General features: G+C 40.9%; 6 protein-coding genes across 7 annotated transcripts; 4 read left to right on the forward strand and 2 right to left on the reverse strand.

Moving 5' to 3' along the window:
* Positions 1-9,777: 9,777 nt before the first annotated feature.
* Positions 9,778-11,892, reverse strand: tmem53 (transmembrane protein 53). The gene is made up of 3 exons (XM_085255296.1): positions 11,600-11,892; positions 11,269-11,372; positions 9,778-11,122 (listed from the first exon to the last, which is right to left on the reverse strand). The coding sequence occupies exons 1-3, from the start codon at positions 11,652-11,654 to the stop codon at positions 10,421-10,423; spliced, it is 861 nt and encodes a 286-aa protein (XP_085111422.1). The 5' UTR covers positions 11,655-11,892; the 3' UTR covers positions 9,778-10,420.
* A 1,285-nt stretch (positions 11,893-13,177) lies between these two features.
* toe1 (target of EGR1, exonuclease) lies at positions 13,178-16,982 on the reverse strand. The gene is made up of 9 exons (XM_085254709.1): positions 16,834-16,982; positions 16,607-16,754; positions 16,449-16,489; positions 16,251-16,347; positions 15,870-16,028; positions 15,413-15,526; positions 14,919-15,067; positions 14,341-14,503; positions 13,178-14,145 (listed from the first exon to the last, which is right to left on the reverse strand). The coding sequence occupies exons 2-9, from the start codon at positions 16,718-16,720 to the stop codon at positions 13,390-13,392; spliced, it is 1,593 nt and encodes a 530-aa protein (XP_085110835.1). The 5' UTR covers positions 16,721-16,754; positions 16,834-16,982; the 3' UTR covers positions 13,178-13,389.
* Positions 16,983-17,178: 196 nt separating this feature from the next.
* LOC146554171 (uncharacterized) lies at positions 17,179-22,311 on the forward strand. The gene is made up of 4 exons (XM_085254710.1): positions 17,179-17,614; positions 17,855-18,014; positions 18,455-18,630; positions 18,814-22,311. Exons 1-4 carry the CDS (start codon positions 17,465-17,467, stop codon positions 19,195-19,197), a joined length of 870 nt encoding a protein of 289 aa, XP_085110836.1. The 5' UTR covers positions 17,179-17,464; the 3' UTR covers positions 19,198-22,311.
* A 905-nt stretch (positions 22,312-23,216) lies between these two features.
* Positions 23,217-27,687, forward strand: selenop2 (selenoprotein P2). Of its 2 annotated transcripts, none has more exons than XM_085253330.1 (5): positions 23,217-23,351; positions 23,964-24,222; positions 24,924-25,136; positions 25,431-25,539; positions 26,679-27,687. In XM_085253330.1, the coding sequence occupies exons 2-5, from the start codon at positions 23,996-23,998 to the stop codon at positions 26,955-26,957; spliced, it is 828 nt and encodes a 275-aa protein (XP_085109456.1). In that variant the 5' UTR covers positions 23,217-23,351; positions 23,964-23,995; the 3' UTR covers positions 26,958-27,687. The 2 variants fall into 2 exon arrangements, with proteins under 2 accessions (XP_085109456.1, XP_085109457.1); XM_085253331.1 differs by having other exon boundaries at positions 23,231-23,351; positions 23,968-24,222.
* A 291-nt stretch (positions 27,688-27,978) lies between these two features.
* On the forward strand, positions 27,979-35,588 carry elovl8a (ELOVL fatty acid elongase 8a). Its single transcript, XM_085253332.1, has 8 exons — positions 27,979-28,087; positions 31,168-31,234; positions 31,332-31,519; positions 32,290-32,370; positions 33,128-33,184; positions 33,274-33,388; positions 33,506-33,633; positions 35,366-35,588. The coding sequence occupies exons 1-8, from the start codon at positions 28,082-28,084 to the stop codon at positions 35,531-35,533; spliced, it is 810 nt and encodes a 269-aa protein (XP_085109458.1). The 5' UTR covers positions 27,979-28,081; the 3' UTR covers positions 35,534-35,588.
* A 5,090-nt stretch (positions 35,589-40,678) lies between these two features.
* LOC146554174 (gastrotropin-like) lies at positions 40,679-56,897 on the forward strand. The gene is made up of 5 exons (XM_085253333.1): positions 40,679-40,804; positions 55,564-55,679; positions 55,788-55,963; positions 56,068-56,157; positions 56,764-56,897. The coding sequence occupies exons 2-5, from the start codon at positions 55,613-55,615 to the stop codon at positions 56,812-56,814; spliced, it is 384 nt and encodes a 127-aa protein (XP_085109459.1). The 5' UTR covers positions 40,679-40,804; positions 55,564-55,612; the 3' UTR covers positions 56,815-56,897.
* The last annotated feature ends 13,770 nt before the right edge of the window (positions 56,898-70,667 follow it).

Raw genomic sequence — 70,667 nt, forward strand, 5'->3', positions numbered from 1 at the left:
TCTGTCACATCTTTTGTGAGGTCATTTTCTCGGTACCAGAGAAAACGTAGGTAGTTCCAGTGATCTTCCCTTACAGTAAAGCAGTAGAACATCTGTTCCACGTCTGCAGTTATTGCTATAAGCTCTTTTCGAAACCGCAGTAGCACTCCAACCAAAGTGTTGTTCAAGTCTGGACCACTTAAAAGGACATCATTCAATGACACCCCCTCGTGTTTGGCGCTCAAGTCAAAAACTACCCGTATTTGTCCAGGCTTTTGCGGATGGTATACTCCAAACAATGGAAGATACCAGCACTCTTCCTCAGGCTTCAAAGCAGGTGCTAACTCTGCTTGCTGACTGTCAAACATCTTCTGCATGAACTTAACAAAGTGATCTCTCATGTCTGCCTTCCTGTCGAGACTCCGCTTGAGAGTATGCAGTCGTTTGAGAGCTTGCTGGCGGTTGTTTGGCAGTCGCTGCCTATGTGTTACAAAGGGCAGAGGCGCGACCCAACTATTAGAGTTGTCTTGGTACATCTCACTTTGCATGATCTTGAGGAAACGTTCATCTTCCAGTGAAGGGTCTCTCATCGTCTTCGCTCTTGATGAACACTGTATCACCGAGCTTGTCTGTTTTGACCCCGTGATAAGTATCCATGTGGCTTTGAGTAGTGCATCTCTGCTGGACTGTTAACAGCTTTTCCTTTGCATTCATACTGTTGAAGCACGGGCTGAGATATGATGGTCTCCCATTGAGCAGCACGTTAGTTTTATAGGTTCTCACAGCAGAGCTCGGCTTATGCGTGCGCCCCAAACAGACATCTCCTATGACTACCCAGCCAAGGTCGAGCCGTTGAGCAAATGGAGCATCTGCTGGTCCATTGTGTTGTTCTCTCACTTTATGCAAATTCAACACATCCCTTCCTAGGAGCAGAAGGATTTGTGCGTCTGAATTGATGGGAGGGATTTTGTGTGCAATGTCTTTCAAGTGAGGAAAATGTTGTGCAACTTCAGGAGAGGGTATCTCAGACCGGTCCTCTGGAATCATATCACATTCCAGCAATGGAGGTAGAGGTACCTTGGTGTTGCCATCAATCGACTCTATGATGAAGTGTTTGGCTCGCTTTCCACTCATTTCCATTATGCCTGAGCACGTCTTGAGTGTGTATGTCTCTGTGTTCCCGTCCACCTCGAAGATGTCAAAAAACATGGATCGTGCGAGAGAGCGATTGCTCTGATCATCTAAGACTGCATATAGTTTGATTGCTTTCTCTCTCTTGCCAGAAGGATAAACCAGAGCTAGACAGATTTTGGCACAAGACCTGGGGCTATGCCAATCTCCACAGACTTCAGTGCACATGGCTTTAGCTGAGGTTGACACTGGCATGGCTTGAGGCTCCCCGCCATGCTTTCCTGTCTCTAGTGGCAGTCTGAAGTCGTGAGGGGGTGGGCCTGGATGCAAAGCCGAGATGTGCTTGTCGCTTTCACATTCCTTACAAGTAATTTTGGCTGTGCAGTTCTTTGCTAGATGCTTGGTGGATCCACAACATCTGAAGCATATGTTCTTCTCCTTTAGGTAAGCTTTTCTTTCTTCAAGAGACTTACTACGAAAACTGCGACATTTCCTAAGAGGGTGTGGTTTCCTATGGAGAGGACACTGCTTGTCTGGGTCATCCCACTTATCCAATTCACTTACCCCCAGTTCACATGACACATCTGTCTTTCTTACTGATATCTGTGTTCTGTTGTACCTTATAGGTCGTTCAGCTTTCCCTACTCCTGTTGAGAGAAAAAAGAAGCTGGGATCATTCCTGATTCTTGCTTGTTCTCGTACAAACTGGGAAAAGACAGAGAAAGGTGGGAAGGCAACGTTGTGGTTTGTTTTGAACTTGGATGCACATGAAATCCACTTCTCTTGCAATGTGTGTGGTAGTTTCTCTACAATAGGATTGACACCACGTGCTGTGTCGAGAAAAGCGAGCCCAGGTGAGTGCCCTTCTGCTTTGGCGAGTTCCAGTTCAAGTAAGAGGTCACCAAGTTCCCTCAGCCTGCTGTTGTCTTTGGCAGATATTTTTGCAAAGTCTTCCATTTTCTTAAAGAGGGCATGTTCAATCCCCTCTGGAGCTCCATATGACTCCTCCAAGCGCTGCCAAACCATTTCAAGGCTTGCAGCAACATTATAAATTTGCGCAGCGCTGACTCTCCTTGCTTGCTCAGACGACTGTGGTCCTAACCATTTTATAAGGAGGTCAAGTTCCTCTCTAGGTGACAAAGACAAGTCCTTGATTACATTTAAGAAGGAAGATTTCCATGTCCGGTAGTTTTGGGGTTCGTCGTCAAATTTCTGTATAGTAGTTGACACAAGCTCTCGTCTCATTAAATATTTTGCCACATCTGTTATAGCAGATGAGTTATTGTGGGTAGGTGGTATTGGCGTGAGTGGTTCAAACTGATGTGCTGGACTTGTGTATGTCCCATGATCGTGGTGATCGCTGGGTGGATGTTGCGGTCTAAGCTCCTGATGTGTGAGGTCCTCCTCTTTCCACAAGGGTGCTTTGGGTAGAGCCACAGATGAGCTTGGATATCCTTTTTTAAGGTATGGTGATGACTGTGTGTTATCTTCAGCAGGAGTATTTTCTTGAATATTTTGCACATATGACTGACTGTCAATGTAATCTTGAACTCTTTGCTTACAGTCTGTAGGGATGATTGGGAGTTGCCCGCTTTTCTGGGAATTTTGTTCCTCCAGCTGAACAGCTGCCTCTAAGACCTGTGCTTCAGCTGATGCAGCAGCAGCCATTTTCTTCACCTGTAGAATATGCAGCTGTGCTTGGATTTGAGCTTGTTGTTTCATAGCTTCCGCTTCTTGTTCCGCATAAGCCAACTGCGCTTGTGCAGCCTCTGCTTTGGCACATGCCCTGAGCGCTGCAACGCTTGCTGTTGACCTGTTGGAAAGTTTTGAGCTGGAACAGTATGATTTTGTCTCCAGAGATCCAAGTGTCTCTACCTGCTGGGCTTGGTTAGCTGATGGCTCAGACATTGTGAATACAGTAGCCGCCTTGAATGGTGAAATCTGCTGAATTGTAAGCCTTTTTACTGTTCTGTCCTCACTAGATGTGGGCGTGATTTAGCTTATCCAGTTTGACAGACAGTGAACAGAATGAGAAGAAGAGAATGCTTTGAACTGAGATTCTTCTTTACTTCGATCTGCATCTCCAGTTTACAGGCCATGTTACTGAGGCTTCTTATACATGGTATCCTTTATCCATTTTCATTACTCTCCTTTCTCTTTTCTTTTTGTAAAACTAAATAAACACAAAACAGATAATTACCTTCTCATTCACTGAACATACATAATGTACTAATTGAAACTTAGTTTTCATGACAACCAGCAAAAAACATAAATCTTAAGGTTGCCGAAATTAAACATAAACATCACCTTCAGTTAACTAGCATTATTGATCATAGCAAGTTAGCAAACACATGCTAATATACAGTCGCTAGCACACAAGTAGCTTTACAAATGAGTAATGACCACACAGCTGAAATAGTAACTCAGTATATGCACATTACACATGCATCACAAATCAGATAGTTAAGGTTATAGTATGTAATGAAAACTTACAGGCATGCGTGGGCAAAAGTTTCACCTCCACTGAGCACTTGCAGCAAACTAGCTGGGCATAACAACTTCCCAAGTACCAACTGTGGCCACAAGAGGGTGCCAAATCATACAAACAAAAGCATATTACCACATTAAAGTTATACCAACACATCCACTATCAGCTCCTTTGTCTTACTGACATTTAGAAGGAGGTTGTTCCTCTGGCACCAGTTCTCCAGATTCCTAATCTCCTTCAGGTAGGCCGTCTCGTTGTTATCAGAGATCAGGCCCACCACGACGGTGTCGTCAGCAAACTTGATGATGGTGGTGGAGCTGGTAGTGGCCACACAGTCATATGTGTACAAAAAGTACAGCAGGGGGCTCAGAACAAACCCCTGGGGGGCTCTAGTGCTGAGAGTGGTGGAGGCTGAGACATGTCCGCCCATCCTTACCGCCTGTGGTCTGCCAGTTAGGAAGTTGGAGATCCACTGACACATAGATGAGCTGAGTCCCAGATGCTCCAGCTTGGTGGTGAGTGTGGAGGGAATTATGGTATTAAATGCAGAGCTGTAGTCTATGAAGAGCATTTTAACATAATTCCCCCTTCTAGTGTCCAAGTGAGTAAGTGATGTGTGGAGGAGATGAGAGATGGCATTGTCTGTGGAACGATTTGGACGGTAAGCGAACTGTAGTGGGTCCAGTGTGTCTGGTAGTGAAGAAATGATGAAGTCTCTGACCAGGCGTTCAAAGCACTTCATCACTACTGAGGTGAGGGCTACAGGGCGATAGTCATTGAGAGAAGCAGGGTGGGGTTTCTTCGGGACAGGAACAATGGACTCTTTGAAGCATGTGGGGATCACCGACTGAGATAAAGAGATGTTGAATATCTCAGTGAACACAGGAGCTAGCTGGTATGAGCAGTCTCTGAGGATACGACCTGGGATGCCGTCTGGTCCTGCTGCTTTCCTGGTGTTCACTTTCTTGAAGGCTCTCCTTCAAGACCTATAACACTGAAGGGTCAAGCAGCAGCATGTATGAATACCACTGATGGAAAATGAGCTTTGAATTACAAGCTGGAAACTTGACGAGTGACATGACTGTTTGAAGGCACTGGACGTGATATTTGCCATGCTGGGAGTTAACCTACAAGAAAAGACTGAAAGATCAACAGAGAAGAAACAGAGAAGAAGAAACAGCTGAGTGGGACTGTGTTTGCTGGAGATTTGAAGGCCACACAGGACACTGTGAGAAGAGGGACAGGGACCAGTGAGAGGTCAAGCCCGGACGAGTTCGAGTGAGAGAGTACAGGATATAATTGGATTGAAAATGGAAGCTGAAATCATGGAGGTTTAGAAATGTCCACCACATCACAACAAAAAAAAAGAAAAGAAAAAAGAAAAGAAAAGACCGAGAAAAATAAATACATGAATTAACAATTACGTGAATGAATAGAAAACACACATACACAAATTGTTACATGTGAAATTATTTTTGGAAATAATCAGAAGTGAGACAGTTTGAATCCACAGCTCAGTGCAAAGAGGCATGAATTAAACCTGATTAGAAAATACACATGCAATGAAGAAGCAGCTTACACTCGACATTAATATGACCACATAACATAAATGCAATGAAGAACACGCTTACACTTAGGAATGAGAATACTTCTCGGTGCAAAGCAGACCTGGATCAATTTTCCACATGCAGCAGTCGGAAGAAAGTTATAGGTTAACATCACTGGAAACGTTCAGGCAAGTTTCTGGTTGAAGTGTTTACAGCGCAGTGTGTCACTAAACCTCACCAGTGAGCTCTAACTCCTGGCTGAACACAGAGGAATGCTGTTATTTAATGTGGGAAATCAAAATTTGGGTTAGCAAATTTGGGAAAGAGAAAACTGACTGTTTAGTCTGAAACACTGCGAAAAGAAACATATACACAATCACACACAAACAGAAAGTGCATTAACCTCATGAAGCTCATGAAGATTAGACAGCATCTTTAGCACGTGAGAAATAAAAATAATTTAATAAGGTGGTAATGTTTAAACATGCATTTCTTTTGACACGGCAACTTCTTGAGAGATGACTTAGTATGCAAAGTAGTTGAATGACTCGGGACAGGAAAAGAAAAAGAGGAACTTGAGTTTCCTGTCTGACTGTAGGCGTGAAGCTTGCACTGGAAGAGACACTGTGACTGTGTGGCGTTTAACAAGATTTTCTGTGTATTGAGCAGGTGAACATGTGGCAGGTGATTTTGTTTTGTGCTTTGATGAGCTAATAATCAGCTCTCTTTTTTCTCATTTTTGTTCTAAGCAGGCCTGCAAGATTGAATTAACAGCGCTGTAAAAATTTCCAGGAGAACAAATATAAGGTGACCTTTTCCAGATTACAACTGGCTGAGGAGAAGGCTACCTGTGGGAACCTGATCAGGTTGTAAGTCCTTGTCTAAAAGGATTGCGGTCAATCCAGTCCAAGAGCATAAAGAACTCTTTTCCTAAAAAACAAAATAAAACAAATGAATGAGCTCATGTTGCTGAGGGTGGAGAATCTGATTATTTGCGCGGGAGTCTCCACTATCAGCAATATCTCGTGTGAATGCGTGTGAGTGAATGTGTGTGACTGGACCAAGGTTAGGATGAATAAATGTGGACAAACAATTTACCATGCCAGCAAGAGAAAGGGGATGCTTTGCTTTGTTTTGCTTTTGCCATGAGGAGTGGAAGACTTAATTCTGGGGATGCTGGTGTTTGCTTTGAGAAAATTTCTGGGGTTAGATTATGGTATTACATTATATTGTTGGGAGAATGCCAAATGCTAAAGGGGAAACATTTTTTGAATATAACTCATGTTACCATTAACTGAAGAAACACATGACTGATAACTGTCCTGTTTTAGGTTTTCTTTCTTATAACACAGATTGGATCATAAGTGGGGAAAACTGAGTATGAAATGTGAAGATCAGGTTAACACACAGGTTTTGTTTCTAGGAAGTTCCAAGGATGCTGGCTCTGGATGGAGCCAGGAGTTCGAAAAGATTTGACATGATGATTAAATTGATTTCATCCCTTAAACACATGTTTGCAGGCCTGGAGCAGATATACCTGAGAGGAGGATCGCTGATGTGTTTAGTCAAATAATATGACTAACCTTTTTTCTTTTAATTTCCTAAGCTCTGGTGAAGCATTTTCAGTTTGTGACACATAAGAGGTGTCAAAAGGGGGGAATTTCAGGTTTAATTTGAAATAATGGGTTTTTATGATTCAGGTGCGGTAAAACTTATGCATAAGTGATTGCTTATATGCTTAAGCTTAACTGATTGAAAATCTCTGACTTGGGTTGGATGTATTTTAGTAGATTAAGCATTTATAATCATTGTATACATACATTGCATGATTGTGCTCATTAACAGAGTTGATGTTCAGTCCATTTAAGGTCATAAGCTTCAATGAGCGCGATGTCTCAGTCGATATATTGTGTAAGTGACTTGGAGCATAGAAGGATAAACTGCGTACACGCTTACAAACACACGATTTAAACATAGGCCAGGCCAAAGGCCTGGAATTCATTAAGCTTTTAACTGTACAGCTTTTAACTTGCAGGTATGGCGTGGAGTGTAGTGAATGAATGCATAACAGGCTTACATACACAAACATCACATAGGTTTATTTTCTAGGGTAAAGGTGGAACACATCTTGCTTTGTCTTTGCTTAGCAACTAGTGATGTAGAAGGTGTTAAAGATAAGCATGCCATGAATAAGTCAACAGCAAACGTGTGGGGGTGAGACGGCTGAAACAAAAATGTTGCAGAAACTTGTCTAACTGTCTTAACTGTAACTTTTGCACGTTATGTATCTGCTGGAAGCAAAAAGAGGCGTAAATCCTGATAGACAAAATTTTGGAGTGTGCTTTCTAGCGGAGATTTATGCTGATATGAGGATGGTGTATATTTTACCCTAGGTGTGTTTAATAAAATTAAAAGTGTTGCTCACACACATAAAGAGCATTGAGATTAAGTAAATTAAGATTAAGTAAAGTTAATATAAAGGATAGAGCCCAGAACATGATATTGTGAACCAACTTTGAATAATTAAAGGACCTTAGATGAACACAGTAGATTAGTGAGGTGTAGCAGAGAGAGGCGTTTTGTTTTCTATCCTTTACAGGAGAAGATTTCAGGACCACAGCGACACAGGGGTGGCGAGAATCCTGGAAGCCCGAGACCGAACGGAACCAACCAGAGAAAGGGGAACCCCAAAAAGAAGAACAGAGCACAAAGACACCTAGTTGTTTACATTGCAAAGAAGATCAAAAGCTTGTTAGACACAGGTTATAATGGGAGCATAAAAGTAATGAGAGGGACTCTAGGAATTGTTGCAGGATTTTTATATTATGTAAATTGCCCAAACACAGTGTTCAGGCCGGATAGGTGCTACCCGTTAAAGGGGGCGAAGAAACCAGGCCTAAGTTTAAAGAAGAAACGAGGTAAATTTTTAAAGAGGAAGCAGGTTAACTTTATAGAGGCTGTTTCCAAACCAGTGACGAAAGTAAAGTAGGACCTTTTACCAGAAAAAGCTAATTGTATCTTTTGGAGTTTACAGTGTGCACTGAGGGAAGTCAGGAGTGGTTTTAAACTGGCATTGAAAGAAATTTAAACTGGGATTCTAGTTGAAAAGGGGGTGTCGGAAGTAGGTTTAGGACAGCTCACAGCCCGGCGTAAATGCAAGGTGCTGTCTCACACCCTGATTTATTTGTTTGATTTATTAATTGTGGATAGAAGTAATTATGACAAAATAATAAGGAAACATTGAACACATACAACCCGTTGAGGGGACAGATAGGGTTGGGCAATTGAAAGGTTTCATTTTGTTTAGCATAATCACTTATGTTATACCCTAGGCTTTTAACATGTAAGTAAACTTAATGGGATAAATAAGGAATTAGTTCATTTCTCAAGAGAAAAATGAAAAAGGAGGACTGTTAAGAATTAAACAGATATTTTTTAAGGCTTATCTGCTCATTAGAGTGTTTTATGAGAGGCCCAGACTTGACTAGGTCACAGGCTGACCAGAAACTGCATGTTTTTTGTAGAATATGAGGAACAGAGTGAGACTAAGTCTAGACAGGTTGCCCTGGCAACAGACCTTAGAAAGGGGAAGTTATTGCAAGCTGCACAGGAAGTTTTAGTGCACAGGCATACTAATAAATCAGACACAGAAAAGAGGAACTGAGTAGAAGGAGTTCATTTGTAATGAAACTGTGTGTGACGTGTGAAGTACCGAAATAACACCATATAAGACACATGTGGAGCTTCAAATGTTAGAGATCCTGCAACTGGCGTTTGGGCTGTGCAGGGGTCTCTCTCTTCCGGAAGATGATTGAATAAAAAGAAATATAAAATGTTTTGACCACTATTAGTCGGGTTTTCTCTGTTCTATCATGGGGACAAATAAATCGGGGCTAATTACCTAATGATGTTCTTGGGGATTGTGGCTGATCCACCACTTTTTCCATCATCATCTCACTCCATGAGAAAAGATCTTGCATGGAGCTCCAGGATGAGGTTAACTGATGGTCATTTTATATTTCTTCCAGTTGCACAAGCAATTCTCACCTTCTTGCTGATGATCTCGAGCCCATTCTGGCCTTGTTAGGGTCTACAACTTTATCTCCAACATCCTTTGACATCCTTGGTCCTAAAAATGGATTCTGTGGACAGGTGTGCTTTAGACACAGAGAGGTGAGACTAAGAGTTCGTGTAATTGATTGATTTTAATGTGTGCATCATATGGACACAACCAATTTGGGGTAGCAAGAATTCTGGCTTGGTTGTAGGGGATCAAATACATTGCTTTGCATCATTGGGAGAAATAGCTTTTATGTAATGTGTCTTTCTGGACTTTTGGTGGATGTTTTGTCTCTCACTGTTAAAATGAAACAAAAACAAGTGAACAGAGACTTTTCATTTCTTCGTGGGCAAAGTAAAATAGTCTGCAGGGGGATCAAATTATTTTCCCCACTGTAGAGGTTTCATTGCCGGCTTTTGTTCAATGGAACATGCTGCACTATGGCCACCATGTTGCTCAAGAGGAATCAGGCTTCATAATGGTTCGTAACATGTAACAACATCGTTATGTCATGAGACCTATTATTTGGCAAAAATAAACGAGGCATCTTACCAAAATAAATTTACAACATGTTCTGAGCATTCAGGTTTATTGAAGGCACGTCAGTTAAAAAGAACACATTAGTTGCAGAGGACATATACATTCATTGTTAATCAGCTTTGTCCTTCAATTAAATTCATGTTAAAACTCACATATTAGGGCTGGGTATTTACTTTTTTTTCTTGCACAGGAAAATAAAAGGAATTTACTCTACGTGGCAACAATTTTCAAAGTTCCATTAATGAAGAAAACATTCAATCACGTTTAAAATCTGCCTTCCTTGAAGCACCCTTGCATTCTCATTCAATATAAAACCATTAGAATATAACCAGGTATATATTAAATTTAATAAATCGGAGATACAGATCAACCAGATTTTATTTTCAAAACTGCTTACCACTACCGCTAATCTACAATAAATCACATTTCACATCAATATTAAATATATTTAAATTATCCTAAAGGATAGAGTTCAAATTCTCCAGTGTATAGCTACTGATTGGATTGTATTCATCATCAGGTTCATGTGGTATATAACTGCTTCACATACTTCATCAGCATGTGAGTTAGTGTTTGATAAACTGGCAGGATTTCACACCCTAGTGTCACACTGACTGACTCAGCAGTCTGGTTTTCTTCCCTTTGTCATCTGCATACGACAGCTTTGCAGAAATTTCAATGACTTTGAATGTGTTGTCTCTTTTTTGTTTCGGTCCCTTCCAACTCCTTCATGCAGGCAACCAGGAAGTCATGGCACTTAAGAGTATACTCTTCAGGAAAATACCGGAAATGGCCAACATGGGAGCTGGAGACAAAATCAAAACTGTCCACAGGGACACCTTTCTGCTTCAAAGTCTCCAAAAAGCCCTCAATATCTTTGTGCCTAATCACCTGGTCATCCCTGGAGTACAGGAAGAAATGAGGCCAGGCGGGCGGCCTGTCCTGCACGGCATCGTAGTGGTTCTTGTGAATGTACTTGGTCAACGGGTACAGCACGATTCTCAGAAGGAAAACAGTCACAGCAAAGAGAACTAGGAGGATGTACCTTAAAACAGGACTTATTTTTGGACCCAAGGTGGCCGTCAGTGCACGCAGGGCCCCACGGACGTTCCCGCTACCTGGAGCACTGTCCACGATGGCCCCGACAACAGACAGCGAACTGAACTGTTTGTCACTGTGTAGCAGTTCTACAATGTAGCGGTAAAGCATGAAGCCACCATTGCTGAACGTGTGAAAGAAAATAGGACTGTTCTCCACCTCGTAGTCATAGAGGATCTCCAGCAGTTTGAGAGCCGTGTTTCTCAGCTCCTTGTATCCAAACGACTCAGAGATAAAGACAGTCTTCAAAGGAGCCGTGTAGCGGATGGTGACGCAGCCCTGCAAGCATGGAAAACAAAGACAATGAGCATGAATGAGAGAAGTGGATGTATAAAAAACTGGCCAGTCCTGTGCAACATTTATAATGGCACAATCCTCATGAAGGGATGAGAGCAGGTGATTTGCTCGTGTCATATAGTTTGAACCTGTTCATTATAGATGGAGCTGTATTTCGAGAGGTGCTTGTCTTTGCATCCAGCCCAGCCCAACAGTATCACAACTGGCTCCTTTGTCCCCTGCCAGTGTCTCTCTGAAAACAAGGCACACGATTAAAACACACACAAAACAAAGAAATAAAGAAAATAAATGAGGCAAACAGTTACAGAAAGCTAGGCTAAATTAGCTCCAACTGTCCAAACAGTTGGAGCTAATTTGGGGGGAAAAAACACATTTTTAACGCGGCTTTGTAATTCACAGCTAGCGTGTAGGCTAAGCTAACAGAGGCATGAGCATACAGTACAATGAAATGTTGCTCACCCGACGTCCCTGCATCTGGAAACACGATGTTGTAGTCTATTTCATCGGCTGCCATTTCTGATTGCTAGAGTATCAGCTGCGGTTCTCTGACGTTAACGTTATCTCGCTCATTTGGCCGTTACAGAAAAATAACTGTAACTGTGCCACAGAGCGCTGAGGTGAAGCCTGTGTGAACCAAAGGAGACACGCACACTAAAGGTCCGCTGACTGTCACCAGCTTCTCCACTACACACACTCCTTCCTCCCGAACAGAGTGTTTCTTCTTCGTTGCTTTTTTTTCAGCAGCGTCAAGATGACCTTACTGCCCGTTACCGCCCTCTTCTGCATGCCAGGCGTAATTGCGTCTACAATTTTGCTTCTGCTCGTTCAGCTCGTCTTTCATGTCATTTCTCAGTGTGTGTCCCATAAACGAAAAACTACTTGAAAAAGAAAGAAAAAAGTAACAATTGTGCATAAAATACTGTTTTTTTTTTCAGATAACTTGTCATTGTAATAGGTTTTCAAATCCCCTTATAATTTCTGAGGAAAAAATAATCTAAGAAGTAACACAATCATTTGAAATATTAATTTTAAATTAAGCTAAGTTCAGTTCCTAACTACTGATTGTTCAATATTTCATTATCATTCATTCATTTATCAAACTTAACTCTCTATGTGTGTTTAACTGAATGGCGAAGTCCATATATGTTATCATTAAGTAGAACCTAAATGCATAATTTATCAGTTCACTTATCACATTTCAAATTGTTCATAGATAATCACCCACAGGATGTTATAACTTCAATTATTTAAAGTAGTAAAAATCTGATTAGATGATTTGGGGCCTGTCTTATTGTAGCTCAGCTAATAGCACTTAAGAAACCCAACAGATTTTCTTCTTCTGACAACTCCTTTAGGATTGCTACAGTACGTTTGCTTCCGTATCACCCTATCCTTCTCATACCAACCTTCTGCATGTCCTCCTTCCCTGCATGCATAGATCCTCTCTGTGAGCTTCCAATGTTCCTCCTGCCTGGCAGCTCCATATTCAAAATCCTTTGTTCACTGTATCCACTATTCCTCCCCTGTACCTCCAAACTTCCCTTTTAATTATAAATCACACACCCATGGATTGTTTTTATCTTAATTACTGACGATTGCCAACTCACATTTTAAGAGCAGAAAAACACATTTAATCTTTCAATCAACTGTAAGCATAATATGGGATATTTTTTCAAACGCAAAGCTGCATTGATTTTAAGAAACTGGGTGCTCATTCACCATTGTTGTTATAATTCCTCGATACTCAAGGGATCTTAAATGTAATATTTGACAAATGGATTAATGATTGCATTAGAAGGTGGTGCTCTATGAGAGTTTGGTCAGTGGTATCAATTCCTCCATCCTCCAGGAACATTTCCCCATTAGGATAAAATGATGATTACACCAGAACTGTCCTCTCATTCACAGTCAGGAGTCAACCTGCCGTCCACTCACAGCTTAGTGCTGCTGTGTTTAGGGCTAAATGCTAACTGCATATGCCTAAATGCTGACAATGAAGTCATGCCAACACTGAAATAACACAAATTAAGCTGAGGCTGAAGGAAAAACTAATATATTGACACTGGTTTCATTTGATCTGGACAAAGGTTTTGACCAAGTATGGAGACCACGTGATTTGGGTGAACCATGGCATTTACAGAAGGTCAATTACAAGCAAATATATTTCAAACAATAAACATCCCCAATGGTCACTGGATTCAAGTCCAAGTCTGTGGGATTTATTCCTTACAAACCAAGAGAGACAAAATTTAACACCTTCTGCCCCACACCATCTCCATCTTCTGCATGTGGGCCTTGGACGACTTGGAGAAGGTACTCTTTACCACATTGAGAGGCGCTACCTTGCCGCTCAGATAGACCTTGTTAAGACAGGTAGGAAGCCACGACTGCTCCTCCTCCTCCTGCTCCTTGTCTGCTTCTCCAGCTTCTTCCTTCCTGATGACGGTACAGGAGTAGGCGAAGATGTATCCTGTCATAAAGGCGTCAAATCCTGCCCGATGTGTCCCTGCGTCAGCATTCTTCTTCTGGGTTTCAATCCCAGCTGAGCGGTCATTCGTCTTTTCTCTCCCTGCTCCTGTCCCACTCACTTCGCCACTTTTTCCATCATTTGTGTTGTTTTTTGTGTTCCGGCTGTCATCAATTGAGGCTGTTGTTATGTTCTCATCACACACACTGTTCCCCTTGCTGTCAGTCGCCAAGCTCTTTCCTTCACTCTGTGGGGTGTTTCCATCACTGTCCATTGCTGGCAAACCATCTGGGCACATCTCAGCAACTGTCCCTCGCTGGTTTCCTGGCGGATCTTCTGGATCCACTTCCATGTTGGGGATTTTATTTTCCGGAGAACCATCAAAGATGGAGGAGCCCTCTCCTTCACTTCTCTTCTTCTCTCTCTGTCTCTTCCTTTTCTTCCTCTTGTCATCCTTATTTTTCTCGTCCTGGAAAATGATGCGGTCTGTGTCATGGGATAACGGACACTTTGTGCCATTCGGACACCAACCAAATGCCTGGCAGACAAACAAACAAACACAAAGTTAGGTAAATTAGTAAAAACACACACAATTTCATGATATCTATTTGGCTCCTGCATTATAACAGACATACAAAAATAAAAAATAAAAAATAAAACACACACACAGGAGAGAAAAGAGCACTTTAGTTTTCCACAACTGTACAACTGAAGATCCAAGGTTGAAACTTACAGAGAAGCGCTGACAGATGTCAGTCTGTTCCTCAACAGAAGCGACAGCTGGAGACTCCCTGTAGTCCACATAGGTGGACATGTGACCAGCATACTGACAGAACTCTATGTGAACATGAGGTCCATTTGTTCCGGAGTCCACACTGCGACCATTATCCAGCTTACTGGGAAAAAGAGAACATGATATGAAAGAAGAGGGACAGATAGCTGATTTTGTTTGGCTTTAAAGGACAAACAGGGTTAATGTTTCAAAGACAACGTACACTGACATAATTATGGACACCAGACTTTTCTGCTCTACTCCAAATCTTAGCACCTTCATCATCGACTTAGCCAACAGGTTACAAAAAAAATGAGTTATCAATTATTTTAAGAGGTGTTAAAGGGCTTTGTTCTTTGGTTTTACATACTGGTAACTGCTGCATTACATCACAGAGGACACACGTGGAACTGTCCTGTTTACCTTTTAGAGAACTTAATTAGCGTCAAGTTGTGCAAATTATATCAGTGGCAAATTAATGTCCACTATAAAATTCAATCAAAACACAAAAAATAAATAAATAAATAAAAATTACTCACCATTTCTTGTAGGCATACTCAAGATAGGAGGCAGAGAGTCGAAGCTCAAATTCTGTGACATATTTGGTGTCGTATATCCCAGCGGGAAACATCTCTGACAGGTCAGCAGTGAAGGTGGCCAGGCGCTCGGGCAGGTGAGCATAGAAACTCTAACAGAAAAAAAACACAAACATTCGTCAATCTTCTCAAACATCTCTTACACCAGGAAGTCATTAGAAATGTTGAATCAGTTTTGTAAAACATATCCAGGCCCAAGACAGGCAGCATTAACCTTGGAGTTTTTCCTTTTATTGTAAATGTACACTACACAGACGTGCTCTGGCTGTGAACCCAGGACCATCTTGATGTGAAACAACAGTGCTAAACATCAGTCTTATAGAGTAAAAATAAGAGTTCTATTATTATAAATACTTTATAAATGTTAAAGGTATTTAGAAAATGTCATAAACAGATTTCACATCTTAGGAAAGTGAAAACAAGACAACAACTTGCACCTGGTACAGAAAAGCCATGTCAATGAGACCATTGTGTAGCACCAGGGGCTTCCGAGCACGCAGCAGCTCAGTGAACAGTGCTCGGATGTGAACGCCGCGGTCATCTGCACCTCCCTTACGAAGAACAAAGAACAGAGAGGAAAATGAACTGACATCAGAGGCAAACCTACTACTCCTCCCTGGCGTGATAAGTTAGACACCTTTTATTTTATTTATTTATTTTTTAAGAAAAAGGTCAGCAGATGTAATATTATTTGAAAAAGTAAGTACACCTTTTGACTGAGCAAGCTCTACATCCTTGTAGAGCTTTTGCATAAGTGCGTGTTAGTCACTGTACATGTGATGAGCTGGACAGAACATAGTCGTGGTAAATAACAGAGAAAAGCAGCAGAGTGAACACAGCGGGTACAGAACACTCAGAATGGACGACACAACTCAAAGCAGCAGGAAACTTTACCTTATTGTTGCCCTTGCAGTACGGGATTCCGTGGCCGTACTGCTTGTTGAAGTCAAATCCGTGCTGCACCAGGAAATGCACTGACTGGGGCTCTATGATGTACTCCTCTGAACATAGAAGGGTGAGGTTATACACCTGCACCAGGTACGAGTCTGCAGGCTGGGGGAAGAGAAGGAAGGATGAATCACCTGTGGCATTTGTGAAATCTGCAGTGGCAGTTTCTGTAATTTGATACAGATCTAATAGCGTTATTTAAATGTGTATAACAGTCTAACTGGCACTGCTGTACAAACATGTTACACTTATGAGTACGGTGTAATAACTGGTTTAATGTGTAGTACATGACAACATTTAAGCCACTCTAAAAGGATCATTTTGCACCTTTTGATCAAGTTTCTTGTAGCAGGCGATTCCCAACGAGAGGATGGAGCGGGACCGAGCTGCATGACATATAGCTTTGTATCTGTCCTCAATGGATCTGAAATATTACAAGAGCCAGAAAAAATACAAGCATCTACTTCCCAAGGCTTCTTGCACAACCTACTAATACTATTTCAGCTCAGAAAGACCTTTACTCACTCAGCCAGCAAGGACTTCCTGTTCCCAAGACCGCTCAGCTCCTAAAAAAACAGGAATGTGAATTTTCTGCAAACTCCCACATTACCATCTGTGCATCTAAAGTGGCGAGAAACCTGGAAGAAACCAAATTCTTTCAACACGTAAGAACTTGTAATTACCGTGTCCAGTGCAACGAAGGACGCCGTTTTAATAGCCACGACCATAGCAGGCCAAAGCTCTTTAAAGTTTTCATTCTGGACATCAATGACAGGAACTACCAGCGAAGATGCCATGCTTGTCTTAAACTGCAAAGTTGCTGACGACTACCTGAAACATGAGCTAGTTTATCTCAGGAAGAGTTTTAATTAACAGCTGCTGGATTTCCGAGACATTACTCGTCGCTTACTTGTTACAGTGTCTTTAAAATCGCAGTGTTTACTTTAACTACTGTTGTTTTTGGGAGTATTTAAATGTATCAACCGCTAACAACTTCCAAAAACATTTCAACGTGCTTCTTTGGGTCCTGTGACAAAATATCTCACAGCAGTTCGACTGTTTCCTGACTCCAAATAAAGAGCACTTGCCACTAAATACTTGCAAAACAAAAATTAAAATTAGTTAGCGTAAAACGTTATCAAGCGTGTGTGCTTTATGTTTTCATTTGACCGCTTCTGTTTCGCTTTTTGCGCGGTACGTGGTATTTTCAATCAGGCATTCCCGACAGACGCATACAAACAGTGCGTCACTATACTTGACCACCGTGGGGAAGTACGCCATTTTGGCTCAAACAAAGTCAGCTATATTTTATCCCCGTTAAGATGATATAAGTTGTTTTCGTGGGGTTTTTTTCTGTTAAAAATCTACAGGGCATGACTTTGCTTTCCACAAGTTAACGTTTGATGCAAGTGTAACATTTTCTCGTTTTTAGAGCGTGCACGCAGTTAGTAATGATTAAAAGTCACAGCTGAGCTGTACTGTAAGCCAAGCTAACTTAACATTTAGCTGTGCTGTTGCTGTTTGTTGTGACTGTGTGTGCAATGGGTGGCTGCTCCGCTCCAAACTGCTCCAATTCAACCAGCATAGGCAAGCAGCTGTTTCGGTTCCCCAAAGACCCTGTGCGGAAGAAGAAATGGGTGGTGAACTGTCGACGGGACTTTGAACCAACTCCTCACTCCAGACTCTGTCAAGTAAGTTTACAACATAGTAATAGAAAAAAAGTAGAACCAAATCTAAATAGACTAGAATCATGGATTAATTGAATAAATAGAATTAGGATTTATATATTTATTCACCGGATAATTATCTTCTGAGTTCAGCTAATTGTCAATCTTTAACCTTTTGTCATAATATCTATAATTCATGTCTTTTGGTTTTTCATTATTTTGATTCAGTGTATGTCTTCTTTGCACTTGCTTCATTTCTTTAAGGACCATTTTGAGCAGAGCCAGTTTGAGGAAATAGCCAGGTCTCCAGCTGGGGGGAAGAAGCTGAAACCTAATGCTATCCCCACTCTGTTCAATGTTGGAGAACCTCCCTACCCCGCATTCACGGTTCCCTACATCCTGCACCCTTTGAAACCTGAGCCAGGTACTGGAAATCTAAGGTGTAAAGTTGCTCTGGATCCTTTTTACTCTGATTAGAATTGAATTCAATGGATGGATTTTTGGTGAACTACAAAATGCTTGCTGTGTATGAAAGGTCACGACACTTACTGTATAGTTGTCTGTTATCTCTTACTTTTCACATCATGAACTGCTGTAGAAAGCATTTCTATTGGAAAATACAGTAAAAACAGCCCAACAACACATTGCACATAAGCAGTGTTGTCTGGTTGCTCGTAAATGTAGATGAGCATTTTGCAGAAAAAATAGAAATGTTTGTCTCAACAGAAAAACCCAGAAGTTCTATGTACAGTTATTGCTCCATGTCTGCAGAAATATTTAAGAAGATATCTTCTTGTTTGGATGTTTTTCTACTCTAGTTCTCAGAAATTTAATTGCACTTTTTTCCCTTGTGTTTTGGTGTAGTGGAGAAGGAGCTGAATTTCGGGGATCATGGCTATGCCAGACGCACCCCTTTGCCTGGCTTAGAGGAGGAAGATGCGGACAGAACATCTGAAGATCAGCAGCCCTGCACACATTGCCAGCTGCTTAGGAAACAGCTGGAGCAGGAGATGCAACACACTGCAAGGCTACAGAAAGAGGTAGGACAGCTGATGACTTCCCCTGCAAATCAAAGCCTGGTCTGTTGGGCTTCTTTTTTTTTTTTGGAGAGCATTGTAAGGTTTTATTGCGTTATGCAAATTATTATGAAAGTTGTTACAAAATAATGAGTGTTATGTGCAATAAAATGGCCCAAACTAACCATACACTCCTGTTTCTGTCAGGCTGAAGAGATGAAGAAGCGTCTTTATCGACTTGACCGGCTTGAAAAGGGTCTTCAGAATTTTCTGTATGAGGATCAGATCCGAGCCCTGTCACTCACCAAACGCTCCCGACGTGCTGTCTGGTCTCCGGAGACAATCCTGAAAGCCCGGAATATCCGCTGTGCAGTTGGCACCAAGGGGTACGAGTACCTGAGAGAGATTGGTTACCCGTTACCCTCCTATAGGACTCTGTGTAACCGTTTGGAGACTAAGATCATGGTGACGACTGATATGAGCTGCGAGGAGCTGGCAGAGCTAGGCCTGGGGCTCATGGCCACCTGCGACAGTCCCCCTGAAGTTGGAGATAATGATGAGGAAGAACTGATAGGTGTTTTGTCTTCTTAGCAGTTTGTGTGAATTGCTAAAGACTAAAGCTGAATTATTGTGCTTTGTATCTCCTCCTTGAATGACTTGACGTGAATTTGCTTTTGTTATGTCAACTGGTTGCACTCTCAAATGCTTATATGCGTGTGATCAGCTGATAAGAGATGCTCAGGCTAGCCTACAGTTTTACTTGTAGTATTTTCTCCCCACCCTGCTGTTATCCCATCTAGAATCAGATACAGATTTTTTTTTTTTCAGGTCCCTGATGCCAAAGAGGTATTGATAAAAATATAAGCTTTGGTGTTGGTGCGTGGCATTAAGAGAATCTATTTGAAACAGCTTAAATCTCAGCTTCCTTTAGCTTGACTAAAATGCAGAATAGGTGCTCGGCAAAATCCAACTACCATCATGAGACCAGAGGTGGTAGGGGAAACAGTGAAGCTTATTACAAGTGAAACAAGACTTTCCACCAGAAGACTGCATTTCCTGCTTTGGAGCTAGATGTTTACTAATGAGTTCAACATAGGGGAAGATTGGGTTAAAATCAAGTGAGCCCTTAACAATGATAAGCATACACATTGAGACGTGGGGCTAAGAGTATAGTGTGCATTAAAATCTGATATGTCATGAGTTGTTAAACAATTCTCGATATAAAAGCAACTGAGAGCAACGAGCACCAAAAGCAAAGGACACTGATACGGCAGAACAGCAGGAAACAGGGATGGACCTCTGAAAATGCTGACCCACTGTGAGCTTGAACATGTGCAGAGCATGTGTACCATGTAGCTTGTTACTGATTGTAGTTGAGAATTGTTTAGAGGAGTCATTTGCGCAAACCCTGACAAGTTTGATGCTTGTGTTTTTAAAGTCAAGTGTCTCTGAGCTTGGCTGATATTTCCTGGCTCTGTTTACATGTATAATAAAATTAGCATTTGGAATATTTAACTTTATTTAAGTTTCATATAGACACATCTCATTACAGAGTGTTCCCTCGACATTGTGATTTTTTTTTTTCTTATTTATTTTCAATCTTTTTGTTTTGGTTTGTTTTTTGTTTTTTTGGGTGGGATGTAAAGCACATGATTTATGTCTTTAACCATAACATGGGTTTAGTATCAAACTATATTGTTCAATCATACCTCTCCAGTTTAAGCATTAATAAAACTGAATTTCTGTACCTTATTTTGGTCACATGTACACAACTGAGACCCTCGCTGTTTTTCAAGAAGGTTCCAAAAACGATGTATGGAAAAGGAAATAAGAGTAAATCCTGCACTGGTGAATAACCTAATTTTGCACTACAGTGTAAATTTCACTCTGAGAATTTCCCCTTTGCTCTGTTTTGAAGTGTTCAAATTTTCTGGATAGTTTAAGTCAACCTCAAAATTTATACAGAAGCTTGAATATATACATACTTCAACTAATATTTTATTAAATGTCCCTTAGCAAGTTGTACCTCAACCAGACAGCTTTGGTAGCTGTTTCCATTGGTACGGACATGACTTTTAATCCACAAATTGTCGATACTGTTGAGTGTTTTGGGAAGGCCATTCTGGCAGCTTAATGTTGGCCTGCTTTGTGTGTTTGAGATCATGTCATGTTGGAACAACCAATTATGTCCATGTTTCAACCGTCTAGCTGTTAATTTGTGATGTTGAGACTCCAATACATTTGGGTCCATTTGGAGGCAGTCCTCTCTCATTATTCGGTCCACTTTGTGCAAAGTACCAGTACCACTGGCAGTAAAACAAACCCAGAGGATGATGCTACCATCACCATACTTCACCACTGGTACAATGTTCTTAAGTTGAAAGTCTCTCCTTTACTCCTCCAAACATACCTCTTGTCACTGAGGCCAACAGGCTCAGCCTTTGTCTTGTCTTACCATAAAACCTTTCTGCAGAAAGCCTCCATTTCTCATTCATGAGTGAGGCTCAAGTTGCTGATTTTGAAGCAGAGGCTTCTTTCTTGGTTGGCATCCACTCCCATGGCAATGTAAAAATCTCTCCTCTGTGCACAGTGACCCCGGTGTTCCAGCAGTTCCCAGTTCATAGCAAATGCGAACATTAGTGGTTCTTAACCAGTTTCCTCTCATTTGAGGGGGACAGTTTAGGTCTACTATCAGACCTTAACAAAGCAGTCGACCAACTTCTACTTTTGATAGTTGTTTGCGAGGTTATTATAGTTCACTTAAACTAGATGTGGAAACACACTTAACAATTTTATTAACTGAAACAGAAATAAAAACTTGCAAAAAAAGATTAAAGTAACATGATTTTGTGAATTTGGAAAACTAGCTAAAATATAAATAAAAAAACAGGAAAATACTTAGTTTTGGTACGTTACTGGTAAAACTCGACTATTGAGGTATTGGATGGAGGTCTGTGGGTTTTTTTGTGATACTCATTTTCCTAAATCTTGCCTCTGATATATACCCTTTATACAATAATAACAAAAAAGACTACAAAAACTAATAAAAACTCAATTAAATTAAAAGCGAAAAGTTAAAATAAAAATAAAACCTAATTTATAAAATACATAACTATAATACCTGAGTTCCTGAGACCTTCTGGCCAATACAGTAAACATTACCTTTGTACACCGGCAAAGAGAAACTCCCAGTTGTGCTCAATTATGATCCCCAACAAGAAGTCGAAAGACATTGTAGAACCTTGAGCAATACTTATTAAAAGATTTAAATGAATGCATGTATCTATTTGAGCCTGTATGTATAATTTTGATCCTGTGTGGATCAGAGAAAATCCAATAAATTTAAACTTGTGCACCGGAATCTTTTTTTTCTAAAAGTCATTAAGGTAATGCTGTAACTGTAAGATCATCCGTATAACAGTTCAAAGAAGTCGTTAAAAGCCCCAAATGACTATGACATTCATGCTCATGAGTGGATGGAAACTTCTGACTGCAGCTATACACGTTCTCCATGTCAGGCAGCTCACAGTAACAGTTAACATTGGATGCTAGAATAAAAATGAAAGCATATTAATTTACTAGTGATAAAACTTAAACCCAAGTCTCATTAAATCCCATTGTTGTAACTTAATCTCAGGTCATGTGTGTTACTTTTCCCCACATAAAACAAACAGCTACCCAGGTTGGACTTTGAGCAAATCGGTAACATAAAAGCCAATATATTTATTTACATTGCAACTGGCTTGTTAACCTTCAATGGCAAGAAAACTTTAAGTCAGTGTAAACAGATGATCTTGTATTTTTCTACATTTTTGAAGATTAACCATCAACTTTGCAAAGTTCACACAAAGCATGGTCTTCGTGCTCATCCCTATTTATTGATCAAACAGCTCTTTTTAGTAAATTTTTTCAAGTTGAGTCTTTCATGTTGATTATCACTGATTTTTGGCCTTTGAGCTCTTTCTTAAATGGTGCCCTGTGTTTGTTTGTCATGGTGGCATTCACCTTTGCACACTCTAAAGCTTGGCTTGCATAGGTAGGTAACTATGATTGAGCAGCTGAAAAACTGCATGTTTACTGTGTTCACCAGCTTTTTATAGTGTAATGTGGAGTTAACATCTGATATTTAACACCACACACAAAGTACAACAGAGGTGGGTGGTAATGTTTTCGGTTTTAAAGAGTAAGAGTGGGCTCAGTAAAAACCTTTGGATACCCTTGTAGCACCAAGGGTAGATTTCATTCTCAAGGAAAGTCTGCACTAAATCTCACTCATCGTAACTAAATCTAAATTATCCAAATATTATTTTTACATTTTTTCTCAAAACCACATGATCTTCACATAGTGCTACAGCCTAGATGAGTCCGTGCTATAGCCTAGAAGTCGAATTACCAAAAATGTGCAGGGAATCGAGGAACCATGAATATCATGTTTCATATCGGTCCACTCAATAGTTATAACCACCTAATCAATAACTGCTTGTTCAGTCAACAAGGTAACCAGAATTTTGTGGTAGTCCATTAAATTAATAAAGAGTGTGATTTTACTCAAATTTACTTGCATTCAAATAAAGTCCTTTGTTTAGTTTCTCTCTCTCACACATACACTCTCTCTCTCTCCCCCCTCTCCTTCTGTCTCTGTCTCTGTTTGATTTGGGGGAAGTGCTAGTCAGCCTCAAAGGCTTTAAAAACAACAGGGGTTTACTGTCTGCATGTGTGGGTCGCAGAACAGAGAAAGAGAAAAGGTAAGATCATCTTTTTGGGCTTAAAGTGTTTGTTTTTAAGGCTTTAAGTCTTTTGTTCTGAAGGTCAAACATATTAACTATTGTAGGGGTGTATTTTGTGGAATTCCAACTAATGCAGTTTAACCACAGAGATCTGTTCCTGTCTTGTACACTTTAATACTTGTTATACATCTAAACATTTAAATTAGGAGAGGAAAAGAAATGGCGACCCGAAAAGGCTTTAATTAGCTAACAAAAGTGATCCAGATCACGTTGAAACAGAGAGACAGTACACTCTGAGTCTGTCTCTGTCTGTCTTTGCTTTGATGCTTGCATGTTCTCCATGTGCCCCAAAATACCTCTGTGCCCGCTGTTTACCCCGGCTCTTTTTGCAGATTATCTTCGCATGTAAAGACAGACACAATGATGTTTTGCTCTTTTAATTATTTTTGGATCAGACTGAGCGCTACTGATTGAACCCCAGACTGCCTAGTCTGCATGTGCTATCTCCTTTTCCCTGACTTTGTGCCACAAAGCCTTGGAAAAGATTTTTTCTCTTCACTTCTTCACATCATGTGCAAAAAAATTGTTGTTTTTGTTTTTTCAATTATTGCACAATGTCTTTCTTGTCAGGTAGATACAGTCCAGGCTGCCAGGGAGAGACAATGGGCTCTCTCTTGATGTTGTGGCTGTTCGCAGCATTGCCAGGCTTGCTGTGGGCCTCACACAGCACTCTGATTGTGGAGGGGGACAATGATGCCTCCAGGATCTGCAAACCTGCCCCCCAGTGGGACATTAAGGGATATGCACCCATGCGAGACCTGTTGGGAAACGTGGCTGTGGTTGCGCTGCTGAAGGCTGCCTGACAGTTCTGCCTCAGGCAGGCATCCAAGTAAGAAAGTTGTAATAGTTAAAACTCCTATTTTTAAGTTTTATTTTGAAGAGTAAACCCATTAACCAGTTGTATGTATTTTTTTACTGGCTTCTTAATAATACAATTTTCTCTATAGTCTTGTTATTTTCTGAAACACTATTTCCCGATAGTCCTCAAATTTGTATTTTAGTTTAAAAAAAGTTATTTTAAATAGACTTCTAGATAGCATGTTGTTAAAGGAAAAACAGAAAAGGAATCCACACCATCTTTATACAGACCTTAAATCTCTCATGTGTTTACTGAAATTGCTCGGATACAACATTACAGTATACCAATATTAACAATATAAGAAGAATTATGTATTATTAGACCATATAATCCGAGCTGATTTTTTTGTCTTATTTTGAAGAGTAAAATTAAGAAAAATGTAAAACAAACATGATCTTTGTACAAAAGGTGTTCTTGTGGAGAGACAGTTGCTCAGAATTCCTCTTATAAGCCTCTGAACATGATTCTGCTGCACAATTAGTGTAGTAAAGATTTATCATCCTTTTATTTTTTTTCTCTTAAAACTTGAAGACAGACAAGCCCTCCGTGTTCCTTGAGTCGAGGCTTTGACGTCCTGTGATTCTAGAAAAACCTTTTCCAACTGTCCAGATTAACAGCGATGTGAGATTATACCCAGCTCTCTATCTTCTCTTCCATCTGTTCATCCGTAGAATTGGAGGCCTGCGTGATAGGCTGAATCGCAGCAACATGACTGAGGTGTCTTTCATAATAGTAAATGAGCGTGACGCTCATTCCAGAGCAATGTATTGGGAGCTGAAGAGAAGTGCTCCCACCGGGGTCCCCGTGTTTCAGCAGCAACCTCTTCAAAATGACGTGTGGGAGGCTCTGGACGGAGACAAAGATGACTTCCTGGTTTATGACAGGTGAGATGAACCTGCCCTCATGACATTTACCTCATATTTTTGATTTTATTTAGGGCAAAACACTTTAAATGTTTGAACTTTGCTTTAAATCATGCATGTGAACGGTTACATAGATAGCAGGACTTAAAACAGGGTACATGAAGGAGTAGAGGAGAGAACATGTATAAAACCCCATGCAGACGGAAAAAGTTGTTCTTCCTTTAGTTCCACACACATTTCATATTTATATGCATCATGTGGACGTTATGAATTTGAGTTTCAATTCTCCCTCTCTTTCTGCTTCATTTTCTCCAGGTGTGGTCTCCTCACCTTTCATATAGTGATGCCTTACAGTTTTCTGCATCACCCATTCGTAGAGGCTGCAATCAGAGCAACTTATCAGAAAAATATCTGTAACTGCACTGTGAGTGATCAGTGGAAAAATGTGTGCGAAATGAATGAAGTCCAATGTTATAGTTCACAGAACTAATCAACAGACCCGGGCGTACCCCGTCATTTATCCTATGACATCTGGGATGAATGGATGCATGGAAGGATGGATGGATGAAGGAATGGAAGGATAGATGGATGAAGGAATGGAAGGATGGATGGATGGAAAGATGGGTAGATGGTTGGATGAATGGATGGATGAATGAATTCATGGAACGATAGATAGATGTATGAATGAAAGTATGGATGGATGGATGGATGGATGGATGGATGAATGCATGGATGGATGGATGGATGGATGGATGGATGGTTTAATGAATGAATGGATGGATGGATGGATGGATGGATGAACTGAAGGATGAATGGATGGATGGTTGGACGGATGGATGGATCGTTGGATGAATGGAGGAATGAATGAATGAATGAATGAATAGGATAGATAGATGGATCAATGGATGGATAGATGGATGACTGGATGGGTGGATGACTAGATGGATGGATGAATGGATGGAAGGATGGATGAATGGATGGAAAGATGGGTGGATGGTTGGATGAAAGGATGGAAGGATGGATGGATGACTAGATTGGTGGATGAATGGATGCCTGAATGGATGGATGAATGAATGAATGGATGGAGGGATGGATAAACTACACAATATTTTTATGTTCTGTAATGTTTCCTTTTCATAGTGAGGAACTGGCAAGGAATTGTTGGTCAGCTTCACATTAACTTGACTGGGATTTATTGGTAGATTGGCCTCTTGTAGTTAGTTGAGTTGTCTTGAGTTGGCCCTAAATATTGGGAATAAAACTGGTTTGATTGAAAAAAAAAAACAGGAAAAAGTAGAAATTGGGTTTTAAGAACAGCAGAGCATTTCACAGAAATGAGGCTGACTAAAAACAAGGTAGAGATTATTAATCAGAAACATTAGCTAATGTTAATGATAGCTAATAGCAAGTTGATAACATTTTACTACATCAGTGTTGTGCCATTACTTCAATATGCTGCCGCCAAGTGGCCGAAATAAATGTGACAATTGTGAGTGTGATGCAGCTTTAACTCAAGAATAATGAGTTAAAGCGTGTGTGTGACTGTGTATTCCTCTTTTCCAGCATAATTCTACTTCATCTGTCGGTGGTAACAACATCAGAAAGAATGGCACAGCTCAGCTTGTTGACGAAGGTTCAGAAGTGGCAGACACAGCTTCTGGAGGGACTCACCACCACCACCACCACGACCATCATCATGATGACCCCCCCTCTCATCAACACCACCACGATCAACATTCCAGTCACCAGAATCAGTCGCTACATCAGCAGGATCAGGGTGATTCTACTTCTCATCACCACCACCACCATTCCCCCCATCAGCAGCACCAACATGATCATTAATCTGGCAGCAGCACTGATAACTAACATTTGTAATTTGCTTTAGTGTAGTTTGATTAGAATCTGAATGTTTTTTGTGCATTTTTATTTTATTGTATTGTCTAATTAAGCAGTGATTATACTGTGGTTTGTCTCCTGGCATTTCCACACTCCACATCTCTGTGTGGATAAAGTAACCATTCTCCACCATCTCCTCACATTAATGAAGTCCGCAGTGTAAAAGCTGCTTGCAGAAAACTGTGGATGGATGTGTGTGGTGAGATGGGATGGATCAAGAGTTACTGTCACCCACACAGAGCCAGGGGAGGGTGTGCAATGCTGCTGAGCAAACCTCTGTCAGATTACTGTTTAAAGGGGATATTACTACCATTAATAGCATGATTCATGATGAATATTTGTAGTGATTTGTGTGTGCTAATTGTTCTTTGCTGCAACTTTTCATTTAAGGAATACAGGAGGTTATTTAAAACTGAGTATACTAATCATATGTAATTATTAGACACTGTGTTGCATGTAGAAGACATTCATAGTATTCGCTTCTGTTTGACCCACCTTATCCACTACAGGCTTAGCCCACACTGTTATTCACTGCATGTTTGCTGTGTGACTCATGTTTCTTCTTATGAATTCAGAGTGTGGAAAGAAACTATAAATTGTTTTGTTTAAAAAAGCAGATATAGAGACCAAGTGATTTTTATTAAAAATTAACATTAAAATTGACTCTTCTGTCTTACGTCTATGGTATGTGTCCTTTTTAACTTTAGTAATTACAAAAACCTGGCAGTAGCAAGGCAGTGTTAAATGGATTCAATTAATTTAGTTTAACTTCTTCTTTTCCCTTAAACCAATGGTCTGTTGCTAGTTATGTAGACACCGAGTGATTTATTATTTTATCTATTAAGTGAAAATTCAAGCTGTATATTGAATTTATTTGACATTTTGTATCATATGATTTTGAATTTTCTTCAGTCACACTTGCAGTAGCATTTCCAGATAGGATTTAGCTGGCAGTTACACACCGTAGTACACACACTGATTGACTCAGTCCTGCTTAGGACTTGACTGAGATGCCGCATGCTCTGACAGGACAGAGCTGAAGAGAGAAATCACAGCTATAGACCATCACAATGAAGGTAAAGTGAATGTTATTTTGAATGTGAATGTTATTTTCAGCTGTGTTTACTGTAGATTCTCCTCACATTGTTGGAGGCTGCTGTGGTTAAAAGCTGTTATCTTAATGATAACTGCTGCATAAATGAAGATGCATAGGCTCATGCTGTTATTTTGAAATACTGTATATTTCTGGTCTTGAAAGTATCTTCTTGTAACTTTCCCTTCAGTACTACTCTACACGTTAAACCTTAGCACATAGGAGTTCTGTTCAGCTCTGTTAGGGATTGTTTTCCGTAAATCCTTATGAGGACACAGGTAAGGCTTAACTGCTTAGCCTAGCTTTGGCCACACAGCCTGCTGCTTCTAAATAGTGCTTTAACTTACATGAAGTAGCAGAGTGCATTTAATATTAACAGACTGTTAAAGAACAAATTTATCTCCTCACCGCTGCATATTATTGGTTATTGATGAACAGTGTTGGTCAAGTTACTTGAAAAAAGTAATCAGTAACTAATTACTGATTACTTCCCCAAAAAAGTAATCCTGTTACTTTACTGATTACTTATTTTCAAAAGTACTTACTTAGTTACTTAGTTACTTTTTAAAAGCAGGATTTACAACCTGAAGAGGTGATAAAGCGATAGATCTTTCAGTCCAATTCTACTTTTTCTGCATAATCCATCATACAAAATGTAATCAAATGGAAAAGTCTCTTTTTTTAACTTGTTTTATCAGTTCTAATCTTTTAACTTTATGCATCAAGCAAAAATTTAATTATATGCAACATTCTCTGGCTTGAAGAAATTAGTTTAACATTTAAACCTATTTTCTGCACATTCCAGCACATAAAATAAAATATTTTTTGTGTTTACACTCAGTCTTTCAAATAGATGCAAGTAAAACACAGCAGAAAATAAATAAAATCAAAGACTAGCGGTCCTTTTGCTCTATTTTCACCTGTAAAGCAGGAGTAGGGTAGGCGGAGGTTTACCCTGGTGCAGGTGTGCTACAGCGGTCAGTGGAAGAATCCGCGAGTTTCTCTGTGAATTTCCCATTACGTCGTTGCGCACTCGGTGCTTGTTTAGGGGGTTTTTTCGCTGTAAAAATAAGTTTTCTTCCCACGCACAACGGACACTAATCGTTTTGTCACTTTTTATGGAATCAAACTCAAAGTAAGGTCAGTACTTCCACGCTTTAAACGCTGCATGCTCATACTCTCTCCCGTACTCCATATATCATCCATTGTTGATCTTCACACAGCTGTTGTCACAAACGTTGCACTCACTTATGTCACTGTCATGAGACATTCTCGCAAAAAATCACGGTTTTAGTAACGCAGTAACGCAGCGGTCCTACGGGAAAGTAACGGTAATCTAATTAAGGTTCAAGGTTCAAGGTTCTTTATTATTTGTCACATGCATAGTTATACAAGTATAACACACAGTGAAATGTAGCCTGACACGCTCCTCGACATGTGCAAAAATTGAGGGGGGGGGGGGGGGGGGGGGTGTAGAGGAAGAACATTATATATATATATATATATATATATATATATATATATACACACATATAGTATATACACTGGGTGAATGTGCAGTAGTAGCAGCAGCAGGTGAATTCTGTACATTAATATGAATAGATATCTGACTATTTTACAGGATAGACAATATAAACATATTTAAAATTAAAGGAATTGAAATGTACATGGTGCCTTGCTCCTGTGTTGATGGTGATGCTGTTGGAGAAGCACCTGCCCACCCATTACCGTTTTTGCAATAGTAATCCCTTACTCCCCACTCCCATGAGAGTGCCATGCAAAGTCATCAGCTAAGGCTAGCAAGCTTGGCTAACAAGCTGCATCCATCAGCAGTATAGGTGCAACACAAAGACATGAAAACTGGAGCACCAACTTGCTGTAGCCACATTATTTAGCTTAGAATTCCAGTAAAAATACTATTAAAGGCACCAACACTACATACATGCTCAAATTCAATACCAGTATAGTTGCCAGGCTGGATACCTGTTATTTTAATGAGTGACATTTTAACATGGTAGTCTAATGGGACGGATACTCTTTGGAAGTCATTAGAAGAACTGCACTTTCGGACTCTTCGGCATTGGCTTCATTGATGGTGGATGAAGCATGTGTTAGCCTGGAAAAAGAAGGGTTGTTAATTTATTTCCATTCTTTGATCCCATGGCAAAGTCCAGTAGGAGGTTTATACAGATTTCCCCCTTCTTGTATTTTTTTTCCCTTTTTTATATATATAATAGTGAAACTAATGAATCAACTCTTCTGAGACATAGCAGTTCAGAGTAGTAGTGATCCAGTTTATCTGTAAAAAGACTGTATATTTCTTAAGTTCTACCCAAGCCTGAGGCAAACATGCGCAACACCACAAGAGGAGTCTGATGGTGAAGTAAAGAGAAACACACCTGCTGTGCACGCAACTTTCATCTTCAGACACTAGATGGCAGCACTGTAATACACACCAGGACACGTGTCACCCTGTCGTCCACATCAGTCAGCCAGTCATCAAGAGGATTATTAGTCAAGAGGATCCATTATCAAAAGAGATACGTTTGGATTAGTGCACATAATCCTTAAATTGTAATCCAGATTATCTCCTGGTAGTTTAATCAATTTTGCAGCGAGGTGTTGTTTGTTGCAAAGTACTTTTTGAGAAGAGTACTATTTATGAGCGTGCAAAGTGCTGGGAACAGTTAGTTGTACTGATATAAAAAAGTTTATATGAGTACATTTTGTGGTTTGTACCAAAAAACCGGCAAATGACTTTATGTGTAGTCATCATCTTATGATGAGGGTTTTGAAACCAGACCTCGTCCAGTCCAATACAACAAAATGAAACTTTAATGCAGTGACAAATCATGTTTGGCCTTTGCAGAATGAACACAATATTAGAAAAATCAATAATGTAGAACATTATAAATGCCATATAAGCAGGTGTGATCATTATACCAAAAAAGGTGTTTGATGTTTTCTGTTTTTTTGTGAGAGACTTATATTATTTCATTTTAAAACGTTAGTGTTTGCTTCAGCTTTGCAAATCAAAGTTTCTCTCGTTTTTTTCTGTTTCAGGATTTTCAAGCGCTCACTGTGTGGCAGAAAGTCCAGTTATTTTACCATGGGATTTTGGAAAAAGGAGGCATGTAAATTAATTTACCCATTTTTTTTCTCAGAGATTAGCAGTTTATTTTTTTCTAAAGGTCTTTCTGCTTTTCTCTCACCTTCTTGTCATTTAGACAAAAGGACAGACAACTGGCTTCTGGTCTATTCTCCTGTGCCAATTAGCTGTGTCTTCCTGTGTTACTTGATCATTATATGGGTGGGGTCAAAGCTAATGGCAAGGAGGCAGCCAGTCAACCTCAGACCTGTCTTGATAGTTTACAACTTTGCCATGGTCTGCCTGTCTGCCTACATGTTCTATGAGGTAAATACCATACTGCTTGAAGGAACTATCGGAAAAGACAACGGGGAGCGGGAATTCAGAGCAGCTAAAAGGAAGTCAGTATAGGATAATACAACTTCCAATGACACTAAAACCACCTGCTTAATGTTGTTTAGATGTTACTCATGGGACCAAAAGAGCTCTGATGTTTTGGGGGATGGACACAGAACCACTGGGGGTGTCCTTCAATCCCTGCTGTATCTCTTCTGGGTCCAATTATACATAAATGCCAACAGAACCTTCCACTCTTCTGAGATAATCACTGTAACTCACTTCACTTCCCAGTGGTTTCAGTTTGTAGCAGTTTGTAGCTGGTGGATTCTAGTACTTGCATGTCAACTCTCTTAAAACAGTTATTGGCATATAAAACACACAGAGCAAATAGATCATAAAAAAAAATAAACCGTCCAAATGGCTGTCAAAGTTTGTGAATCTGTAAAATCCTAATGTGAGCTATAAAATAGTTTAATATAGGTAATTTTGGACAGAAACACCGCCTAAAGCAATCCACATCTGTCGGAGTGTAAACAGACATGTTACCATCGGCTCTGTTTGGGAGTCTGTGCTGCTCATCAGTGGCTACATTTTCACCGTGTACAGCATGATTTAAAGATCAAATAGTCCCACATGGTTCATGTGTCCTATTCCTTCACGGAATATTTGGTAAAGGATTTTTACCTATTTAATGAAACGTCATTTTGCTAAATGAAAGAAAAAACAAGCAGTGATGAGAGCATCTTTTCTCTTTACAGTTTACAACCTCTTCCTGGTTGGCAGGATACAGTCTGCTGTGCCAGCCAGTGGACTACAGTGACAGCCCATTGGCCATGAGGGTAAATGTTTTTCACTAAATTAATTTTGACATGTACACTACTGTGAAAAAACTGTCGAGCCATTTCTTTGGATTTTGTTTCTGAGCAGCTAGACTGTTTTGCAGAGCAATAGCTCTCCAGGCTTTCTGAAGTTTATCTTTGAACATTGGCTGCTTTTTCACTTATTTTCAGTCCAGTCCTTGTACCTGACCATTTTCAAAAGAAAGTTTTTTTGTTTTTTTAACCCACTTAACGCCAACTGATGAGACAGTGTTTTGTCTACACATAATAGACAATTTAGCAAAGAGCCAATTTTAAATTGGATCCTTTGTTACTGACATCATGTCATAATAGAAGAGGTGGCAGGCCTAAAAAGCTGTCTACATCAGATAAACAGCATTTGACAGTCCTGTCTTTGAGAAGTAGGAAACATTATAAGAAAGTATCCTAAGAGAGTTGAGGCTGTGTTTAAGAATAAAGGTGTTCATAAAGTTGGACTTTGCAGCTCATTGGAATTGTACAGAATTGTTTCCATTTATGTTTGCATATTTCAGTAAATCTCTGCATTTCCAATTTTCATAGAGAACTGTAAAGAATGCTCATGGCTCAATATTTTTTACAGAACTGTGTATATATATATATATATATATATATATATATATATATATATATATATATATATATATATATATATATATATATATATATATATATATTTAAAATTGTTTGAACTGCAGTGCACGAAGGTTAATAATGTACTTTTTATAATTTTGGACAGATGGCCAGAGTGTGCTGGTGGTTCTACTTCTCCAAAGTTATAGAGCTCTGTGACACTGTGAGTTTCAAGCAAGCTTATACGAGCATGTGTTTTCATGGCTGCAAGATGCTTCTGCCTAACTGTCTTTGTGTGATTCTGTGATTCAGATATTTTTTATCCTAAGGAAGAAGAACAGTCAACTGACCTTCCTCCATGTCTACCACCACGCCACAATGATCTTCAACTGGTGGGCTGGGGTTAAATATGTGGCTGGTGGACAGTGTGAGTACAACCCACTAGTCCAGTTTTACAAAATGTTGTGAATAAGAGTCTTTGAGCAGCAAACAGAAATATTCAAGAAGATAATATATGGTTCTCATTCAGAGTGTCTGTCTACAGCTTTCCTGATAGGTCTGATTAACTCCCTCGTCCATATAGTGATGTACATGTATTACGGCCTGGCAGCTGTGGGACCAAGCATGACCAAATACTTGTGGTGGAAACGTTACCTCACCACCCTACAGCTGGTCTGTATGCATCTCATTCACATTCATTTTACAGTGATCATCCTCTAACTTAAAAATGATCTCCTCTTAATTTTTAGCTCCCTTTTATGTTTTTGGATAGTTCATTATGATTCATTAAGCCGTCAGTCTGTATTTCTATCTGTAGCATAAAGGCAGTCACCTTCCTGATTCTGCTATGTGTACTTTAGAAGCTTGTACAATAACAACAACTACTAAGCCATCAAAGGTGATAATCCTGAAAAAGCCAGAACTGGCTTTATGGGGAAAAAATATAAAAAGTGGTGGATGTTTGTCAGTTAGAAATATTTTCTTTGTTCTCTCACACTTAAATAAGACCAAAAAGTCCTTATTCTGATAGGCTTAGTCATCACCAACGACGACTTAGATCTCAGAGGCTTAATAATTTGGTTTTGATGAGCTTAACGTGTAGGCTTCCTGATTGGTTTGTCATTGTTCTGACTGACTGCTGGCAAAACGAGACAGATTAGCAGCACTGATGCTCCTCAGCTAACTACTGGACCATCTGTTTTCTACTTATAGTCTAATGAAAAGACAATGCATCCTGTATTTTTTTCTTTCCCTTATGGCTTCAGCTTATATAGGTCAGTATGGTGCCTGACTGCCATTCTGTAACATGAATTGCACTGACCTTCAAAACGACCCCCAAGCCATCATTAACACTTGTCTTTACAATTTAGTTAACTGAAGCTGAGGTAGTTCACTCGTGACTAGCTTTATGAATCCAATGGACACCTTCACATGGTGACTTATTTTCTTTTTTTAATGAGTACTTTTGCCCGTGTTACTCTCTGCTGACAACCCTACTCTGTTTTTATAAAAGAGAAAGAAAAAAACAGTCATATTGCATAGTATCTAAATGATATGTATATGGTTACACAAGAAATATCAACATATGTTACTGAGAAACGACCAAAAAATCACCACATACTGCAAGATAACTAATCTTTACTATTTTTGTTTCCATGTGAGCATCACTGGGTGTAAGATTAATAATGACATTATCAATATTACATATAATTTCATTCCTTTTTACGAGTAACTAAAGAATAACTTTGGAGTCATTTCCATAGACTGTATGTAAAAGATGGGCTTAAGTAAGCATTCTTTTTAATGGCCAGCAGAGGGCAAACTTCTCTGGTTTCTGTAAAGGTCAGTGGGAAAATAACTCTTGCTTGTCTTTTCTGGGACAGTTTATGGTCTTAACCACTGATTTCCAGTCACACTGAAGACAACTCAATTTTAACTCAGGTTTTTTTTTATATAAAATATAATATTATATATAAAATTGTAACTTATGGTCCAGTGAGAGAGTAAGCTTGCCCATGTGTCTGGCATGTCACTACCCTATAAGCAAGTAGTGCCCCTCTGTTTCACTCCTTTCTTGTCGTTTGAAAACAGAAAGGTAAAAGAGCCACTTCAAGACAACCATTCACTAATTCATTATTCATTATTCACTAATAACTTGGTAACATCAACATGGCTTTGTCCATTTTCTATATACAAGACTGTGGATATTTCTCCAACCACTCTACACCAAATATACAGAGGAACTTGCTGAAAGTGTTCAAGCCTTATAGCTCATATAGCAAGTATGAAAATTGCCTAACTGTTATCCCCTACTGCTTTCATCTCTTACGTGACCATCCTCTTGTAATTTTCTTGTACTCAGTGCCCTGGAAGTCTACCATCATGCTATTGTTTCTCTTTACAGCTCCAGTTTTTCATAGTGACTATCCATACCAGCTACAATCTGTTTGCTGACTGTGACTTCCCTGACTATATGAACATCACTGTTTTGGCATATTCTCTCAGCCTCATCATTCTCTTCAGTAACTTCTACTACAGAAGCTACCTCGTCAAAAAGAACAAGAAAACTTAACTCAAACTCAAAACTGTTATGAGAGAGGGAAAAAAGTAAATAAAAAGAAACAAAAATCCATCTCTGTTTGTTTGCTATCCTGATCATTTAATTTTAGCGACTGTTTGGATGGTAGTTCTTATTATGTATGAAAAACGGGATATAAACTTACAATATAATGTAACACCAGACAGGTGAAGCATATTTACCCCCATAAAGAGATGTTTGCTTCACAACAGTGCTGGTTACATTCATGTGCAGTGAATAGTCCTATTTTTTCATCTAGCAAGATCCCAAACACACTTAATACACGTTAACTGTGTTTCCTCCCCCAGCTGCTATTAGAAAAATACTTTTAATCTCCATTCGAGGTTTTACACCCACTGGATGGCAGTCCATACAGTTGTTGTCCATACAGAATGGCACTCCATGCTCTCTATATATTTATTCTACTTGTGTTTGCCTCCAAAGTTCCCAGCACATAATCCTCTCTTACCGATGGGGAGACACCACACCCACCACCTACTTATCCACCCCATCTGTCATGATGTAAAAATATAACTGGGCAGACAAGCGAGACAGTTCCATTCTCCAACCTTTGCAGACAGTAATGAAAGGACCATTAAAGGAAGAAATAGATTAGCCAAATATGCAATACCTTATAATAAATTCTCAGACTAGCATATCAGTTTTGACTCTCCTATGTTTAAACTCAATAGAGATGACAATGAACATGAAAAAGTTGCTAAATCAACATTACAAAGGCAACATCTTAGCTTGTTATTAGTGATATAGAATCTCACATTTTTTGTGTTTTTCAAAGGAATATAACAGAAAAGAAGCAGAAGGGAAACAATTGCTTGCTACAAAGGAGAGTTTTAAAATGCAAAGCTGATCCCCGATCAATATTAAAAATTAGAAATTATTATAGCCACAAAATTGCATTAGGCAGCAATTGATCACAGGCTTTTTAAAAATGATCTAGCCGCAGCTCTAAACACTTTAATGAAAGAACAAATGATGCTTTTAGTTGCACCATCGTTTCTCCACATGCCTCTGTTATCAGCTTTACATTTTCACAATTAAACGCCTATTTATGTCCAAGTATGGTGCAGTTTCAGTACATATATTACCATCTGATGATGGTATCATTCCTACAAAAACTACCAAAAACTAAGGTGGTGATGCAGACTGTTGATCATACTCTTAACTGTACACCAGCAGCATGAATTCAAACTTTTCACTTGGCCCACTGAAACGTTGCTGCAGCATTATGGTAAGTGCTGCAGATAACCCCTTGATCCTTCAAAGAACAACAGGCTTTTCCATCTGATTAAACATGCACGCACACATTTCTAGAAGGATGGGGAGAGGTGGCTCCTTGGCAAGGTCCTGCACCTGTTACATTAATTGTGAATGCATGATTAGATTGCCAAAAGTATTAGTGTAAAGTGCATTAATGTGGAGCATTTTGCTGAAGTTCTTATGGTGTATTTCTACGGTTCCTCTGAGAGGCCAAACGGACTGCAACTTAAGAAAACACCAGCAATAAGAAAAACGCTGCCAAAGCACACAAAACACAACGGAAATAGGAAAAATGACAACGGAAATAGGAAAAAACAGATTCCCAAGAGCACAAGGGAAGTGTTTCTGGGGAGACAATAACCCAACGGATCAGTTGCAGGAACCAAAATATGCTAAGAATTGCGCTGGGAGACACTTAAAAGAAGTGGAGGATCTATCGGTTTTGTGAGGAAAGAAAAGATGGGAGGTAAGTGTGTTAGCCTAACTATTAGCCTAAAAATCCGTCATCAGTATTATATGAATCATGATAAAACACACCTAGGTCGTGTCCAAATTCATGGGCTGCATCCTCCTGAGGACCCAGCCTTCGCGGTCTACGTGGGTTCCTCAGAAGGTCGGGTAGACCGGAAGTAAACGGCTGTGAAATTGGACAGTCTAGCCTTCAGATTTGCGTCAGCGCTGTCTCGGTGGGGTTTAATAAACTCGGCTGTCTGCTCCTTGCTATCTAAAATATAACAGGACACTGGCGTAAATTCTCGACCCTCTCACACTTCTGTTTAATCAGTTTTCTGTTTGACGTTTATTCAGCTGTGTGAAAATCCCGGAGGAACCCACCCAATGGATTAATTAAGTTCTATTTAATCTAATAATCTAATTATTTTAATCTCAGCCAAACTGATTTACTCACGAACAAATAAAACACTGAAAAAGCCAAACAATAACATTTTTAGGTTTGCAGCATTTTGCTTATTACTGGTGTTTTCTTAAGTTGCAGTCCGTTTGGCCTCTCAGGGCCACTGTATATTTCACTGGAACTGTCAAAAACCTGTGCTTATGTTCAAAGCAGAGCCCAATAAGTCAAGTTCAAATGTCAATAAGTTTACATGAAATTAAAACACTACATAATCGTTTCAGAAATCCTAAATAATCACAGTGGCGATCATTGTGTGCTTCAAAGGTAGGAGCTTTTAAAATGCAGAAGTCTTATGGGGCATTGTTTGTGTGATGCACGTGCAATGCATTTGTTCCTACACTGATTGACCGAAGCTGAAAAGAAGACTACAGACAGAAAGCACACATTCAAATTGGGTGGTATTAAAGACACTGGAAAAAAACAAAAACAAAACATAATTCTCACAATGGCACCAGTACCACCAGTGGTGAAAGTAAGTATGCTGCAAAGGGTAAATAACATTGCTGTTCATCCCTACAAGATGCAAACTGAAGCAGGTCGAGAGGATGTTTCACTTGTAAGTTAAGTCTGGCAAGAACCAGTCTCTTGACCTTCATGACCTTTGACATCAAGGTAACTGGTGGGGTGGTTTTCTTTGGTACCGGCACTAAACATGATGTCTTCCATAGCACCAGCACCTGTGCTGCCCAGTTGTCTGGCATCCTGCAGCATCTGCCAGACAGCTGGGCAACTTCAGCACCCGGGGACTGATGTGACCAGGACCTCCAGACTTTGCCCTGATGTAGTTGCTCCATCTTCTTTGCTAGCTTAAGCGGTGACAAGACAAGTGGCGACTTCCATCACTCGTCTTGCAGTGGTATGCTTTTAATTTAGCCAAGAACATGAAAGTTAAAATAAGTCAGTGGAAAGTTTAGAACTAAGAGCTAATGGCAAATGGCTGTTAATAAATCACCTGCATTTAAACAATAAATTATGGAAAATTGGTTTTGCTATTGTTTGATCGGGAAGAAAATGTGTTTCAAGACATCTGAAGATATAACAGACTAACCTCACCTACTTAAGAGTGTATCACCAAAACTATTCTAATGACAAATGTTTTAAGTTTGTATAACCTTTCAACAGTTGTATGATTTCTAATATCTGACAAGCACAGTACTGAACTGAGTGTGGTTCTCCATTGGCAGTTGGCAGACTATAGTGGACTGCAGAGAGCATCTGTTGCCAGATAGAAACAGCGTCCAAAGTATATGGTACAACCGTTCTGTGGGCTACGTTTGCTTGTGTTGTCATTGGTCCTTCAGACAACCACAGAAAGAACACACAAAGAACTGAAGTGAAGCCAAGTGTGAAAAACAATGAAAAGTATCCACTGCAGCAACAGTCTGTGCTTTTCATGCTCTTCTGCTGTCACTGCCTTTCTGTTCCGGCCCACTTGTCAAGCAATCAGCATTCAGCCTATGCAGAGGGTCATCCATGTTGAGCTACATGCTGATGTATTTATTGGACGACTGCATAGAAGCACGTTTGTGTAGGCTGAAAAGCCCTCTCTGTAGGCCCTCTGAAGGCAAATACCTATGTAAAGTGACACAACCACGGTATCATAAAACACGCAGGTTTTGTTTTCTGAACAATCAAACCAATGCTTTAAGAAAAACTAATGAATCTACTGAAAATATAGACTGTGAAACAGAAACTTGATGCTGGAGGTCTGCAATAAGGTTTCATGTGGAAAAAGGTCTCCACAGGAATTTAAAAAAACTGGAAAAGGATAGGCAAAAGCTGCAGTACCACTAATCAGAGTCACAGCAGTTTTAAAATCACAACACTGGCAGTTCTCTACATGCACAATCTTGCAGATGGACGAGTGCTGCAGACTTGGCACAGGGGTTATCATTGGAAATCAGAGTTTGTCTGAGAGCTCAGATTGTCTGAAGGACATTGCAATATATCAATGATTTGGACGATGTCCAAGAAAAAAAAACCTGTGGTTGCTCCACAAAACCTGAAGGTTAAACTTTGCAAAATAACATGAAGAGAAGCCTGGTGAATATCAGGAGCACATTCTTGGGTCTTATGACCCAAATGAGAAATCAGGGAAAGAGAAATCCCCATTTCTTCCAGTGGTTAATGTTTTTGTTTCATATATGACTTATGTCTCATACAATCACTTACTCATGGAAGTGGGCCCAGGTCAGAGGGAGCTCAGCATGTTCAGCATGAACCTGAACAAGTCCATAGTGAAAGGGAATAGTCAAGAGCACAGTACCAATGAAAATGGGAAACTGGTGTGTAATGAGGCTTGAGAGCAGAAACTTCTGGGCAAATGACATTCATAACTGTTGCCTGTGGATATACCGAATACTGGGTGATGAGACGACTCCCAGTAGCAGATGCCTGGAAGAAGGGGAATAGTGAGACATTACAATGAGCCATAGCCAAAGCTACAGAAGAAAAAAGTGAAACTATGACCTGGCCAAGTATATCGCTGATTTGAATCCCATACAACACCTTCAGTGTAATTTAAAGAGAGCAGATATAAAAGGTTTTTGAAGAATTTGCACAGTTTCTCTTCCATTCTGACAAAGATCGATTCTATCATTAAATTTGCACATATTAAGTATTGGGAGAAAAAGCATATTTGGATCTCACTATGAATAGGCTGCTTTTGCTGCATTGAAATGTTACTGTGGAGCCTGTGTATTGTATTTGGCAGACTTTACTGTAGATTCTTTATTCTTATTTCAGACAGTAGCAAATGCTCTGTTCTGTGACTTAGAAAGGACGGAGTAGCCTGCGAGCTAGTTCAGGCAGACAATTTGAGATGCATTACATCATGCACACTAACATGTCTCACTCTCCCAATTTGGCATTTTCTTTAAGCTGCAAAATCTCTTCCTCTGACATGCCAGTACTTCTGCTACCCAGCATTGCTGTCTGCTATTCCAGCCCCTCCACCACCACAACGTCCACTAGCAGGGTCCAAAGGGACGTTTACTCGCCGCTCCCTAATTTTACACGCATCATATTTGCGGTATGAAGTTGCAGGCTGGAGATCAAACTCTGTTTGCACACAGGTATGCTAACTTCTTGGTGTTATATGTTTGATTTAATTTTCATTGCACATTTTGTCTACTACGGTGTGACAGACTATAAGCATGTTATTGATGTGCATATGCACGTGAATATGAGTGTCACTGTATGACCAGTACTAAAATAACAACACACTTGTGTAACATTATAAGCCATATTTTGCTGCTAGCAAGCACTTAATCTGCTCTCCATCTCACCATAAGTGTGTTACAAGCACACACACACACACACACACACACACACACACACACACACACACATGCACACACTCAGCTGATTGCCAGCAGCCCATTTAAAGACTGATGTCCCCTGGCCTCGCTGCAGGCATAGCTCCAGGTTGATTACTGCTGAGTGCTGTACAGCTCAGGCATGACTGACTTTCTGGCATGCAGTCGCTTTGATCAACTTGCAGTTTTGCGAGCAGATGATGGGTTTCATCTTGAGTGTTTCAGGAGTTATGGCACTTCTGAGATTATGCCAAACTAAAATAAGAGGTGTCAACTGGTCGTTAACACTTTTCACTTATATATGGCCTGATTGCATAACTTTTGATCGGCATGGCTCTTAATTAAAATACTTTAACCGCCACCGTTCAGAAAGACGCGAATAGACAGGAGGACTGTGAAACCGCATTGCCGTGAATGCACTCAAATGTGTTTTTGCTGAATCTTGTTTGTGAATGACTTTGTCTCCTTGGTAACTGTGCCAGACAGTGTTTGGGCCGTGGTCAGCTAGAGGCAGACTGTTATTAATAATCAGGTTACAGTGAGAGGATATTGAAGCGCTCTCAGAGTGGCTGCTGCTAACTTCCTAGCTAGTGAGAGGGACTAAGACACACACAGTCACAGACACACAAATACACTGTTGTGCACGCACACACATGCTGACATAATTGTTGGTAGCAAGAGTGGTTTGGGAAGAGGAGGCTGGTAAGTGTGCTTGAAGGTGGGCCACTGGGTAGTTTCATACAACGAGGGTTAACAAGAGGCTGTAGCAATCTCAGCTTGATGGGAACACACTCAGCTACAAGCAAGGTAGCCTTAATCAGCCAACCAACCAGCTAATAGCCCTGTGTTAAGAGTGTGCATGTAATGAGCAACCGTGAAAATCTTAAAAAGTAGATTTTTGAGAAAAGAAGCTGTTTTTCCTCCAAATTTTGAACCTCTAGAATAAACCCTGTCTTTTAAAAGGCGCTGGATGGACAGCTTGTGTGTGTGTACACATCTTTTTTAACAACAAGAGAAACCCCACTTGTGGCGTTACGACTACAGTCGTGTTTGTTTCATTATGTGTTTCCTGCCATGAAGACGTCTGTATTGTGGGGAGAAAGCATGCTAATTGCACTGTGCAGGTGGCCGCCTGGATGGAAAGACTACAGCGTACACATGACTGGCTCCAGCTCAAGGACTACAGCCTATATAAGGAGCCAAGATGGCTCCTTATATACCTGCTGAGGATCATTTGCTTCCCTTTCAACCAAACAGCCACATAAGTGCTTGTATTAGCTGAATTTTGATCTGTATTTAGAATGAGTAAGTAGAGATGAGTTGCCGCTTCCTTCTGTAACCACTTTCTCCTGTTTTTTTATATGTTTAGGGAGGTAAACTCTTGTGTTGTGTGTCCATTACTTTTGGGCAGGTTATCTAAGCCTAACTGCCAAAAAGAACCCTCCTTTGTATACTGGGCCTTATTGAAACTGCTCATTTCATCCACAGTTGAACATGAGCTGCTTTAATGTCCATCCATATTTTTGTCTTTCACATTGGCTGCCCCTCAAAAACAAAAGGTTTGAACAGCAAGTGGATGGGGCATCTTGACTTTTATATACATGTATTATAGTTCTGGTCTATAAAATCAATGCATATACAAGTCCTTTAACATTTAAGATGAGGCAATACACACACATATACACACAACTAGGCGGCTGGGTCAAAACATCTCCAAAATGCAGCTCTTGTGGGGTGCACCAGGTCTGCAGTGATCAGGATTTATCAAAAGCAGTGCAAGGAAGGAACAGTGGTGAACCAGAGACAAGGTCATGGATGGCCGAGGATCACTGATGCACATGGGGAGTGAAGACTGCTCTGAGTGGTCCGATCCAACAGATGAGATATTGAAGCTTAAGTTGTGGAATAAATGAATGCTGGTTCTGATAAAAAAAAAGTCTCAAAACACACAGTGCATCACACTTTGTTGTGTATGGGGCTGAATAGCTGCAGACCAGCTAGGGTGCCCATGCTGAACCTCTGTCCACTGCAGAAAGCGCCAACAACGGGCAAGTGAGCATCAGAACTAAACCACAGGGAAAAGGAAGATGGTGGCCTGGTCAGAATCATGTTTTCTTTTGGATTGCATGGATGGCCAGGTGTGTGCATCCTGATGCACTATAGGAAGAATGCAAACCGAATGCAAAACTTTGAGTCCTGCCATTCATGTGGATGTTGCATCGACATGTACCACCTACCAAAGCATTTGAGTATCATATAGATCCTTTCATGGAAATGGTATTCCCTGATGTCTGTGGTCTCTTCCAGCCCTGCCACAAAGCAAAAATGTTTCAGGAAGGGTTTGAGGAGGTGTTGACTTGGCCTCCAGATTCACACAAATCTCAGTTCAATCAAGCATCCGTGGGATTTCCAGACAAACAAGTCTGATTCACGGAGGCCCCGCCTCACAACTTACAGGATTTAAAGGATCTGTTGCTAACATCTTGGTGCAGATACACAGCACAGCTTCAGGAATCTAGTGGAGTCCATGCCTGGATGGGTCAGGGCTGTTATGGCAGCAAAAAGGGGACCAACACAATATTAGCTGGTGTTTATAATATTATGCCTGAGTGTGTGTGTGTCTACTCGTTACATGCTGTTTCCCATTTTCAAAACTGGAGAGAACAAACAGAAGGCATAATGGTGAAATGAATGACAGGTGATGTGAACTCATATTAATCATGGATAAGGGATTCAGCTCTGCAGTTTGATTGCAAATTCAAACTGATTTGAGCACCTTCACTGTTTACTCTGTTTCATTCATAGTTGATTATTTTAAGATGGGCAACACAATAGCCAAGGTTAGGGTGTGTACCACCTTAAGCACAAATTACATTTACATTTACGCCTGAGGTTTGATATTAGGTATTTGAAGCATTTCATATTTTATTTTTTTCTTTGTACTTTTTCAGTAAATGTTGGAGGTCAAACAAGTTAAATTTAGTACATATGACACTGAAAACTATGAAGTGCAAGACATTTTAGAAGAAAGCCTTGAATCAATCACCAGTCCAATTACTCTTCCAAACTTGTGATATGATTCTTTAATCACATCTATCCACATTCAAAAAAGGGGAGGTGGAAACAGGTGTCACACACAGTTGCAACACACAAACCATACTTACACAAACCATACTGACTATAAAACAAACTGTGGTTTGTCACCAACCAAAGAAGAGTTCACATCTCTGAGGCCTCTCGCATTAAACTTGAGTTAGATGATTCATTAAGCCATAATTCATTAATTCTGCAAGACACAAAAGCCAATGAGCTACATCATTGCTGCATTTGTCACAGCAATGGTGTGTAAAGGGTTTCAGTAATTATGGCAATAACTGAATCAAACCGTTAGGATGAAAATATTGTTTTTACTCAAAATTAGATTTTAAAATGAAATTTTTGGTTTGTACTGAAAAATGGCCCGCGTGCAACCACACTTCCATTGTAAAACTAGCTTCTTGGATCCATATCAACCCTCATCACGTGGTATTGTGTGAGATTTGCAAGAATCTAATTGGGAAATTTGAACATTTGAAAGGTATTTGCTGGATAAAACTATTATGAAGCAAATGAGGGGGGAGTTACTGTTGTAAACTTCCAAATTAATATTTTTAATACTCGTTTCTGTGCATGCTTGACATTGTATTTCAAAGGCATTCCTTCTACTATGGAGACAAAATGTCAAATTAGGCTCTTTGTCCATTGGCAAAGCCTGGCTTACTTCTTCACCTCTCTGCATTATTTAAAGCACAAAGGTATTTCCCTTACCCCCTTTCTTCTCCTCCCTTCTCCTCTTTCCCTTTACTTTTTCCTTCCTCTCCTGTACTTTCATCTATTCTCCTAATCCCTTATCTCCAGACTCTCCACCACTTTCATGTCTTCTTGCTCCTCTTCCTGCCTCATCTTTGTTGGCATCCACATATCCTCCCTTCCCCATCCCTTTGCTCATCTCACCTGGTCTCGCCTCATCTTTTCCCTCGGCTCTCCGCTTCTTGCCTGACTTGCCTCACTTCTTGTCCTCCTCCTTCTCCCTCATCTCCTCCTTTTCTCCTCCTCTTCCTCTCCTGCTCTCACCCCTCCTCCCTCCACGTCGGTTCGCCCTCTGATGATTGCCGAGCACATTTCATTTGACATAAAGACAAAGGGCTGAGTACACATGTGGTTTCTCTTGTGTAATATGAAATATTAATGCAGGCATAATTTGGCTCCCTGGGTGAGGGGTGGAGGTGGGGGTGGTGGGCTCTCCATAATCACCAGTGACTGCTGTTTCCTTCCCCAAAGGATGGTAAGGCTGTCAGGAAGGATTGAGAAACAGCAAAGATAACAACAACAGAATGCTAAGTGTTGGCGGCTACTGTGGCCTATTTCTGTCCTGGTGTTTAATGGTTATATTGGCTCATTGCCTGAGTTACTGAGGCAGCTCTCCCTCTCAGGCTTTTCAGAGTTAAAGGTGCCATGTGCAGCATTTTCAACCATCAGTGGTCATGCTCAAATTAGTGGTGATAGACTGGTATAATTACCATAAACAATTGGTAGTCTCTCTTGCGCACCAGTGATATTGCTAGTCCTGCTTCTCACAAACACGTTTGCTTCAGAGAAGCTGTTTCTGCTTGTTCCTCACTCCCTTCTGTTTGCTTCACTTGTTTTCCTGAGGATAAAAAAACTTTATTGACTTACTAAATCTACCCTGTGTCCTTGTGAGATGCTGTTCTGTTATATAAAGCAGTAGAAGGTGGAAAACATATAAGTATATTTAGTGCTACACTAGAATATAAACTACTACACAAATGCATTTCAAATGGAAATATTGTACCTTTTTACCCCTCTATATTACATATAGTTATATATTAGGATTGCAACGATACACAAAATTCACGGTTCGGTTCGGTTCGATACTTTGGTGTCACGGTTCGATATTTTTTCGATACAAAAAAAATGTTCATGCCCTTTTAATTTGTCATTTATTAAAATTATAAATATATATTTTAACTCAAAAGTACAGTTTTTAAATTTAACCCTAACCCTTGTGCGTGTTTTTTATTTTGACAGCGAATGCGCACCTGCGGTCCACTTATGTGCAGCCCTGGTTATTTAGCTCGTCATATTGCAGCCACAGAAATTATTTTGTCCATGAAACCATAAAGCTGCACTTTCTTTTTGTCTTATAGTCTGATTTGTCATAACTTCTCCGTTTTGTGGTAAGCTTTTCTTTGGCTGTCACTTCTTCACCCTGACCTGTCTTATTTGGCTCAGCAGAACTAAAATATATTTTCTGCTGCTTTTACACGCGCACTCACATAAGCTCAGCGATTCTCTGCGCGATCAACCTTTCACATGTTTAAGCTTGCTGCGGGAGATTTCACTTGTCATGTTTGCATAGTAAGCTAACAATTAATAAGACGATGTCAGAGGAATTGGTGCGCAAATTATCATCACTCACAGATCAGTACTGTCGCTCTCTATACACAGTTCGCACGATTGCAAAGTGAAAGCAAAAAAACAAGCGCAAATTCAAACGCGACTTCAATATGTCACATATTGACAGTGGCTCACCGATGCCAATGACATAATTACCCAGCTACATTTCTGAAAGAATGCAAAAGCATTGACATATATTTTTCCTTCCTACAATAGCCCGACGGGCAGGGCAGAGATCGATTTTGGTAGCCCGACTGGAAAAAATCACTAGCCCCAGGACGTCGGGCTAGCGATATTGCGAGCCCTGTATCTGATTGAGGAATCACTCATCTTTGGAAAAGAGAGTTCATTACAGAGAAATGTCTCTTTCCAAAATAAAAGCTATACTATCCGCTTCTTCTGGGTTATATTCTCAGCAGCATATTAAACATATAAGGAGAATCATGTGCTAACGGCTGTCTAAATGACTCGGCTAAAGTTAGTAGCATGTTTGCTTGTTTTTTTTTTCTGCTTCCACTTGTCTTTGCACTAGGATGATGTCGGCGTAAATGTGCAGTCATATTCGTTGTGTTCCCGCTAGTGCTTTCAGGTTAATCTCGTTGAAATGACCTTAAAGCCACAACACGGCAAATCTCCGTTAACGAGCTACCGCCGATCGCCCCGTGCATGGGGCTAGACGGCCAACACGTTAACGAGCTACCCCTGCGTGGGGCTAGACGGCCAACACGTTAACGAGCTAACTGCGCTAACACACTAGTTCCCACCCATGTAATTGAGCATTGCATGGCACATCCAACATACTGTTTTACTTTAGTCCATGACTCGCTTACCTTCAGGGTCATACGTCACATGAAAACCAAAATAATTCCAAACGCCAGATCTGAATGAGGGTGGGGGAGGTCCATGTTGCAAGGAGAGCTTAACTTCTGTCTCGCTAGCTTGCCCTGCGCTCTTCCTTCTGACGATGCTGTCTGTGTTGAGCGCTCAGTGAATCTGCATTCGACTACTCCGCCTAGGCTGCACTGTCGAGCCTAGGCAGAGTAGTCGAACGCAGATTCACTGAGCGCTCAACACAGACAGCATCGTCAGAAGGAAAGTTGATAAAATAAATTACAAATTTTGTATTGTTCGATACATATGCGTACCGAACCGAAAGCACTGTATCGAACGGTTCAATATCGATACGAATATCGTTGCACCCCTATTATATATATATGATTTTAGCATGCAGTGATCAAACCACTGAACAGTATGTGATTCACCCCAGTTTTAGTTTATATTGTAATGTAAAGATTTTGACTGGATGATAGAAAGAAGTAAAACAGTTCCTTTAACAGGAAGAATCCTCCAACAGAACCAAGCTCACTGAGGCCAGCCCTCTGCCTCGGCTGGAGCAGGTTATTAGGCTATGTTTTAAAGCTAGGTGAAATTCTTCTAATTTAGTGGAACCCCACTATTATGCTTTTGCATTTCCAAACAGAAGTTTTCACTGATCCATTCAGCTTTCATTTTTAAAGGGTTGCCTTTTTAAAACTGTACAGTCGACGAGATGATCCCCTTTGTGTGGGTTTAGGCTGAAGCCATTCATTTTGTTAATTTTTGATACTGAAGAGATAAATATCACTTGTGTAAATTTGATTACAAAAACAAACACTGTAAAACAGACATAAATTCACAATTCAACTGTTTTGCATTTTCCCCTCAGTTTTTGTAAATTCCAACGTAAGCAAATGTGTTTGTGTTATTTTCTGTCTCTACACCCTTAGTGATACCGGGTTTGATGATAACACTGAGCAGGATTGTTTACATCCCAAAATAAGAAAGAAATGTCTGCAAGGTGCATGTGGATTAGCACCCTTTTATTGACATATAAGACCATAATGACATTACATTTTTGGCTTCGGTCATGTTTTTGCACGACACGACACAACATCTCAAAAAGTTTTGCATAAATTCTGATAAAACTTTGTAGGGCTGTAGAGTGCAGTACAGTGCCAGGTTATAACCATTTAAATAAATAACAATTTGAACACGTGTGAAATGTTCCTCGATAACCTGAACACGAGTTATAATCACTAAACATTTGGACGAATTGAACTAAAAGATGAAATCAATGCTCCACATGTACTACACCATGTACACATTTAAAAAAATATTCAAGATTATTTCATGTATAATAAAATGGGTTTCAGTCCAAGTACTGCCCAGAGAGTGAGCTGCATTGGTGGAGTTTTGCACTCTCACAGCGCTTCTTGTTTATTGTGTAAATACCATATTGACATGTTACCATGTGATATCATACAAACAGCATCCTATTTGCACATCTATCAACTCAATATTCCCTCTCCAACTGGGCTGTTTTGATTTTCACCAACTCCTGGGAGAGCTTGTAAGCTTCCACATGCTCTACTAGTTAGAGACTGCTGGTTGGTAACTGCAAAACACATCTCACATTTTTGTTTATGTGCATTTTATAACCAAATATTCCTCCTGCTGCAGCAGTGAGCAAACCTTATGCTATAGTCACACTGTGGTTTGAGAAAGCAGACATTATTTTGGCAGTGTGTACGTTGGGATGGGATTCTGGGTAAAGCGTTGCACTCCTTCTTTGAGTAAATGTGTACCTGATCAAACCACGTGGCTCAGTGTTATCTGATAATGTGTGAGCATACACCAGTGTTCCTCTACAGAAGCATTTTTCACAGAGTTTTCATTTCCCTGTACAACATAGCACAAAACTTTAGCATCAAAGCCAAGCACACGCACGCACTCACACACTTTCTCCTCTCATGCCTGCCGCATTTACTCTTCCTATTCATCTCACACTGGATGACATGCAGACAAGTTCATGAATTGTCTTTCAAAAGTTTAATTCTCTCTCTCTATATATATATATATATATGCATATATATCTATATAACCATCTTTGTCTATTTTTCCTATTTTCACATCGAACAATTGCAGACCGCCACTTTACTCGCATTACACATAAACGCACACACTCTCGCACATAGGCTCCAGTTGCATCACTAGTGAATTACCATGCCGTTCCGCGTTATTAAACATGACACTCGGCCCAGATAATGGAGCCTTTCTTCATCTCAATTTGGAAGGCTAATCTTATTGCTTTGATTAGCAGGGGCTTCATTTGCATATCAAGGCCTCCCCTCCTTTAATTCCTCCATCGCAAATCCCCTCTTTAGAGCTGTAGATAAAAGGAATCTATCTATATGTATCTTTCTTTAGAATCTTTTCTTCCTTTCCTCCTCTCCCCCTTCTTGTTCTTCATTAACTACTTGTTCGTTTGTTCATATCCTTGTTTTTTTCTCTTCTTGCATTTAGTATTCATCATTTCCTTTAAGTCGCCTTTATATGTGCCCCTTTCTTGTGTATATCGAAAGACAAGAGGAGAGGGAAAAAGTAAAGCATGACTTCATCGACATGTGATTGGACATAATAACGTAATGGCCAGTAATCCTAGTTACTTATTATCTAGTTGGAATCGCACTTGGGGGAATTAGGGAGGAGAGTGGAAAAAAAAGTTTAGGCAAAAGTTGAAATTACAGCCAACTATTAAAATGTAACCAACACAATTGCAACACTGACAATAAACTCGAGAGACAAGTGCACTTTGCTCACTATTCACTGTGAATTGAGAATAAGTTTGACCTCGAGACAGACGGGCAGAAACCGGCTGAAATCTTTGTTTTGTCTGGCATGTTCTGCATAACATCAGATTTTAGTGGCAGGAAAAATTAGTACCTGACATTGCAGTTTCTCACTGCTCGCCACACTGAATCACTGCGATGACTCAAAAATATATTTAAGATTTATGTGTCTAGCACGGCGTCTGCAGATAATAAATGGCTATATCTAATGCTACACCATGTAATGTATTCAGTATAATAATGTGAACATCGTGATGGTTTATTTCTTTATTTGAATTTTTGTGTGTGAATTTAAATCCAAAGAAAATCCAGAGACTTTGATCTGATAGCAGTTATCCAAAATCAGAGAACTTAACAACTTCTCACAGATTTCTAGTCCTTTTCCACCAACGTGCTGCTGGTTCTCAATCTGGAACTATTTACACACATTTCCATCACCAGTGCACCACCAAAAAAACTACTTTACCAAAGTTGGAACCATTCTTGCTAGTGGCTATTAGAGGGGCTAAAGTAGAGAAACTCATCGTGATTTTCTTTGTTTCTTAATAGTTGTCTAAAGAGCGACAGTTTCATGAAGACGTTTCACCTCTCATCCAAGAGGCTTCTTCAGTTCTAAAACTAAATGGTGGAGAGTCCCAGCAATTGGTAGAGTCCCCGGGACTCTTCACCGTTTGGTTTTAGAACTGAAGAAGCCTCTTCGGCGAGAGGTGAAACTTACTAAAGAAGTCCAGTTGCTTTCTTTCCAAGCTCCATAGACTACCATGACCTTGATGACTGAGAACCTACACAGACATATTTCTTAATAGTTGGTTCTTAAAGACTTGAGCTGGTTCTCAGAAAGCACCAGGGTAGAACTGGATCCACACCAGCACTTACACAGTGTTACATGGTGGTACATGTTCAGCTTATGACCAAGCCATATATTCTATATTGTAAAATCTTCCACACTGATACTAAAACCCCGAATTCAAGTGTATTGTAGGCTATTACAGTTTTTGCCCACTGCTTGAACACATTTTGCAAAACTCCGCTCTCTGTGCCAAAACTGTACACACAAGTACACATGACACAACACTGGGAAATATACCATTCACATCTGTGCCAAATTGAAACTCCACTCCCAAAACCTAAACTCTGCTGTCAAAACCTAACATTCCTTTGTCAAAATGTAACTCTGTTGACAAAATGACACATACTTGCATCATATGCAAACACTTACAGATCAGGGGGAACACACTAGTCTTCTTTACATAAAACACTGCAGTCCTTGATTTTCATTGTTTATTCAGAAGGCATATTTACAGGAGACACATTTCCAAACAACCAAAAACGCAAATAGACCTACTCAGTATTGTACATTGCAGTACCATGAATTCAGATAAAGCAAAAAAAAAAAAACAACAACAACACAATAATACTGCAATAGAAAAAACACTATACTGTAAACACAAAAAACCATGACAAGTGTGCATACGTGGGCTCATGGATCCCGCCGTCTGTTGGGGTCTGGCCACAGGACCTCATCAACATCGCAAGCAGTGTCCTCTCCCGCTAGGCACCGGGGAAAATATCCTCTTGCATGTCGAAACCATCCATGGATTGCTGTCACCTGAATGTCGCCACAGGCCTGTTCCATTGCCTGCAGAAGAGGCATGCGGGCATGTGGTTGGCGGTCATATACTCGCCATCTCCAAGCCGAAAAAAATTCCTCTATAGGGTTTAAAAATGGTGAGTAAGGGGGCAAGTATACCACTTCAAATTGATTGTGGTTGGAGAACCAGGCCTGGACCAGAGCAGCCCGATGGAAACTGACATTATCCCATATCACCACAAACCTGGGCTGATCTGGTCTGTTCTGTACAACTATATCATGGAGAGCATCTAGAAATGTGAGTATGTGTTGGCTATTGTATGGACCTAGTTTTGCATGATGGTGCAGAAGCCCTCGAAGGCTTATGGCGGCACACAATGTGACATTTCCCCTGCGCTGCCCTGGGACGTGCACAATTGCCCTTTGGCCAATTACATTACGACCCCGTCGTCTTGTTTTGCTCAGGTCGAATCCAGCTTCATCAATGAAAATGTATTCATGAGGCTGTGCAACTCCATCCATGGCCAAGAGTCTCTGAAAAAAAGGGGAACATATTACTGTACTACAGTGCTACACATACAGAACCCCATCACACAGGTACCTGTGTAGCTCTCAGAATGGATCCATGTGGTACTGATATGGTACATATTCAGCTGCTACTGGATTTCACCAATACTGTATTGTACATTTAAAGGACAGTTACACTTACCCGTACATATTCAGCTCGAAGTCCTTTGACCCTGTCACTGTTCCTCTCGAATGGGACTCTGTAGAGCTGCTTCATGGTGATGCTGTGTTTACCCAAGATGCGTCTGATGGTGGTGATGCTCACATGGTTTATGTTGCTGAACACTCGCCTGTCTGCAAGTATTTTCCGTCGTAGCTGGTGGAGACGGATGGCATTGTCTGCCTTCACTAGGTCCACAACGGCAAGTTCCTGCTGTTGTGTGAACAGGCGTTGGCGTCCTCCCCCAGAAGGTCTTCGAGTCATTCTAGAGAAATACAACCACATATTGTCATCGCTTTGCTTATTTTTCTTACAGTACTTTACTGTATGTACTGTGTCATCCACTGTACTTCAATATAAGGAATCAGCCACTTTGGCTGCAAAAGGAGCATTAGCACCCCGTACACTTGATATGGTAATGTGATATACTGTAGAATAGTGCTATGAAACCATCTGAGTGGAGTAGAAGGTAGAGAGGTGAAGACAGACCTGTTTTCTAGTCGGAATGTTCGTATTACAGATGCCACTGTGAAGCAGCTTAGATGTGGGTGGACTCTCTGCCCAGCTTCCCTCATAGTCAGGCCATGGTTGATGACATGGTCCACCAAAGTTGCTCTTATATCATCAGAAATATGGGTCTGTGCATGGCCACGACGACGACCTCCTCCTCCTCATCATCATCATCATCATCATCATCATCATCCTCATCCTCCTCCTCCTCCTCCTCCTCTTGCTCTCCCTCCATCCATGCTTGCAAAGTTCTTGAATTGGCTAAACTGAGGGCTTTTTGTAGTTGGCTAATTGGTGTTCAGTTTTACAAGTAAGTGCCTTCAGGTGTGTATTTGAGTGGTTGCAATTACCCGATGTGTTTTGTATTTTGGGTACATGTGTTTTCCAAATGGCACCCTGAAATTTCATTTTGTGAACGAAGTGTCTTATGTATGAAATAGAGTGTAGCATGCAGGACCATGTGTGTTGCATAAAGGAGTAAGTGTGTTGCATAATTGCAACTAGGGTGCAAAGCAGCGCTTTTGTTTAAGGTAGGGGTACATGTGTTTGAGGTATGGTAACAAAAGCTTCAAGTTGTGTTACTTTAGTCTAAGCATGGGTTTGTAGTGTTCAAGCAACGGGCAAAAACTGTAAAACGCCTATCAAAGACCATATGGAGTGCAGTCCCATTGTGCAGTGCTTAGGGTGCAGATTAGTGCAATCGGGCAGGGAGGGACTGAACTGCCACTTTCTCCGTTTCCTGAACTCATATTTTTTTTCTTTCTAATGTCACACTTATAAGTCAAAGCAAGCTCTCGATCATGCCTCCTCTTCAGTGTGTTTAAAGTGTGTAATGATGTTATACATTTATGATGACTATTCACTTATAAATATGCATTTGTAATGATAAAGATTCAGCAGGTTAAATTCTCATGACAAATATCGACACGTGTGTGTTTTCCCTTTTTTTTTTATCTGGATTTGATCTGCTTTTGCACACTGATTAGTGTGTGTGTGTGTGTGTGTGTGTGTGTGTGTGTGTGTGTGTGAGTGAGAAAGGGCAGAGAGTGACAGTGAAATAAAAGAAAGAGATAGTGGGTGTCTTTTATAGGATGTTGGCCAATATGATGTTTTATGTATCTATAAAGAGCTCCAAGGCCAAGTTGACTTTTCATGGTTTAAAAAACGCTATCAGCGATCTGTGGAAATGGCTGCATTGTGTGAGATCAAAGTGCAGCGTCAAAAGCTTTTACCTATTCAGTTTGTCAGAACTGAAAGCCCAGTGTGCTTCAGTCATATAGTCACCATAATGGACAATTTTCAGCCACCAACAGCATAAGCAACACTTTACTGTAATTGTGTTAGCACTGTGGCTATGTACTTTTTTTTCTTTAAGAAAGATTCAGGAAGTGTTTTTTGTCACTGGTTTACTGCTTTCATCTGTTTTGCTGTCACACATCTGTCAGAAGCCTTTCAGTCATCTATATGGAGTAATATTCCACTAATAAATCAACATATCTCCTATAATGAGATTAAGTCACATCCTACACTGACAACGAGATGACATTTTTATGACTAAATATGTTTTTCTTTTTGTTTTTCTTATCCAAAAAAGCAAAGATGCATCACATATTTATCAATAATTCATCAAAAAAATAAAAACAAATTAAATGCACTTATTTACACAAAAGTATTTGATAACTACATGGAAATTAGCTTCCATACTGTACAGCTTCCTTATTAACACAAGATGATTCAAATCTTACCTTTAAGTCAAGATGCTATACTTGGTGACTAGGTTTTATTCACAAGAACAGGTTAATAACTACATCATTAACTGTGTTTATTGCGTGTTTTGTCTGTACTTTGGTAGCCCTGGGTTTGGGTCTGAATTACAAAGAAAGGAACTGAGGAAATGTGCTGATACATTTTACATTTGGTAAAGGAGCTCATCTGCTAGATGAAAGGATTACAGTATAAAGCATTTGAATTTACATGCAAGATGTTATAATTGATTGTGTGTAAAATTCTGTCTTAATGTCTTCAGACTTTATACTAATGCGATGACTCTGTAAAAATGACACCTTTAAAATAGTGAAATGGCTCCAATTACATTAGATCATCTCGAGCCTTCCCGGTGCCAGACAATGATTATAGCCTTTTTATAGGTAAATGATGACCTGATTACACCCCAGACAGTTTCCATTTTGGACATAACAGTGTACTCTGAAAAAGATGGATCGTATCTTGAAATGGAGCCTTTATTGTCTTTTTATTTACTTTTCGAATCAGCAGCAGTAAAAGTGGAGGGTATGTCCGTAAAGCCATTGCAGGTGAGTTCACTGACCTAGAGGTGAGCTTGCAGCTCACCCAGAGAGCAGTCAGCGTTTTACTCCCTGCCTGTGAACTCCATGAACACCTGTTTATGCTTTTTATTGGCCTCTCCCTCGTAGCCTGTTGAACTCATCCTATTCAGTTGTAATTGCTCTCTTGTGTCATCACATGCAAATGAAGGAGGTGGCAAGAGATCTAAAGTATATAAACGGGGAATATTCTTGGTCTCAGTACCTTGCTCTTTCCTCAGCTTGCCTCAGCATCTCTGATCTCACTCCTCTACCCTCAACATTACCAAAATGGCATTCGCTGGAAGATGGGAAACCGAGACCCAGGAGGGATACGACGCCTTCTGCAAGGTGCTAGGTGAGAACGCAGGCTCAAATTTTCCACTTCCTCTGCTTCTGAACTCCATTGTTTTCTGCACATCTTTGGCCTTTTTTGACCTTGCATCCTCTTCCCGTCCCACTATAGGCATTCCAGATGATGTCATCGAGAGGGGCCGTGACTACAAGTTGATCACAGAGGTCACCCAGGATGGCAAAGATTTCACCTGGACCCTCTTATATCCTGCCAATGCCAAGGTCACCAACAAGTTCACTATCGGAAAGGAGGCCGACATGGAGACCATTGGAGGAAAGAAATTCAAGGTTGGGAGGAAATGATCCAAAGCTTCACTTTAGCTATAGCTAGCAGAAGCATAAAGCTATGAATGCTACTCTCCTAACTGGTTATATCACAATTTTGTTTACAGGCTACAGTACAAATGGAAGGAGGCAAGCTAAGTGTGACCTTCCCCAACTACCACCACACCTCTGAGATCAGTGGTGGCAAACTCATCGAGGTAAACACACTCACTTAGGCTTTTAGAGGTGCGAACGTTGGGCAGTGACAGCAGTTATTACACTCAACTCCCCGCAGGGATCATTAGAGTCATCAAAGTTATACTTCTGCAGCTGGAGACCAGGAACAGCTAATAAGAAAAAAACTCTCTGAAACACAGAGTATTGCTACTGAATGCACTTTAACAACCAATTCATTCCCATATTTAACCTTTTAATCCTGAGAATTTATACGAGACACTTCTCTCTTTGCAGGTTATCTCTTTTTGGTTTCCATTTTATAGTCTGCTTTTCAGAAATTTTCAACACTTCACACTTTCATTTTGAGAAAAACAGCAAAAATGTATCCAGTTAAAAGGAAGCCAAAAATTCAAAATGAAGACTGTTTCAGCTGACTGACACAATTGCTTAATTTATAATTACTTAATTTGCTAAAGTCTGCAGTTTTCAGGTGTCAGGGTTGGTCAGAAGCGGACAAGTATAAAGTTACTGTTACAGTGGTATTTTTTCATTTGTCTGACACTTCAAAAAAAAAATTTTACAGCATAAAACCAGATGTAAAGAAGCACTGCAAAAGCTAATTGAAGTCATTTCCTGTCTTTCTGCAGACCTCCAAAGCCGGCTCTGTAGTGCTGAAGAGAATCAGCAAGAAGATCTAACTCTCATCTTTAACAGTTACAATGGAGACCTCGGAACAATATTTGTGTTAATTAATAAACTATGGTGATCGTGCCAACTTGAACCTGTGTTTCTGTCTATGTTTTCTACTCTGGGGATACGATGTGACTTCTAGATTATATAAGTTTAAACTCATGCTTTTTTTTTTTCAAACTACAAGAGTTGATGACAAAGAATCAGGGTACGATAAAGACACAACTGTGGCTTCAGACTTTGCAGGGGATAGCAGCGGCGTGACCTTTAAACACATCTATTAGTTTGTTAGTTTTCTATAAGAAAAGAGCATTTGCCAGATTGACAGAGATGGGAGTTTAAGCAGAACAGTGACAGTTTGACAGCTGACTGACAAAAACACTAAAAAAGATCTGAACTTTTCTCAGCTACAGGTAGTAGATGTTTCTGTAAATTGCAAGTGCTTGCATTGAAATTGCTCTCATATAAGTGTTTCTAAGAAAAATACCTACTTGCTGTCATTTCTCTTAGAAACTGGAGGAAGGGGATAATTTAAACTTTTATCTCAGACAAAGAAAAACTGAAGTCTGACTAAGTGCCATGCCTCTCAGCTGCAATGTTTATATTGCAACCAATGGTGGCTCAAAGCCAGGGTGCAGTAAACACTCATCTATCTTCTGCACACATGGCCTGGGCTGACTTTATCAATACACATGGTGATCAGTCATACTGGTCTGGACTGAAATATCTCAACAATTTGAATAAGTATTGGATCACTGTGAAATTCTTGGTTCCCAGAAGATGAATTATTTCATGTACAGTGATGCTGAGTTTTAATTTAACAAGTAACAAGTACAACTTTTCAGTAGCACAGTCAGAGAAGCACTGAAGCATTGAAAGAGGGCCTACAAAAAGAAGATGATGTACTCAAACAACACTCTCCTACATGTATCCCACCTCTTTAAATTCACTGAACTAGAATCAAGGTAAACAAGATTTGTAAAGCAAATGCAGGTCGCTCTGTGGGCAGTATTTACTTTGAAGGTAATTGTATTGCCCTGTGATCCTGATAAGGGTAAGTGGAGGAGAATGGATGAATGGCTGGATGGATGGAACAGTATTGTATTTTCTTTATACTGATTTTGTTTTCTTTGTTCGTTTAAAACATACTTAAGGAAGTTTGTAGTGCAGTAAAAATGAGATTAGAGTAGCATGACACATATTTACTTTGATTATACAAACAGTATGTAGGTGTATGTCTAACTAGGCAACTCATTCGCTTTGTCTTGACTACCTTTAATTATTTTCTATTTATAGGTTTTTGGTACATGTTAGCAATACACATCATGCTTGTATGAATCAGGCTTTTTGTCAATTCTCGATCTATAAATCATTAAACCCTGACCTTGAAGCCAAATTTGAATGGATTGTTAACATTACACCTTAAATCTGTGATGTGCTCATGGTGCAGATGTAAATATAGTTTGTGACAAAGTACATCGTTTTATCAGAATTTATCCATTTCCACCCAATAAATGATAACGTTGACCTTGAAGACCTTGGAGGATGTAAGGCAAAATTTAATGGCCTGTCAATCTGACCCCACTCTACAACCTACAAAGTTTTATTAGAATTAACTCAAAACTTTTTGAGCGATCGATTCACATACAGAATGACATGCACGCACACAAACGCTGCCAAAAACATAACCTCCTGTGCGGAGGTAATTGGGTGATTAGATGATGATTATTGACTTCCCAAGGCAGGGGCAAGTTTGTCCTGTATATCAGATTTAAATCTCTGACATCTCAGGTTTGCTTTTCTTTTTGTTATCTAAGCGTGCGGTGCCATCAATCTAAGATTAAAGAGCTCACCCATCAAAAATGATGAAGGATGCCTCTGAGTCTGGTGTGGTATATATAAGGTTCTCCACAAGTGGCCCATTTCATTGTAAGAATTCCATTGTTTCCAAATAACTGCATATTTTTTTAGGATAGTGTGGCAGGGCGTGGTCGGCGCCGCAGCTGAGCAGCATCTGCAATCACGCCTTGCCGGCGTTCTGACAAAACTGTCCTACATGTTGTTACTGCGCATGCGCACAACTCAAAACGGTGTGTTTTCGGTGTGAATAGTACACGCATATTATTTGATCCTACCCCGATCTTGTGCGTGCGAAAAAAGGTTAGTATTATATGTTTTACTTCTTTATTACAGTTGATACTTTTTTCCTTAAGCTGTTGTCAATTTGTTAACTTTTCAAGCTCAATTCAATTCAATTCAATTCAATTTTATTTATATAGCGCCAAATCACAACAAAAGTCGCCTCAAGGCGCTTCATAGATACAGAGAAAAACCCAACAATCATATGACCCCCTATGAGCAAGCACTTTGGCGACAGTGGGAAGGAAAAACTCCCTTTTAACAGGAAGAAACCTCCGGCAGAACCAGGCTCAGGGAGGGGCGGCCATCTGCTGCGACCGGTTGGGGTGAGAGAGAGAAAGAGAACATGCGTTTTGTTTTTTTGTGCAAAGATACTCCAATTTGGTGTCTCAATTAAAGTCATATTTCAAGTCTTGATTTAGTACTCATAAACATCCGTTAACTGGCGTACAGCGTAAACCTTGTCAATTAATTTTAGTCCTCCTGAAGTTAGTGGACACCACGCTCCGTTGTTATGTTAAAGAAAGTAATATTGCACTACATACTTGTTAACTGAGTGATAACATTGTTTAATTTGTAAGAACCTTGACATTGGTCATTTTATTTACTGTATGTGCGTTGCATCTTACATAATGGATCCCATTTCTCCTTGTATTCTGTGTTAACATTAGATGAATGTGTGTTGGAAGCATGTTTTGATAGCGTGATTTGGCCATCAGAACATCCTACCTATAGATATGTATGATGATGGCATCCACTAAGTAAGGTAGTATATTCTGATAAGATCGCATGGATTGATAGACACGACTATAAATTTACGCTACGGTAGGATGTTTTGACAAAGTAGGACGTTTTGTCAGAACACCGGTTTTGTTGTTGAGCTTTGTTGTTGGTGGTGTGTGCTGGTGGCTGAAATGCTGCAGCCGCTTGTAAACAAGCAACGGTAATAAAGAAAGTATGCTGAAAAGCAGTGAGCTGTGGTTGGGTCTGTCGTGGGTTTATTACACTGGTGCCAAAACCCAGTATGGGGGAACGGCAGACCCAGGACCGGGCCAGCCAGGGAAGGCGCTGGCCCAAATGGTGGCTGAGCTTGCGGCCACGCAGAAGGAGCAGGCAGCGGAGGCACGCCACCAATGGGGAGAACTGTGGGACCGGACCGACCACACAGCGCACCAGCCTCAGGTGGAAGTGAGGCCGGTGTGTGGTCCTGTCCGCGGGCCGCTTACCAAGCCGCCTGGGAGCCTCGGATCATGGGCTCGACTGCTACGCCACTGCGGCCTGCAGACCAGCATCATCGTCACTGCGGTACAAGTGGCCAACCCCCAGAACCAACACATCCCCACCACTGGGCCATGGGCTGGGGATGCCGACGGTCTGGTTTGATTCTGACGGGGTAGGTTCGTCCGGGGGGAGGGGGACGCACCTGAGTGACATCTGCAATCACTCCTCGCCAGCTAAACTGGGTCCTGAGCCGCATGTAAACAAGCAACCGTAATAAAGAAACAATGCTCAAAAGTGGTGAGATGTGGTCAGGTCTGTCGTGGGTTTGTTACAGATAGCTATTGAGCACAACATGTTCATGTAAAAAAATAAAAGTCTTGAAGAACCAAGAAATGATGACATAGGGTCTGCAGGTCTTTTAACTGTTTATGTGACACTTCATGCATATATCCACGATTAGAAAGAGAGTGCTGTCTGGAAAGAACAGCTCGCCAGCAAACAACAATAAAACCGCCATAACACTGGAACCATCTAAGGTTAGGTCACTATAAAAGCTCTGAACCATCAGGTCACGGACATGGGACTTCTGGGTGTCCAGTTTTTATGATTTTAAAGTTTTCATTTATAGAGAAGTTCTCGTCTTTAAAGATTTCAGTCTCAAAACACCCAAGAAGTTACTTCTGATAAAGGAGGTAATACTAGCATCTCCCGCTGAAGGTCTGTTTTTTGGAATGAATAATATTATTTTATTTATTTTTAATTTTTTAGAAAAGGTCCTTGTTTGAAACACCCAACCTTTGCCTACAGGCAACATTTCAAAGAGGATCACATGTTTCCGAGGTCAGACGTGTGTTTTTGGTGTCTGGTAGTAAGCCCTCCTAACTTTGGTGATCCCCCAGTTTTTCCCATAGCATCACCATGAAATTGAAATGTAAAATGATTCACAGCCATGAAATTTGGTACAGACATTTGTATTAATGTTGTTTCTCTCAGCCTCAGCTGTACCTTCAATTAGCAATCGCAAGCACAAAAGACAGTTATTCAATTCAATTCAATTCAATTTTATTTATATAGCGCCAAATCACAACAAAAGTCGCCTCAAGGCGCTTATCTGTTCAGCATCCACATGTTAGTTGAAATATGAGATGCTGCCCTTGAAGCTTGTTTCCTGTGCTTTTCTATCCTCTCCCCCCGTTTTCTGTTCTATTCTTTGATTCTCTCTTACTGCCCCCTGACCACTTCTGTGCTCTCTTCTCCCTTTCACAGCCATTCTTTTCCATCCTCTCCCCTCATGCACCCTCTTTTCATCTCCTTGTCTTGCTCCACATCCACCCATTTTCTCTGTGGCTCCAAGCCAAGCAAACAATCAGTTAATTAACCAGCTCAGTCCCAGGATCATTGTAGCAGCTCTCAAAGGAGCACTGTAAAGGCCCTCACGTCTCTAAATTTACAGCTTCATTAAGTGGACTGGAGTAAGGTACAAATCTTTTGAGTAAAATTGCCAGACTACACCCTCGGTGCATGTACATGTGTGTGAGTGCGTGTGCGTCTGATGGCCTTGACTCGAGAGCCGGTGACTCAATAGCTCCCTAATGAAAACAAAATCTCTGTTTTTTGCCTCTGAGGTGGCGATTGTTTTGGTGTAATAATGAGACGTCCTCTCTCGCCAGCACAGATGCAATCAAGATCTCGCACTCCTGTGAAATTAGGGTTGGAAGGCAACAAGCAAGGTGTCATTTGAGCGTGTTTGTGTAGCTCGGCGCTGGCGCAATCACTCTGCAATATCGCTTCCTTTGTCCTCACAGACAAACAGGCCTAATTGGCTATTTCCAAGGCTACTGTTTCTGATTGGCCATTCTGCCTTTTTCTGATTGGTCTCCATCTCTGCAACCAGAAGTGGAGAGAAAATGGCTTGTTAACATCTCCATATTGTGTTTCTCTTTCTGTTTTTGTGATCTGCACCTTCAAGTGCTCTTGGAGACAAGTCGCAATATGTACTTGCATGTCCGTGACGCAGACTGTCAACACAGTGTTGTGTTTCTACCTAAGCTGGCAACGTGTTATTCAAGTATGAACAAGCATCACCAAGCATTGTGGATGTTAGTAATTAGCACTGTGCCCCTAAAAATACTGCAGAGAGTAAACATATTCAGTTTTCAGGCCCAGAGACAGTTTACTAGTTAAGGATCGTGACATATTGCGACTTGTCTCTAAGGAGCACGTTCATCTTATTCTCTACACACAGACGGATGGACAGCCTCTCAACAGCGAGTTTTTGGATAACATCCTGAAAAACAGGTCAGCACGGTGGCACGGCGGTTAACACTGTTGCTGCACAGCAAGAGTTCAATTCCACCATCAGGATGGGGTCTTTCTGTGTGGAGTATGCATGTTCTCCCCGTGTTTGCGTGGGTTCTCTCCGGGTACTCCGGCTTCTGCCCACAGTCCAAAGACATGCACTTTGTGGGGATAGTTTAATTGAAAAATCTTAATTGCCCACAGGTGCGAATGCAGGAGTGAATGTGAGTGCGAATGGTTGTCTGTCCCTGTGTGTTAGCCCTGCGACAGACTGGCGACCTGTCCAGCGTGCACCCCGCCTCTCGCCCTTTGACAGCTGGGATAGGCTCCAGCACCCCCCATGACCCTGAAAAGGATAAGCGGAAGCGAATGGATGGATGGATCCTGAAAAACACCGAGACCAAACAAGCTGACGTGTATTCTGTGCTGTTGTGTCCCAGGATGTGCATTTGTGAAAATCACGTGGTAGGATTAACTTGTGACAAACTGGAGGAGGCATTTGCACAAATGCAAAGGCGAAAAACAAAACAAAAAAAACCCCTTTGCTATCACTGCTATTACTGGTTGTGGTGGCATTAAACATCAGAGTCGTAATTAAAAAGCCACGTGTACAACCTGATTTTCACTTACTTCTTTTTTACCAAGTATAGACCTAGACACTCCCTAATTTCATCTTTTGCATACAGATGTTGAGCTTGCTCCCGCCCTTCGACTGCTAAGATAGCCTCTAGCCCAATTCACCCCTGAATTGACTAAGCAGAAGGAAACTAATGGCTGGTTGGATGGGAAAAAGAAAAAGAGAATTTTTGGTTCCTCCATAACAGAAGAACCTGGCATAAAATGAAAGGAGCAGTTGAACTACAAACAAGAAGCAAATGAGTGACTCAAGAAGCACTTCTACTTCTTCTGCTTTGTTCACGTGTGCTACACATGTCTTCACAGCTGCACTGGTAATCTGCCATACCCAGTGGGCTGACCCACTCATGTTGCCCAATCAAATCTCATGATACAACCAGCCCTGCCCTACCTTTCCTGCACCTTGTAGAACAAATTCATTCATGTGGAGGAACTGTTTGATAGCGACGTGCGATACCCCTGATTTCCATTCCGATCTAAAACCAAGTAAAACTCAGGCTGGTGTCGGCGATACGTGGTACAAAAACGTGTTTGGAAAATCTAAATTAAAAGCTGTGTATTTCAGATTATACTTTCATAATGAATACAAGACATCAGACTACTTGTTGTAATTGCTTAATTATGAAGAATTATCATGCAAGAAATAAAAAAGAAACCCTTAAAAGTCAATACCTACATTTTATTTTTAATATTCTATTAACCATCACTCAAAACAAATGTGACTGATTAAAAATAATAATACAGCTGCGAAACATTTTATAGATAGTACTGCAAGTACACTATATATTTTAATGATTCCTAGCCTATGTTAATCTACTTCAAATGCTCTGCTGTACAACCTTACCTGACTAAATCAGGCCAACTGAATTGCTGTCAGGTGATCTCGGGGACACACACATTACTTAAAGCTAAACTCATACATACATACTATTTAACGTAGCATGTATTTATTTCATTACTTATTTTATAAACATATTTACGTATGTAAATTTAAACAAATGGGATAACATAGTTTTAAGGATGCAGGGAATTCCTGACCTTTAAACATCAACACAAAAACCAAGTAACTTTCCAAAGTTTAGCAACAGTGCTACATGTCGCTAACAGCTTGGCATTTTCACCCTCTGTACCAGGATAGTGCCTGCATGCAGCACCAAAGAACTCCATGAGCGACACCTGTCACTCCTCTTTACAAGAAAAATCCAACAACAGGAATAGTAGAAATCCCATAAGCAACAAGAGAAGCTAACGAGGAACTGATAAAGGCAAAGGAGAGTAGGAGCTCCACATCATAAACTCCTCATCATAAACTCATCACATTCTGTGTAATGATTTACTTTTGTTTATGTTTGACAAGGTTTGTAGCCTTGGCGCATGTGTCACAAACTGCGTCTTAGCTGTTTATGTAGCTGAAATAGCTCAACTAAGTGAGTGAGCACACATGACGTATTTATACATTTCATATATCCCCATGGCAGGCGAAAGAAGAAGTAGTTCCTACCAATCATTTAGACAGTCTCAGTAGTAGTAGTAGTAGTAGTAGTATAGTAGTAGTATAGTTACTCTCCACTGTGTTCCTGGAAATGACAAACTACAAATTGATCCAAAATGACTAAAATATTGATATTCTTTTCTATGAGAATTGATTCTAGAACATAAATACCTGGTATCAGCTTGGGCACGTTGAAATTTGGGTAGCCTCACAGGATTTAACCCTTTCAGGCTACTTTGCATAAGTTTTTGTCCTTTGTATTATTTCTACATTGACTCCAGAGAAGCGAAATTTCATCCCTGCTATAAAAATGGCTTCACATTAAGGTTTACTTGGATCCCCTAAGACACAAAGAATCAAACAATTTTTATTTTTTTCTTTGTAGGATTTGTGTAGAATTTTTGAAGGGAGGCTACATTACACACACACACACACACACACATGCATATATCACAAACAGCAAAACCAACATTGGATGGTTTGTTGTCATGGCTACTTTTGGCAGAACATAAAGCACCCTTTGTATTCCTTTTTTTTTTCTTTTTTGTGTCCCGTTTGGATCTTTACCCATCAGAATTGTTGTCTTAAGGCCAAGAAAGATGCCAAGCGGATTTATTTTACCAAGTGGATCATCATGGCCTTGCCATATTGGTCCATTTGATTGACCTTTGTATTCCTGAGATTAACCCTAACTAGTAAACTTAAAGCAAGGTGGATCCAAATATGTTTGTGTTTCTTTTTCAGTCTCTTCAACAAGATTTTCTGTTTGCTGCCAATGAACTGTTTCTATCTTACCTCAGTTCCAGTTTCAATTGCAACTGCTGAAATCACAGTGTTTTACAGAACTGAATAACAAGATGCAGAAAAAGAAAAACTAATTTAGTTTGGATGAGATGGGATTGAGACAATAAGAAAAACTAGCAACAACCAGAGAGCGAAAGTACTCAGGAAAGGATAATGAATGGGTGACATACCACAATGTGATTGGCAACCTAGGTGTTAATAACCCAGAATTACCTGAAACAACTGTGGTAACCCTGGTATTTTGCTGGAATTTCCCTCTGTGTTGGTGAAATCTGGTTGGTCCTACCTGATAATGAAGAAACCCACGTAGTTCTGTCTACATATCAAATTAGTATCAACTGCACTTCTTTCCAAAAGCACTTTGTTATAGCATATGTCACAAAATCCAGCCATTTCCTGCTGTTCTTGATGATAGTGTTGATTAACGCCACACCAATTTGGAAAATCCGTGTCTAGTTCTAAGAGAATCTTCCAAAATTCACTTATTGCATAATACCTGACCAACGCAAACATGACATTCTTCAAGATGAATTTGTCAGCTATATGTTCATGCAACTGACAAAAAATACAAACACATTTGTAAAACATAACCAAAGGTGTTCTGTCTTTTTTTTTTTTTTTTTGTCCCGTTTGGATCTTTAGCCATCAGAATTGTTGTCTTAACGCCAAGAAAGATGCCAAGCGGATTTATTTTACCAAGTGGATCATCATGGCCTTGCCATATTGGTCCATTTGATTGACCTTTATTATAATTATGAATTTATTTTATTTTCAGTTGCTACAAACGGGACAGGACAGGGAGAAAGAATGAAAGAAAGAGAGGGAGAGAAAGAAAACCAAAGGGGAGAAGAGACGGTGAGAAGGGGGGGAAGAAAGAAAAAAAAAACAAAAAAAAACACCTGGGTCACCTGTATGGAGAAAAAAAACAGAAGAGAAAGCAAACAACAAAGAGCAACATAATAAAAAAAAACAGCACCATCACAATAAACTAGCTAGCAGTAGATATCAGTAGATACTAAATAATAAACGATATTGTGCAGCACGCAAGATAGACAGCGCACAATGTGCTTTGAGGCAGCAGCGAAGAAAGCTGTAGTCCACGTCTGTGAATACCCGTGTGTACACCTGTGAGCATACCTGTGTGGATCAGCATGCTTGCATTCCAAAGGTTTCTCCATGTAATGATCTGCTAGGGAGTGTGGGGGGGCCACAGCCCCGTCCTCCAGGGTATGAAGCAGGTATGGAGGAGATCAAAACTCCAGACATCCAGAGGCCCCCAGAACACAAGAGACCAAGGAAGACCAACAGAGGGGCAGCTGCGCCACTGTCCCAGTAAGAGCTGAGGAGAGTCCCAGATGAGGGCTCACTCAGCAGCCGCGGAGCAGAAGCCAGGGGGAGTTGCAGTGACGCGCCCGTGAGCTCCGCCGGCAGCCAGCCGTGCCTGAGTGACCGAGCCCCAGGCCGAAGGCCGGGGGCACCCCACCTCCGAAGTGGCCCGAGCGAGCCCCAGGCTCCAGGCCCCGATAAGCGGCCGTCAAGGAGTGAGCCGGTGTGTACCCGGACGCCCACCCCCACACACAAAGAACCACCAACGCACCGATACCTGAGGGAGTCCGCCACTGGCAGGGGAAGTGGTGGTGGGTGGAGATAGGCCTCCAAACCTCGGAGGGCCTGAGATGTCCCCAGAGAGGTGGCGTCTGATACCCAACCTGACTTATAGACACAGACATACAGGCACACAAAGACAGAAACATCCATTCCCACCCTCATGCTCTCATATGCACTTACTCCACACTCAACCAACGTGGAGACAGACATAAAGAGACGCTGTACACACGATCACACTCCCCAAGTGTACTCTACAAACCGGGTCTAGGTACCCTTGCCCCTGGAGGGGGGAACTGCACCCAGACCCAGGTGGTGTTACCCTTTTGGGGAGAGGCAGACCGCCCCGACTCCGCAGCAGCAGGGAGGCCCCACACTCCAGACCGCAGTCGGACGGCCAACTCCTCCTAGCCCCCCCCCCGCTCCAGCAGGCCGCAGAGAACGGGGGTGAGAGAAGACTCCAAACCTCCCTCCACCCGCTCATTGTAGTGTTGATGCATGTGTGTTCTAAGGTGCAATTAAAACCCAGGAGGGCATGGAGCTACCTGCCAGAGAGCAGCAGGTAAGCGCATGGTCCCTCCTGCTAGCCCTCAATGTCTACGTGTATTTAACATTGAGAGGTGGGCAACGACGTCAGGGGTGGGGTGTACACCCTGATGGTAATTTGGACTCCGTGTATCGTGCCCACCCCCAAGATCCTATATGTATGTGTAATGAGAGTGTGAATAATGTGAATGCCTAAGTTGTGGGATAAAATTGAGGCAGAGGCAGCCAGAAGGGGACAGAGGGGGGGGGGGGGGGGGGGGGGTAGCCTCCTCTGCACCCTGGTGACATACCCCTACTCCAAGGCCCTGCATGTGTGGGTGGTTGTGGTGGAGCGGGAAGAGGGAGGCAGCTGGAGATGGGGAGGGAAGGAAGGGAGGGGCAGGTGACCCCTCCCTTGAGCCAGCTCCCCCGCTGCCCCCAGTAGGCACTCCCATACTCCGCGACCCGCCAGGGAAAGGGGGCCCAGGCCCATCCAGACCGGGACCCAGCGCAGCAGCGCCCCCCGGCCCCACAGAGCCCGCGACAGTCCACCCAACCCCACCACAGAGAAAACTGCACCCACCCCACCATCCACTCATCTTCCAGACTACATGAGACAATAGACGCCCAGGCTGAGATCTTCCTCCACCTCTCCTGTATCTCCCCCTCCTGCAGAGAGAGTTCCTGAGGAGAGGAAAGCTCCTGCAAGGTGTGACAATCTCCCCCACCAGTTGAAGAGCCCCCAGGTGGCTCGACGCACCCTGCGCCAGGGATGGGCCCCCATGCATTTGGCCAAACTGTGGTTGGAGATCACAGCAAGACCAAAACTATTCAGCCATGTGTAATGAACTTGTGAGTTCACATGTACGGAGGAGGAAAATAGTGGAAGGATCTACAGTTTTTTAGGAAAGGAGATATGGGCTATACTCAGGGGTGCACATAAGTGGTCCGCAGGTGCACATGCGGTGTCAAAATAAAAGACGCGCACCAGATAAGAAGTTGCAACGCACGTATGCGTACATGTTTGTTGGCATCAAACAAATGCCAGCTCTCTTCCTGCAACCAGTTTTCCGACAATATTTTGCGGTTCGGACTCCTGACATTTCTTTGAGGGTGGAGGAACACCAAAGTAATTGCTTAAAGGAGCTTGCTTCTTCTACATCTCTGAGAGTTCTAAACAAAAATCTTATGTACGCAAACACGCGTTGCAACTTCTTATCTGGTGCACGTCTTTTATTCTGACAGCGCATGCGCACCTGCAGACCACTTATGTGCACCCATGGCTATACTTGTTATTGCACATAACAATGTGAGTATGACGGTGAGATTTCAAGACGGAAACAACTACATATTTCTGCTAAAACAACTCTGCTTGTTTTCAAACATCTTCACTGACAGCATGCTAACACAAAGCTAGCCAAAAACCCAGAATGATGTTAAAGCATAGTGTATAGCAACACCAGTCCAGCAGCCAGAGCCTGAACTTCAGCAGGTAACAAAGGCAGTGATGAGCAGTCAGGCTTGCAGCACAGTGGCCATCACTCTGAAGTCTCTAAAGTGGGTAATTAAGTGATCTACTGAATTACTTTTTGTGAAAAATAATGAATAATGTACTTTTTTTTCTTTGAGCAACGGCACCAGCACTGATTAAGAAAGTGGTGAAACAATGAGACAGAGTCAGTTTGCTATCAATCTGTGTTCAGTGTACAACTGGAGTGAAGTTACACACAGTCTGTTTGTGATAAATACAGTAATTAACAGCGATAAATAAGTGAAACTTAACTCCAGATCTGCTGCTGTCTCCATTCACAAAAATTCACATTAACTGCTGCCTCTTGATTGGTGAAAGCATGCTGGTTACTTCACCTTTCAGTGGCGCTACAAAGAACAACGCTGTCATGAAAAATAACTCTCTCGTAATCCAAGCATGCTGACACATACCAAAAATACATATCAGTTTAAAGGTGGGTAAGGGGTGAGGGCTGCTTAGGAATAATAAAAACTTATGAACATGATAATATAAATTTTTAGCATTTACTTATTTCCGTGTCTTTCCATGTGTTACAATATTATCATCTGAGGCATGTTTGGAACCATGTTTACTACAGTCATTGGTCTCTGCCTATTTATGAGGGAAATGTTGTGTTTTTTGGTGTTTTTATCTGTTATGTGCATTGTTATTTTCATCAGCTTGTCCCTAACTGTGACTGTTTAGTTTAGTAGTGAACTGGTTTGATCCTTTCATCTTGTTTTGCATTGGAAACAGCTGCCAGCTGTGGCCGAAAGTGATGAAATACCAGCTAAAATAATCATGGGAATAAACAGCTAAAGAAAAAGAGCTCCATAATTTTGCTGCAAATTTGGGTGTTAGCGAATCAGCAGATTCATCGGCACAGATAATGTCATGAATCGCTGTGCGGCAGGCGGGAGTTGGACCCAAAATGCAGGACTCACAGACTCGAGGGAATGAACTCAAAACACAGCTTTATTTGCCGGTAGAACAACTATACAAACTAAACTAAACTGGGAAGCCACAAACTAAGAACTCACAGCGAGACACAGGGAGATCCACACACAGCATGAGGGACGACGTCACGCCGAACAGAGGGAGACGCAGACAGAAATACACAGAGGGTTAACGAGGAAAGTGGGAACACACGGGGAACACAGGTGACACTGATAATCATAACGAGACAGGGCGGGGTGAACTGAACATGACATGTACGGGCGTGAGAGTCACAAAGTAAACAGGAAGTGCACAGAGGTTCAGACAGGAGGAGAGAGAGCACGGGGAAAACACAGACATAACGGGCTGGGGAAACATGAAACAACCACAAAGGGAGACGAGGACTCATAAATACACAGGGCACACAGGGGGGGGGAGAGAGAGCACGGGGAGAACTTGGACATAATGGGCAGGGGAAACATGGAATAAAACATAAGGAGAGACGAGGGCTCACAGATACACAGAGGGGCACACAGGGGGTAAAAGCCATGAAGGGAAAACACTTAGGGAACAACACAACAGGGCAACTCAGAAAACATGGCCTAAATAAGGAACAAAATACAAACATACAAGAAAACTAAGAACACTGGGCCAACATGGCCCAGGACCATGACAGTACCCCCCCCTCAAGGGCT

Source organism: Mchenga conophoros, linkage group LG18 (assembly GCF_057382185.1).
Source record: "Mchenga conophoros isolate Kocher_MC1m ecotype Shallow Benthic linkage group LG18, M_conophoros_male_GT1.1, whole genome shotgun sequence".
Lineage (NCBI taxonomy): Eukaryota > Metazoa > Chordata > Actinopteri > Cichliformes > Cichlidae > Mchenga > Mchenga conophoros.

What these genes read in the sequence shown, in the direction of transcription:
- tmem53 (XM_085255296.1), bottom strand. Translation starts at nt 11,654, where the DNA reads ATGGCAGCCGATGAAATAGACTACAACATCGTGTTTCCAGATGCAGGG. An exon ending in TCCAGATGCAGGGACGTCGG is followed by an intron (nt 11,373 to 11,599) that starts GTGAGCAACATT and finishes CCTTGTTTTCAG; the next exon opens with AGAGACACTGGCAGGGGACA. An exon ending in GCTCCATCTATAATGAACAG is followed by an intron (nt 11,123 to 11,268) that starts GTTCAAACTATA and finishes CCATGCTTGCAG; the next exon opens with GGCTGCGTCACCATCCGCTA.
- toe1 (XM_085254709.1), bottom strand. Translation starts at nt 16,720, where the DNA reads ATGGCATCTTCGCTGGTAGTTCCTGTCATTGATGTCCAGAATGAAAAC. An exon ending in CCTTCGTTGCACTGGACACG is followed by an intron (nt 16,490 to 16,606) that starts GTAATTACAAGT and finishes CTGTTTTTTTAG; the next exon opens with GAGCTGAGCGGTCTTGGGAA. An exon ending in ACATGGCTTTTCTGTACCAG is followed by an intron (nt 15,068 to 15,412) that starts GTGCAAGTTGTT and finishes TTTTTCTGTTAG; the next exon opens with AGTTTCTATGCTCACCTGCC.
- LOC146554174 (XM_085253333.1), top strand. Translation starts at nt 55,613, where the DNA reads ATGGCATTCGCTGGAAGATGGGAAACCGAGACCCAGGAGGGATACGAC. An exon ending in TTGGAGGAAAGAAATTCAAG is followed by an intron (nt 55,964 to 56,067) that starts GTTGGGAGGAAA and finishes TTTTGTTTACAG; the next exon opens with GCTACAGTACAAATGGAAGG. An exon ending in GTGGTGGCAAACTCATCGAG is followed by an intron (nt 56,158 to 56,763) that starts GTAAACACACTC and finishes GTCTTTCTGCAG; the next exon opens with ACCTCCAAAGCCGGCTCTGT.
- elovl8a (XM_085253332.1), top strand. An exon ending in ATATGTGGCTGGTGGACAGT is followed by an intron (nt 33,389 to 33,505) that starts GTGAGTACAACC and finishes GTCTGTCTACAG; the next exon opens with CTTTCCTGATAGGTCTGATT. An exon ending in ACCTCACCACCCTACAGCTG is followed by an intron (nt 33,634 to 35,365) that starts GTCTGTATGCAT and finishes TTCTCTTTACAG; the next exon opens with CTCCAGTTTTTCATAGTGAC.
- LOC146554171 (XM_085254710.1), top strand. Translation starts at nt 17,465, where the DNA reads ATGGGTGGCTGCTCCGCTCCAAACTGCTCCAATTCAACCAGCATAGGC. An exon ending in CTCACTCCAGACTCTGTCAA is followed by an intron (nt 17,615 to 17,854) that starts GTAAGTTTACAA and finishes CATTTCTTTAAG; the next exon opens with GACCATTTTGAGCAGAGCCA. An exon ending in CTGCAAGGCTACAGAAAGAG is followed by an intron (nt 18,631 to 18,813) that starts GTAGGACAGCTG and finishes TGTTTCTGTCAG; the next exon opens with GCTGAAGAGATGAAGAAGCG.